Genomic DNA, 72,089 nt, shown 5'->3' on the forward strand with positions numbered 1-72,089 from the left:
TGTTCCATGTAATGGTTTATATGTGGGATTTCAAAAATATTGGTCAAAAAACATGTCCTGTGCTGCCTCCCTCAAAACGTAATTTCTTTGCATCAAATACATTTTTCTGGGAACAGCAGCATAGCATAAAATTATTCTCATTTAGTCATTCTCATTTTCAAAAAAGATACGCAACATTTATTCAGCAAAACAAATATTACTTAATGAATCAAGCTAGTAGCCAAAAAGAAGGGGAGATGGATGACCTTCCAATGGGAGCTCAATGAAACGTTACAAACATTTCATTTGGAATTATTTTGCTGAAAGTTTTTATGGCAACTGTTTCTGAGAAAAGGTTTGCTCTACCTTCATTTTCAACATTTCAAACTGAATTTTCAAGCTGCTTGTTAACACAGCAATTTTTAAGGAAAAGGGATTATCTGACCAAAAAAAAAAAAAAAAAAGATGAAAATTACTCATTTTTAATTACCACATTTGTATTTTAAAGGATCTAATGCTTACATCTTAGGGGCTCTATTTGAATGAGAAAGTTGAAGAGCTGCTGTTAAAAGGCATGGCAATGACACACACCTGGACATGGGAATGATCACAAGTATCTGAGCCTGTGGCATACAGGAAGAGGAAGCTTTGGAAATCAGAAGTTATAAATGGCCAGAGAGAGAGATTTGTAGGCAGAGGTGCTGACTTGTGATAAGTCAGTTTAATTAAGGTGGATATCAACTCTGAAAAAGGGCATTTACAGCTGACAGGTAGCATTTAAATTGTCCTTCTCCATCCTGAAGAGGTAAGAGGATGTCTAATTCAAGGTGCCTAGCACCACTGCTAAAAATAGGCTTCAGTTAAATTTAGGTAGCCCATGCATTAACATAGGCATAAGGTGAGCCCATGAAGTTTTCCAGACATGCAAAAATACTTAACTGAAGAACAAAACTAATCAATCAGCCCTCCCTGAGCCTCATCTGATGGTGGAGAATAAATCAAAGGCAAGACAGGTGTTTTATTGATGCACTCCAGCTGGCTGTTAACAAGCTGTGCTGGGTACCCATCACACAGCACAGAGCTCACGTAAAGAGGCTGCTCAAGCATTTGTTTTGGGGTTCTGGAAAGACTCCCAGAGAAAACGTGTGGTGCTAAAATAGTGCCACCGTGTTTTCTGTGGCATTTATAAACCTTGTTGACTTTGGGTAGATACGATCAGTGGAGCCCAAAGCCCTGAGATAACGAAATAGTCAAGGCAGCAGTAAACTAAAAACTCAGGAAATGCCACTTGGCTTCCAACATTTCCAAAACAGGGGCAGAGTTAAACTGTAACCTGCCAACAGATTGCAGGGTTAATTTTTAATTTGTTGTTGTAATCTGCCAGGAAGAGTCTGGAAGGTGAAAATGCCAGGGGCAGGATTCCTTCAGTTTTCTGGTCACTGGAGATTTTACAGCTGGTAGGATGCTCCTACACATCCCCCATGGAAGTGCTTTACAGAACAATCTTATTAAAGCCCGCATGTATGTTGTCCTGTATAGTAACAAGTGCTGTAATTTGTATTAGAGCTGTTCCTGATCTCAGGGCTCAGGAATAGAGAGTCAGCCAGCCAAAGGAGCCTGACCAAGCTGCTTCTGCACAAATCCAGTCCTAGTATGCCCAGGAAAGGTGCCTGGACCTGGAAGGCTGACCTTCACCATCCATCCGTTCTGCTCATCCCACACCACAGTGCAAACATGGACAGAGGCCATAGACCCAGCACCAAGAACAAAGGGAACTTTGGTCTCACCAGACCATCTGTTTCAGGGTTTCTCTATGCCTCCACTAAAAAAGATTTTACTGCATCCAACCTGATTGTTTTTATTGCAACTTGAAGACAAAATTCACTCTCATCCAATTTAGGAGCTTCCATATCTGTGGAATAATCCAAATTATTCTTTTCTTATTCCTATCCATCTACCACTTTCATAATATCATGCCACTTTTGGCCCATGTTCAGCCTGTGATCTACCAGTAAACTCCAGAGGTTTCTCCAAAGAATTGCTACAACCTCCAGGGTGCCACCTGGCTCTGCCAGATCTTGTTAACTACAGGTATAAAGAGCATACCTTCTGTACCATTCCCCAAACCACCGAAGAGACCAGACTTAGAACAGAGAAAAAAAAAAAAGAGAAAGAGGTTCATAGGTGTTGTTGAAGCCATGCATGGCTTTAGACACCCTGTCTGAGCTCCATGTCTATCTGTCAGGGGCTGTTCCTCTGTAAAGCATTTGAGACCTAGAGACTGTAAGTACTACCAGGTAAAGAACCAGTATTATTACTATGCTGGAGAATGTCCTTTTAAGGCTAATTACTCATAGAAATCTTTCCATGCATATTTTGTTGAAATTTTGCATCTGTAAGTACACATGTAACTAATAGCTATAAAATAATTAACTAGCTTTTGTTTCTGTTTCTGTCAATGGTTATGATATAGATGAAGTCTAAAAGTCTCTTCAGGCTTTACAGTCTCTGGGGCCTGAACTCCGGCACAACACACAGCAATGACCATTTCATGCATATTCCTTCACAAAAGTCAGAAAGTTTCAGGTGGGACAACATACAGAAGAATTAACAGGGACAATATTTCTCACCTAGGAAATCCAAAGTGCAACAAAGATCTATAAAAGACTGAAAAGAAAACATTTCAAGTAGCAATTCAGATCAAAGGGGATCTTACCTTGAAAATGCAAGGCTGCTGAAAACTTGGTGTACCATAGGAGAGAACAAAGCAGAGAGTTCAAATCAAGTGATCCTTCTAAATAAGCCTGACAAGCTTTTATTACAAGAAAACTGAATTAAGTAAAAAACAGAGATAAGTGCTTTATCTGACATTTGGGATTTTAGAAGACTGAGCAATAGGAAGACATTTACACAAAGAATAACTTGTAAGGTCATCACCAATAAAAATTGGGTTTTATTCAAGCTATTCACTATAATTAAATTTCAGTTTCCTACCTCAGCCAAGAGTTTTCAATTAATTGAACTTTGCTTGCAGGTGAACATTGCTAGAGGCCTCTTAAAGAATCAGTTGATTATGACTTTTTTTTTTTTTTTTTGAAAGGTGAAACAGCATCCCTCCTTCTCAATTTAAGTAATGATCATCTATGCAGGTTTTATTATATTAAAGCCCCACTCCAATTGATTCACATTTGCCAGATGCTGTCAGAGTTGCTGAAAGGGGCTTATTGTTCTCCTGGTCGGTTTGAAATCACCACGTGAAGGAATAATCTGTAGAGTTAAGACTTCTGCATGGCCCACCCCTCCCTGTAAGGTAAGATGAACTTTCAGAGCCTTTAAAAAAACATGGAAGCCACATACAAGATCCTTGAGAGGATGGGAACAGTGAAACTAAATGGCACCTCTGCTTTGTGACCAAATGGAACTGACTCAGGAGTCAGGATGTCATCTCAATTGGCTTTTTAAATGGTTCTGCTCTAGTAAATTCACCACTAGAAATTCCTCTCGGTCTCAAACTTCCACGTGCACCCACATCTGTAAGGAAAGCTTTTCATGGTTCAATTTCAACACAGAAAGGGACAAAATTATCAAATGAATTATTTTAGCAGGTTATTAAAAAAAACACACTAGAAAACTTATTAAATGTCATATTAGCAAACAGTTTAATTTATTAAAATGAATCCAGTACACCTCTGTGCTTCTACAATAGACATCCATTAGACATAACAAATAAACTGTGGTAACATTCACAAGGAAGCAGTACCAGTCTCATAAGCACAGAAACAAAATAGCAACGGTATCTTACAACACCTCCAGCTCAACCTTTTAAATTTGTGATTCCAATACTTCGTGGAGCAGGCGGTCAGTTCTGTTAAACATCAGTGTGCGTATTCGCTTCCTAATCAAAGGTATGTGAGTAAAGCCCTATGCTGTCAAAGAGAAGGCAGGTATGCCTCATACGTCACTGTGAGTAGAGTAAACATCAACAAATTTATGATCCCCGGGGGACTGGGTAGTTGTGGCAGCATGGAAAATGGAATTCTTCCATCACTCTAAAATACAAGATCTATAGGATGCATATGAAAAACATTACATTTCACTTATTGTGAAAGACCCTGGCCCAAAAGACTTGCACACCTGAGTAATATGTTTGTAAGAATGATGGGACTTGTGTAAGCCTTTATAAGAGGAGAGTCTTAAAATACATTTGTGGTAATTCAGAGTCCATCATTTCTTCTTTACTAGTTAACTTTACCAAGGTTAACTCAACCTGGTGTTGTATCAGCAAAGGAAACATGAGAGATTAATAAAATCAGAAGACACTGAAGGTGTAAATACAGTGCAAAAGTGTCGGGTATAGCTTTTGACTGTTACAGTCTGATAATTTTTATTCTGTGCTTTATTTTCAGGAGAAAGCATAGTTGTGTGTCATAATATACATGCTTGCATACATACACACTTGCTGCAGAAAGCAAAGGCTTCCACTGGCAGATGATTCATAGTACATGACTTCTCACGTGCAGATTTTTCTCACAAAACACAGTCTTAGAGGTGCACCCTCCCTCTGCATACTAAAAGGATTCATTAATGTGTATCACATGCATAGTACCCTACCCTCTCATTGACTTACATTACTCAGATTTTTTTATTTTTATTTTTTTAAAAGGTAATCCATAAGTTATCTTTAGATGCAACACCTAGCCAGAACACTCCAGTGACCTTAGTACTCCTGGGTTTTACGGTAACGAATACAGATTGTTGGCAGAACAATCTTAATAAAATGACTCAAGTTTTGTTTGCTTCATATTGCTTCATTTGTAAAAATCTTTTTCTATACAGTCTTCACTGTTAGTACACTTCAGATTTACTGAAATGTAGTAAACTGAGACTTGTTATTCAGAAGCACCTAGTCTTTTTTGACATTAAATGGAAGCCATCAGCAACAACTGTTGTATGAGCGTTCATTGGGTTAACCAACAGTGCATGTTAGCTAGAATGAGATGAAACTTTCCTAAGAGATAGAAGACTTCACAAAATAAATCATGTGCTAGTCACTACCCTGCCAAGACAGCAGAAGTGTATAAAAACAGATGCAGTTCTATGGTCAGTTTGTATCCATATTAATGTAGCTTTGGTTCAGAAATTCTTTTAAGTGTTGTAGAGCACCTGGTTTAGTGACAAAACACATGCATCTCACAGTGCTAATCGTATAATGCTAACAAACTATAAACCACAGGTTTCCAATATTAATAGTATTTAATAAAAAAAAAAATACAGAAATATTCTTGTTGACGAATGTGCAGTACGAATGCAAGCTCCTTGGCCACAAACTCAAATTATGTGCATCAGTTTTGTGCTGGCATAACAGTGCAAATGCTGGGATTCAAGTATGTTTGTCCATATTTATGCTAAGCAACAGAGATTCACATGATGAATTTGGGGGGATTTTCTGCTCACAAGGCCATGATGTGAGAATCAAGTGAAACACTGCAGTAATGGAAATGTTGATTTCCCTCATAGCAAAGGGAATCTAAATGAGGAAAACACATTTCACAAGCAAACCAGCTTCATGTACCACCAAGTTATTGCTTCAACTAGATCAGCTGTACTAAAAACACAGGACCACAGCTTGCAATCTAACCTCCTCTCACAGAAGAGAAGATGAAATCTACAGTGCAAGTCCTCTGTGCAAAACAATGACACTGCAAGACTAGAGTCCTGTTTCATTGGACAGAATTATTCATCATTTGTTTTGTTGTGTTTTTTCTCTTATAAGCCAGTTAAATTAGAGCCCGAAGGACATTGTTTATGACATTCTATGTTTCTAGAGGCTATTCCTTCGTGCTAATTTAAATCTGTTCAGCAACAGAATACAATATGAGCCACTGTTTTCCTAATAATTGCAAAAGTTATTGCTGAAATTTTAGGGCCAAAATTAAAAATTATTTCACCAAATCAAGCTTTTACTCCACTTAAAAAAATAATCTGACACCCTATTAATTAAAAAAGAAATCTTAATAGCTTTTCTCAATTAAATAATAAACTAAGATTTTACAAGATATTCACACTTTGGCAACTGTCTCCTGACTTTCAACTAGCTGAAAGACAGATGCCACAATAAAAACAAAAACGCTACTCTCACATTCTTCATGACAGCAGTGATTAGTGCAATTTACCACTGCACTATTCAGCTCTAATAGTGCAAGCTGTGCTTGCTGACAACACTTCTCACAATCATCTGCTACATGATCGTTATTCTCAGATGTTTGTACCTGTTACTCTCATTAGAATTTTGGCATTTATGTTAGCAGTTATGCAAATCTATGGCTTTATCCATGAAGTACTTAACCTGCCTAAGCAAAATTTTAGAAACCATTTATTTAAAACAATAAAACTGGATCAGAATTAAAGTTAGTTGTTTATGCCATAAGCTGTGTTGCCACTAAACTCAAGATCTCAGGGTTACCTATAGATCACAAATATTTGTATTTGTGCATCTGTTACAGTCTTTAAAAGTACATTTATTTAAAACATAACACTGATAAAACTTCACTCTCCATTTTAAACCTAATTGCTTATTTTATTTTTTTTGCAACATGTTTAACTTGTATCCGAAGTGTCATCCGAGTATCATAACAGGATTGGGACTGTAAGAAACCAATAAATGCATACATAATAAGGCACTTGTCTTCCAGTAGTTCAAGTCAGAGAAGGCCTTACCCAGACAGTGGCACCTTAAACTTTGAAGGATTAGCAAATGTTGTCAGGCTTTGACACAGTCTCAAAACCTGTCTTCATGTCCCTGGACAAAGGTGCTGTATGTGTTCTATAGTACCATGAAGCTCATGATGAATTCCAGTAGTTTTTGCCTGTTGCGCTGAGGTAGGAACGTAGTGCTAAGTTCCAAAATAGTGTCTCTACATTGTTTTGTTTGACTGAAAACCTGAAACACAGCATGGATATATGTAATTATCACCATATTCAAGTAATCACCGTTCTTAAGAAAAGAAACTATGAAATAAGCAGTGTACAATAAACAGCCAACTCCTAACAAAAATGAGGAACCAAACAGGCACTCAAAATGCATCTGAATTGAATATGCATGCACTTTGAAAACAAAAATTCAGATGCAATCTAGTTCTGCTTTTCCAACAGCAGAATAGACTAGAATTAAAATGATGAATGCCTTTACCATAAGCTTTACTCCAGGCTAACTATTGCTAGCTTATTTAATACATCAGAACTCAAGAGCAAAGACTACAAAACCCTCACCTGGCAATATTTTGCCCAAATGCTGGTGCTTTTAAAATTACAATGTTAAATCCCATCTGGTATTCAGGAAGTCATGCCATTTTGATGAAAGATTTTTTTTTTTATTTGTAAATTCAAGATAGAAAATCTAAAATTTGAAATGTGAGTGGTATAGTGCAAAACCGACCCTTGTCTTCAAAAATAAAGAATATCTGTATCCTCACGATGGAGGCTAGAGGTCCAGTAAGATGATGCTCCTGGAACATCAATCAGCACTGAGACAAAATTCAGTAACTTAATAAAAAAAAAATAAAAACTCAATAACTTTAAGATTTAAGTAGTCTTTCAAACTTTGATATAGCTGTCACTTAGCACAGGGCATGCTCTCTACCTTCCAACATTGTTACTGATGTGCACCAAGGACACAGAGCAGAGCAAAGAACTTTATTAGCTAGGAATAAAACACCTGGTCCCCTAGATAGCATCTGGACAAGTTTTCACAGGTGCCAGAAGTGGCCTGTTTTGCACTGTGCTCCTTTCCTTCGGCCCTGAGCTTTAAAGAAATATTCAAAAGATGTAACACATTTGCACAGCTACACTCATGCATTTTAAATTGACATTGCACAGATTTCACAAGTTGTCAAAATTGTGCTCCTTGTTAAAACGAAACTTAACAGTCTCCAGCTTTGATCACAGCACACTTACCCCAATTTCCTTAAAGACTTTCACTGCATTTTTCACATGACTGTAGGTAGCGCTCTCAGCTGCAAGAAAGTAAACACAAAGATAAACAAACTGCAACTGAACTTGGGCTATCCTGCTGCCAGGAGGAACAGAAAGAATCAAGTACGGCTCCAGAAAGAAACTGTTTGACATACCATACACAGCAACGTTCTTCTCTGTCCTGCTTATTAAGTGCCTGTGTAACTTTTGAATGTATTCAGACTCCGAAACAGGACCACTAAAGTTGTGCACGAAGATGACAGCAGAGCTATATGCCTCCAGTAAAGGTCCCAGTAACCTCTGCAGGAAAGTGATGTACTGCTGGTGCTCTTGAGACTGACTCACCTAAGAAAGAGCAACAAGAGCTTAAAAGACGGAGACGAGCAGAAATGAGAAACAACCTGCACCACAGTACATGGCAAAATGTCAGCCCAAATAATTCCTGCTACAACAAAGAGTACAGGGACACAAGACAGTACATTATGAAAGCATATCAAAAAAGTAGTTTACCAGTTTGTTTGTATCAGCTCTGTGAGAAAACTGATATAAGTCTACAAATCAACATGATCAATCTATGAAGAATAAAACATTTAGACACTAAGATGCTTAGGCCTTTTTGTTTCATGATACCACCATTGCCTTTCCACCTCCCTATAGGATTATTTGATATATCTTCATCTATTTTCTCCATGGGAAAGAGAGAAAGGTTTTTTTTACTGACTGTAGCAAAATATGACAGGCTAATACTAGAGCTAGCAAAAAGAAAAAGGTTTTATCATTAGCCCTCCAGAATGAGCGAAGTAGTCTGTCTCTGGTAAGAGGCTTCAGGGTTACGAGCCTTAGTATCTTAGCCTTACGTTACCTTCAGGTAGCAATCTCTCTGCTCTTCTCCAAAATCACTGTCTTCATCTTCCTCATCACTTCTCCAAGTTAATGGTTCAGGGAGTTTTTTATCCCACTGCTGCTCTGTAAGACCGGGACTAACATCCTCCTGATCATCCTGCTTAAATTTGAAAGACAATGTGGTTAAATAGGTAACAAACAAAAAAATATATCAAATGAAATCTAAGCAACAAACAGGCTTATTTTATAATCTCATCCAACTAAATCAGTCCTTTCATTAAGCAGTATTTAACAAGAACAGGGGAGACCCTTATAGACAGGGTTGAGACATGCAGACAGAAAAGAAATTTGGTGAAAAAGACCGTCTTTTTGTAGCCTGCCTGTCACATAAAAGTGAAAATCTCTGCTGTCATGTTGCTGAACCTTCTCACCAGCAGCCAGTCAGCAGCAATTACCAAGAAAGTGTTTTCAATTGCATTAGGATAGAAAGCTGAGACACCATCTGGATGCGGATGTTGCTAACCATTTTACTACTGTTAAAGAGATATTAGTAAACTGTGTTTTATTGTATTACAATAGCTGAAATATCAGTTAATGCAGAATGCCAGAAGTTCCTATTTTTAAGTGATAACTTACTGCCTCTAACAATGCTGTTCGTGTATTTGTCCCCACATGAGACATCGGCTGGAATATAATCAGCTAGTTTTGATTGCAAAGGATCCAAATTGTTTAAATCTCAATTATGCCAAGACACTTAGTCCCCTCTACCTGTTGTGTTGCAGCAATTTGGTTCTGCTAATCATCCTGATAGGCACCACCCAGGTTTAGCCTACAAATACTCCGCCAGTAATCTGTCTTCATATCAGGGCATGGATTTACACTCATATTTACCTAAGACGCTTACTTGAGTCTTAGGTAAACACACATTTCAAGACTTCTGAAATGAGTGCACGATAGCAAGAATACCACTGGTAGATATTCTTCAACTTGAACTCTTTTTTTCTCACAATAGTTTGTTTTTCATCTATTTAGGAAACAATTATTAATTAAAGGCTTTACTGAAATTAAAGTGCTCTGTAAAGTCATAAAGTACTGTGAAGTTCTGTTGCAAAGAAAAGATGAGGTAATCTACCGAGGCAATAAGCACAATTGAAAAGTACATACATACTCGAACTACCCAAGTAGTGGTTTAGTTCTGTTGTGAAATAATGCAAGTATGTCACGAGTTCAGGTGCACAGTAATTCAGGTGCAACAGAAATACTCCAACTAACTGATGCAACAGTCAATTTCAACAATGCATCTTCAGAAATCAGTTTCAGAGATAGCAAATACACACCCAGAAGAATAAGGGAAACCTTTGTGTCAATCATTCTCATTCATGATTATTTGTTTTGCTCAAAGCAGAGCTGAGATTCTCAAAGGTCACCAACACTAAGTCACTTGGGAAAGATCCCCATATTCCACTTAGAAATATAAATCATGCAAGATTAAAAACAAGCGGATAACAGACATGTCATTATGATTACTATCTTAATATTCATGACAAAGAGAAAGGCTTCTGTAGTAAATGATGTATAACATCCTTCCCATCTCACAATATGATCAGGCATTATATTCAGAATGAAGCAAAGGCCAGCAAATAAGTTTTAAAAAATACTAGAGAGATGTGTTGGGATTGTTTCTTATTTGTAGAAGCAGACAGTAGAGTGACAGGAAAAGAATTAAGAATTTTTTAAAAAGCATGTATCAATTTATTAGGAAATTTCCCAATGTGTGAAATTCAGCAGGAAAGTAAAAACATCAGAAGGTGCAGAAAGTAGTTACCCCTTTTAGAAAACAGGTTTTAAAAAGCCACAAACATTTCCAAGCTGTCCCAAGTCATGAAACAATTACTGCTTATAGTGTTTGCACTGATTATGTAAATTCTTAATATTTTAAAAGAATAAGCAGGCACAGAGTTTCACTGAGTTTAAGAAGCTTACTGATAAAATATGTATTTTTAAAGCATTCAAATGTTGCATTGGTGTGGTATGTCAGATAACACAACTGAGTATTTACACACTTGCTAACAGTTATGTACATCCCACCTATAAACAGCCGAGTACCAGCCTCAGCAACCAAAACTTACAGAAGAACCATCAGGACAGGTTGCATGCTTGAGTAGACAGAGGTGTGCATCTGCTACCATCCACGCCTATTTTGCCCATCTGTCCCCAGGCATGGAACATACAAGTTTCTTTCTAATCCCTAAGCAGCATTCATCTTTGGATTTATTTAATAATGATTACATCTTAAAGCATGATAACATGTCAGTAATTAAGATAAAAAGCATGCAGTTGTAAGTCCAAAGGAGGAGAAAGTTTAATATCCAGGAGGATTGAGTAAATATTACCTACAACTATACGTATTAAAAATGTATCAAAAAGTGTGCAGTGAGACTACAGAGGAGTAATGGCCATGAGCAAGCACACCAGAAGTAGCTCTCACCTCTTTTGAAAGTAGAGAGCTGCAGGGAAAAAAAAAAAAAAAAAAAAAAAGCCAAATCTCTCTTCTACATGCTATTTTACTTTTTGTCACTTCCCCCTGAGCTCCACGGTTTGGTTACTGTGCACAAAAAATGTCTGGGAAGTAACAGTGTGCTGAGTCAGCCGCTGCCTCATCCCCGCATTCCTGAACAACAGATGCCTCTGGTGACAGATTGCACCACGCAGCAACTCAAAACTTCACATTGTGTGAGCAGAGAAGGTTTGCAGGAATTCCTAGACCAATGCAGAGGAGTCCAGGAGCACCAAAATATCTGTTCTGTTACAAATAGAAATTAAACATCTGTGCAGCTATACTACAATTCTTAAGGACTCCAAAAATAAAATAAATCCCCATTTCGCAAGGCAGTATAAAATATGTCATCTTTAGTAGGTGTAATGGAATGGGACAGTGACATTACACAGTCTTTTGTAGGCTCACTTTGACCACCCCCAAATGTCTGATGCTTATAAACGTAAGAATCAAACAGCATCAGGCCTAGACTTGTTCATTTGTTACCAGCCTTCTGTAGTAACATATATTTAGAACAAGACTAACAACTAACAAGCTTAACTACCTACGGCTAAAGTCACATGCAAGGAACAGCACATTTACTATCTGTCATCTTACCTCGGCAACCAGAAGAATACCATACTGTATTAGCCGTTCCACTGATTCGTGGCAGACTTGATATATCACCTGACAAGGCTGCAAAGCAAAATAAAATACACTAAATAACAAAATAAAAAATTGCATCCATTACACCCATTAGAAACACAGACCAGTTCCCTACTCTGTATAAATTTTTTAGATATAGCATTATTATGCCTATTAAACAAGTTATCATTCTTTTATTACCATAATCTGAATGTACCACTCTTGTCTATCCTGGCAGCCAGAAACACTTTTTTGTCTGATGATTTTTTCTGGAAAAAAATCATCATAAAAGTAAAATCATTCAGACTTACAGCAGTGATTTCTTTGGAATTTAAAGAAAATTCCACTTTTAAGAAATTGCCTTGTATGTTTTGAAACTTTTTTTTTTAAATAAAAAAGCACCTATTTTTAAGTTTAAAAAAAATCAGTTATTAACTCTGGAGAGAGAAGGATGACATTACTGAAGAACTCTATCATATGAACTATACTACTGCCCAGACAAAAATATTAAATTTGGCTTATGTTTCATTGAAAAAGGTGAGAGTCGGGCAAAAAAAAAGTCTACAGATTTAAGAAAGAATTGAAGAATCCCTAAATTCTACGTAACTTGTATGTATTAAAAAAAAAAAATCTAGCACTGAAAATTGTAGGTATACAGATTATCTTTCAATACTGAGATATGAGTTCTCTTCAATGTTTTGCAACAAAACAAAAAACAATGTCAGGACATATTTAAAATTTACACTCTTAGGTATGGCACTGTGGCACTCTTGCACAACTATGTAAATTAGGATTATATTTTGAATCTAGAGTCCTTTATTTCACTATAATTTCAATCATGCATGCAAACTCATCTGGTACTCTCAAATCTTATATTTGTTTAAATCGATATATTTAAACAGCTTTTGGGGAGCACACATAATAGTTGTAATGGTCTAATGACATAAACAAGGCAAAAGATAAAGAAGTCCAACCTACAGTTGTGGGAAGCTGACAAAGAGATCAACCTTTTCTGTCTCAGGACAAGCCTGATGGCAGCAGAGTAGAAAAGCTTCAGGCTCACCCCAGTATCACACACTTAACGCTTGCACAAGCAGCTGGCATACACTTAGTGTGGATCCCCTAAACCTGACTGACTGATTTTTGCTGAGGCAACAATAAAGCAACAACAATGTGGCAAGTTAATTCACATGTTATCTGAAACCAGATAGCTTCTGGTTGAATTGTCCTGATGCAACCATATTCATTCAAATGTTCAGACATTTCCCTGAAACAAATGGTAACACCACATTTTTATTTTTTTTTTCAAATGATGTTCAACTTCCTGCTGCCCTTTATCATCAGACTGCACTTACAACAAGCATATCAGAATCAAGACACTTAAAAAAAAGCATTAACTCTCTTTTAAGTACCAAAAAAAAGAGGGGGAAAAAAAAAACGTGAACAATTTAATACAATGACTTACCAAAGATATAGTAAATTCATTAGAGAGCAAGTAACACAAGCTGGCAGCTTTTCGGACAAGGTGTTCTTGACTAATCAAACTGGGGGAAGCACCATTGGTACCATTTCTGTACCTCTTACTCTGAACTGCACGAAGACTGCAGGCTGGAGCAGAAATAAACATAATCAGAGTTTTTCCAAAGAGCTTTACAGCAAAGGAAATTTAAACTAAACTAAAACTAAAGTTTTGTCTATTTTTAGGTCTATAAACAGTCAAACATTACACACGCAGCTGAAAAACGGAGATGGAATCACTATTATTCCTTTTGTTTCCAAAGTATCTCAGGTTGAAACAAATTCCCATTAAAACGTTGCTAAACAAAGCACAGGTTCTGCCATATAGGCTCAAAAATCTGGCAGTGCCTTGCCTATGGCAGTGAACAATACATAAATACTTCCAAGAACGATAAAAGACGATGGGAAAGTTGAGTGGAAACACTCCACAAAACAAAACCGAACTTACTTCAACATCAACTTTGTTAGGGTAAACAAGGGCTTAAACAGGAAGGTGACAAATATATACTAGTAGTAAATTACATAGAAAACTGGGTTTGGGGTCGAGTGCAGGCACTTTTTGACTTCATGGGTCACAGGAATGTCTTTCCATGGTAAACCCCAGCACGTACCAATAATTGCCTCTTTAATGAATACATGAAGAACTCCATTGCTGTAGAAGTTGAGTTCAAAGACAGCAGGTATCGTTGTACTGGGAGTGATGAAGAACTCATTATTTCGACTAGTGTTTGTGATATTTACACAGTTCCCCAACAAATGGATGGCATGCATGACAACATCATCTGAGTTCCCTGAAAAACCCAAGTCAAAGTCACGGGCTAAGACCTCTTCCTTCATGGAGAAGAAATCTTCTACCAACCTGGAAAGATCAGTTCCCTAGAAGAAAAAAAAAAAAGTAAAAATAATTTTCTGCACGAGTTTATCTGTACGTGACATGTATATAGCAAACACATAAGAGACGTTGATTTTCAAAAATCCCAAGCCCAACAGTCATGTTAGAAAGCCTTTTTGTTTACTGAAATAGACCATGCGTTTTGAATTACATACAATTAAAGACATACATCTATTTGAGAATGCAAGATTTTTGTTTGAATCTTAGTTTATTTCACAACCCACAGAAACTTAAGTTATTCTGTAAGAGGTCACGTTAGAGATCTCGTATTTCCATTACCTCCACTATAAAATGAATGATTGGTTATCTGGCCACAGTGTAATTAACAGAACTCACAAGTGGTTAGAGACATAGGGAAGAGCTTGCTTTCTTTTGTTTTTTTTTGGCAAGATATCTTCAGATCACATAACAAAATGCTTCCTTCATCCCATTATTTTAGGAAACCGGAAGAGTGTACTGATGGGAATACTGATACTGTTTTTGACTGGGAAGATTACACACCTGACCAATATTTTTCAATGTGTTTTCAATTTATGTGCAATAAAAGCTTCAAATTGGAGGGAAAAGGAATTTCATACAAAATGCCAAACACACTTGTAGAAGGAAAAAAACATCCAAGCCCCATGCACAAAGGTTCCTTTAAACATTAGAATAATTTTGCCAAATTGGCACAATATTCTAGTACCAAGGGACAGCAAAACTCATTTGAAAATTAACTGAAGAGGTGCTAGCATTTTCAGTGGTAAATGTGTTTCAACATCAGAGATCTAAAATGTGATCTTAACACAATGGACATAAACCATTTACTCTTTAAAAAAAGAGTAACTAAATTTTGAATTTGAAAATCTATTTTTATACGAACATATTTTACTATCTCATCAATAATGTGTTATCTCCAAGCATTCACCCCTAACCAAAATATAAGAGTACGTGAAATCTACTTCAAATGCATCTCTCTTCTTTCGTCAGTATCGTGCAATAGTAGAATGCAGACTATGCTTCTAATTAACAAGTTTAAAGCACTGTATGGCCATTTATGCAGCACAAAAGCCTTACCTGCCTATGTCTGTACAGCAGCAAACAGGCAACAATGTGGGTGGACATCACTGCACAGGACTTGTTAGCAGCTAGAAGTAAACAAGACAAAGTTAAATTGAAACACTTCAACTATCAGAAAAGTTTAAAACATCATTACAAATGAAACATTAGCCACTACTTTAAAAATTAGTGATACTGGCAGAGATCTGTATGTTCTGAATGAAATATGAAGTGTATTATGTCTATACAGTAACAATAAAAGGGTATGAACTAATGAATTTCAAGCATGCCCTGACACTACTGTATCTCAGCCCTTAGCGCTTCAGTTCCTTCTAGCAATACACAATGATGATCATATTTACCCTACAGAAGTACTGTAAAGACCACGGACAATTCTGGAGACCTGCAGGCATGTAAAATATTAAAGTAATCAAACTACAGTAACTTGAACTCAGAAGCCTGAGTGAAGTTCAGAAGTTTACTAAGCTAGAAGTGCTGTTTCGTATGCATCTCTTGTATCTGAATTCACAGACCTGCCAACTGAAATGCACACCACATCGCCTGTAAGCCAGTGGCCCATGCAGCTAGATGAATTCATGAGAGCAGTAACATAAATAAAACCTACAAGACACTGCAGTACCTTCTTACATTGTGCAATGAAAAGTAATGATGTAATATTGATACGCTGATATCAATGCAAACACTTCAAATTACATCAAGTTCAGTATACTAATAAAAAAATACACAAGTTACCAATATAAAAAGAAGGTTTGTACAAACAGAAGGACAGTCTATTAAGTGTTCCAGAGGGCCGGAGGATGGTAAAAGAGGGAGAACTGTCAAGAAAGCACGTGAAATGATCTCCTGGAACAGAGAGAATCTGGAAGTATGGCACTACCAAACAGCAAGTTAGTTCATGCAACAAGCAAGACAAAATAGGTAGCTGACAGTGATACTGGAACACTTACTGAATAAAATGTGCTCAGCCAAGTTAGCTATCAGCTCTCTTCTGTAGGGCTCACTGGTTATATCCCTGGTGTTAGGCAACGAAGCCTCTCTACCCTCATCCACAGCATCATTAGGTCTAAAGACAGAATAAAAAAATTTATTATGACATTTAGATTTACATTGATTTTTATATTTTTTAGATACACTAACTGAACTACAGTGCAAAAATACACTGTGAAATCTGGTAAGGGCACAAAACGTTATGCATAACAAGCTCCACAAAAAGTTGAATGTCTACAACTTTTCCAGACACTTTCTTCACACTGAAGAACAAACCAAGATAAGAACACCAAAATAAAAAGGGCAAACAGAACATCTGCCTTGTCCTATGGCTATTCATGACTTTGCTATTACATCACTTGCACCCCACAGCTCTTTTCAGTGAATACAGACAGAAGTAGATTAAGCAAATCTGCCTAGAAGGCAGTTTTCAGCTCAGCCACACAAGCTAGAAATGGTCTTTTGTACGGACCTCAAACTTTCCAAAGATAAATGACTTTGTCTTTACTAGGACCACACAGGTTTGTAAAAGTCGAGCAAAGACTTCAACTAAAATCCAAGTCTTTGTAATACTTGCAAGTCTAGCCCTATGGTGAAGTTTTTAATTTCTAAGTGAGTCATATCCTTGAACAAGTGGTATTCACTCACAAGTTCTCACTATTTGGTTTGGAATTATACCAAAATCCACCTGAGATGTTTGTGGGTTTTAAAAACACACTCTTCCTTTTTCAATAAGAGTGTTATTTTTCTTCGCTGACTAAATTATTGTGTAAAATTTAAAATTAAACCAACAGAGGTCACTATAATTAAATCTTTTTTAAAAAGCCTCCTCAAGCTTATTTGAAAAAAAAAATCCCAGAAAGAATGCAACTCTTGGAATAAACTGCACAGTTATAATCATATAATCATTGGGGAGTTCAGGCATTTCTTGAAATGTAATGCAGCATAATAAAAGCCAAAGGAAAAGTGGAAAAAAAAAATATCAACCTGTCATCCCTCTCCTCAACAACAACAAAAAAATCTCTACCTTGATGGAAGTATAGCTGGTAACAAAGCTTGTTCCAGAGAAAGAGGAGCAGGCACAGGTTTTTGACTTTGGCTGTTGACGTATTCCTATTAAGAGAAAGATTGATTTTTGTTGTTTGTTTGTTTTTGTACTTTTCTCACCTTACTTCTGCATTCAACTGCATCCACACTATTTACATGAAAAAATCAATTACTCAAAAATGCAACAGTGATTAAAAATAGCTTACATTAAAATAAGGTTACAGAAGTGACAAGTTTGCAACACTCTATTCTCTTTTAATTCTATTTTATGAAAAGGAAAACTTTCCACTGCAAAGAATCCATACTTGGTGAAATAATGACAAAAAAACAACACACAATCCCTGTCAGCATCTTGCTGAGAAGAAGTCCTTTGAGACTAGCTTCTCCGTGATTAAACTAATGAGAACTGCCTTCATTAGCATGAATGAGAGCAAAGCCTAGTACTCATTCAGAACCCACAAAGAGATTATAATTATTGCTTGTTGCTTCTTTCCTCAAACACCAGCACAGGGAGCATCTCCATAGGTAAACACCACTATAGAAGCTTTATCTGTAAGACATCACAGAACTGAAGCACCCAGGAAGCAGGCATCAAACCACATACTTGGAATTCTTGAATCCCAAACTTCTAAGAAGACTCTCCTTACAGGTTAGCATTTACATTGCTCTGTTTTCAGGACACTGCGTTCTTCCAGTTCCTATGAAGACTAATGTGGGAAACTACAGAGCCACTTAGCCTGCTGGTCAGAAAAAGTTCTCTCTCAGGAAAGCTTTTTAAAGGGCTTTCACACTCAGCTCTCCCTCTTCTGCTTCTAAATCTGTATTCAAAGAACTTCAAAAGCTCAAAATTAACCCCAAAAAACTCATCTTAGAAAAATTTGCTGTGATATAGCTACATCAACTTAAACTGACGTAGTTACAACATTTTTGCAAATCTTGGTTAACGCATACTTAAACAATTTATGTCACGCTTATTCTATTTCTGGAGTACAAGAAAGAATGCACATACAAATGAGACTTGGCAGAGGCTGCTAGGAAGGTATAGAGTGATCAGTATTTCACTAGATTAAGAGGGCAGATAACCTTCTTTTCCTTATACTGATCCAAGAACAATCATTAGCTTACTACCAAGAATAGCCTGGAAGTGACCCAAGCCTTCTTCTTTGGAAGTGAATTAATATCTTTCCTTACTACACTAATTATAATGCAGTGCAGACAGTCACAATAATTTCATGCTGTGGTAATTGAACCCTCCAAAGCTCTCCAACCTACTGCTTTTCTGAGAGAAGTAGGGCAGAAAGAAGAATGCCTAATTAATTTGAATAATGTTCTAGTAGGTTGTTGTTACAGCAGTTAATCTTATTAAAGTCACACTTAAAAAAAAAAAAAAAAAAAAGGTATACTGTAGCAGAAGACAGATTAGTGAAGTGCAGATAAATTAAGTATAATACTAGCAAATTCTGCAAAGAGATAAGGGAAAGAAAGTGAAAGCAGCTAGTAGTGAACCAGACCCTTCCCTGAGAAACTACAGAACAGTATTTTGTGAATTAGTGTAGGCAATAGGTGAAAACTAATGATGAACTATGGAATATGTAGATTTGGTGATATATCCATGGTGACTTTATAACTACTAACTCGCTTAGCAACTTTAAAAATCCAATAAGACAAGTACTGTTCCTCAACAATAGCGTTAACCATTCAATTACTTAAATTGAAGAACTGTAACCAGTTTCCTTCAACTACAAACATCCATACAACTTAAAGAATTACTACACATTACACAGATCACTTCAAAAGCTGTTAAAAAAAACAAACAAAAAAACACCAATGAAAATATTTACGCTAATTCAAAACTAACATGATCCTTTATGTCAACTTTGAAACTATTTCAGCTTAACACAGTTGTGTTTGAAGATTCATGCATTCAGTGAACCAGGGAAGTTACATACTTTTGTCCTACTGGAATAGAATTCTGCAGAAATTCTATTCTGCAGAATTCTGCTAATAATGACTACCCACAATGAGAAAGTAAAAATAAATGTCTGAAACAGCAAAACCAAACTTCAAAACAAATCATCAAAATACCAAACTTACTTTTAAGGAAAACGGTTGTGCAAAATCTACTCTGACACACCCATAATTCTTCCGTAGCATCCTGAAGACTCCTCTAGCTATACTCCAAAGGCTTTCATTCTTCTTAGGCTTGCCCTGGAAAATATGGTAGTAGTTGGGTTTGGGTGTTATTTCTTTTTGGTTTGTTTTTTGGGTATTTTTTGTTGTTGTTTTCTTCCAATTTGCAATTAAAAAGTTACATTCAAAATTAAAAACGCATCCAACAGACAAGAAGGCCGAATCTTCTGACACACCTTATAACTTCAGGTAAGTCTAGAGAACTACTGTTTTCCGTGTGTATTACCATTTGAATGTATTATTTTTTATGTCATGGATTTGCATTTAGAACTATGTTACCTATACCTCGGCACTCCCTATCAGAGAGGCTCTGTGATTCATGGCTCTACATTCTTCATCACTAATGCCAAGTGCATGTGACAGAGAACTACCAGCACATAATTTAACTGTGTAACACATTCTCCTGCACATAAACAGAAAATCCCCAAGGCAAAACAAGCTGTTAAATTGCTCTTACCAGCTGTTCACTGTTATAGTGACCTTCAATTATGCGATCATAGGAAATTCCCACAGGTATAATTAGGACATCAGGAGTAGCATTTGAGAAGAGAGCATCCACCACCACAGATAAAAGACCCGCTCTAGCACTGGATGTCTTTCCACTTCGAGACCTTGTGCCTTCCAAGAATATTTCTAAAAACTGCTGCTGTCTCAACAGTTCCTCTATGTGCTGAATACAAAGAGAAAGAAAAAATAAGTATCTTCACATACTTGTATACTGGTAAATTCACATTTAAAACATATTGCTCCTTAGCAGCAAACATTTCCTTTTAAAACAATGGAAGACCCTGAGTTGGCATGAATACTTGTAAGAACAAAAAAAAAGGCAATAATTACTGCTTGACACAAACCCAGACCAAACTGCAGTTTAATTTGCATGAATATAAAAGAAGTATACTGCCATTTGTTCAAGAACATCTCTAGCAACAGTTGATCTAGCAGATTTGCATATGTCTCTTCTGGTTCCTTACTATATCCCATCTTCTGAGATGCAAATAGAGCTGTTTTACTGAGTTACACAAAGAACTACATCAACATATCATAAACAGAGGCTTCTATTAAGTTAATAAAATCACTGTAGATAGGCCCCAGTACAAAAGAAATCAGACAAACAAGACTGAAGTTTAATATTAATTCAGAGAGATTAATTCCACTTACTTTAACGAGGATTATGCAAGGTGAGAATCTTCTGATCCTCAAAGGTACCAGGCATTCCATTCTCTCTTATTTCACACATTCAAGACTTGATACAAAAACATATCCTGCTTTTCTGACATGAACCCCAAGACAAATTCAAAGCAGTAAAAACCCTCCCCAGACTGATGGAAATTACTCTCCTACTTGCCACCCAACTGAAATGCTACCTATGGACACAAAGACAAGTACATACCACATAGAGCAAAGCTCTGTAGAGGAAGTCCTTACGACCATCAGGACTCTGATCTAACTTTCGACGAATGAAAAATCCTCCTAGTTTGCGGATCAATGTGCTACGCAATAAAGAAGAAATAGACTCATTGGTTTTGGATTATATGAAACTACTGCACAGCCAGTGTAAAATTCCCAGCACACAACAGCAACTGAAATTACCAAATTTACCTAAGACTAAAATGTATTATTCTACTTGCACATGATGGGATCACATTACTGTTTTTAATGAAATAGGCTACTAAAGACTCACTGTCTTGCTCAATGTCACTACATGAACAGACCGCTTACCCTCTGTCACGATCCTGACCATTGTACATCAAGGAGCTAGTGACCCCGAAAAAACAGTTAACCTGAGCTAGCTCAAATCTGCATTGTGCTGCATGTACAGCTCGGCCTTCATGCCTGTGTTGTGAGGCAAACATCCCTTGGCTGCAGGATAACCTCAGCTGGTTTGTTTTAAGAGAGGAAGCTTCAGGCAGCTCCCACTTAACGCCAGCAATTACACCACCTGTGTGGCCTTGTCTTTAAAAGTGCACCACGAAGTTCTCATAAGAATGTCCTTTCTGTTTGACAGAAAAAATGATGGATACAGCTGTTTTCTTGCAGTAAGATCCTGTACAAGCTTGAGTGATCAAAATGTAGTAACCTGTCCTGTGGGCAGCATCTGCAGCATGCTGCATGTATATCAGAGGTCTGTTGGATGCTGCACAACTCAGGGTTCCCAGCATCTAAAGGGACATCCTTGCTAGTCTCTCATTCTTTACAGCGTTAACTCCAATTAACAGCATCTTAAACAATATTCCATAGCATCTGAGTGCCTTTCTTACTGGGATGATCATGGACCAGCACCTAGTAGTGCAAAACACTCTCTGAGTCAAGATATTCTCCTTCTTTTCTTGCTATTTCCCACAATGTCCAGTGGCTCTTCAGCGATCAGGTATTCCTGAGTTCTTTGTCACTGGCAAAGAAAATACCTAAAAGATCTTCAGACATTCTTCAGCCACCAGAAATATAATTTAAACAGAAATCAAACTGGAGTGCTTTCCCACAAAGTACTATTCACTCAGTACTGTCACTGCCCAATAGTCATCTCAGGTAACTTCACAAAGAATAGCTGCCTATTCACATATGGTTTTCACGTATTAATCTTTGTTTACTCACCTACTCACTTTGAGACTCCTAGAAGAAATTAATATTATTCTTTATCCCACTTAATTTCACAAAAGGATTTTGTTATGGTCTCTCTCCAAGCATGCAATAGGAGCCAAAAAATTCTACAGAATTGCCCAGTAATACTGATGCCCTTACAAGTGGATGTATGATATAGTGCACAACTGGTCAACTGATCATTCCCCCACTTCAGCCTTTTTCAAATAGCGAGGTTCCACATAGTTTATTATCATTACCTGAAGATGGGGATGTTGAGATTGTTCCCTGCAGCAATATAAGGTGCTTTGATGTTATGGCAGAAAAGTATGAATGTAAGGAGCAGGTAGTCAATGTGAGATTTATGAACAGGTAAGAAAATAAGGGGCAAATTCATCTATGGAGAGGAGAGAAAAAGAAAAAAAAAAGACAACTGATAAGAACCATGGAACATTATTCCTTTTCTAAAATTGGTCATCAAGATTGCTAGCATATTATCAGAACTGATGTTGCCAACATTCAGTTTGTTGACTTCTGGTTTTCACTCAGCTGTGACAACAATGAGAATATTTCAATGAATTCTACTTTTTAATTTTCAAGGACTGCAGTTTTTAGTTGTAAACATTACCAGACAGAACCATTGATATTCTACAGACTCACAGTACTAAGAAAACAATCAAAAAGTTTCAAGGGATGTGACCAAATCAGCATCACCAAAATGTTGCTATTTCTTTCTATAAGACATCAACAAGAATCTACAAATAGCAGGGTTCCCAACACCATAACCAAATATAACGGAAAATATCAGGAACCATTTTTTTTTAAACTTATCTAATGCATCTTTATAAAGTAATCTCTGCAAAAAGAATCAATTCATTTGAGTGTAAACAAGATGGCTGAATTTAGGGGTTATTTTAATCAATTTCAGTAAATATTGCAGGACTGAGAATAGATTGCTAACAAGGAAGACAAGTTCTTAAATTTTTTTTATTCCAAATTAATGTAAGAGAAATTCTGAAAATCCTAAACATACCTACTAATTTATTACTGGCTGCCTCAGCACAGAAAGAGAAATAATGCTGGATGCAGGTTTATGTGAGATAACCATTCAACCTTACAGTTAAAATCTGATCCTGAAGCAAAGATGAAGACACCGCTGACATAGTATTTTAGGTTACACAACTCAAAGAACATTGCATTTAATTAAAAACATTATTTCTGAGCTGAAGACAGATCTGTCTAGAATCTGGTATGACAGAGACTTAGAAGAACTCTCCTGAAAAGAGAAAGCACTGTAAACATTAAGAGAAACTCCATCAGAAATATACCTTACTAGATATTTTTTCCCACCCCACCCTTACCTCTGTTGCTGCTTTGACCATTTCTATTTGACCTCTGTGGATCTGAATATTCCAGAAAAAGCTATTAAACAACTTCAGTAACACCCAGCCAGTCAACCTGAAAAAAGAGCAAACATAATTCAAAGAACTTCCTTCACTGCTGCCTTCATTTTTATATTGCTTCCATACGACTAAAGACAAAGCCATAAAATCTCATTACTTCATATTCAAGAAACCTTACTATGAAATCAGATTGCTTAACAAGTCTTTGCTATCATAAAGCCTTCTGTAATTATGACACAAAAGTTGTGTCAACTGCAGTGCAGGCTGTTCACACCATGAAGACTACTGTATGTATGTGGCAAGCTAACAAAGGTCCTATGATCGATTGCAGTAACTAAGCACATGGATAAACACGTTAGGTGACATGGCGAATCTGGTCTTGTAGGAAAACTTAATGTAGTTACAAAAAGAGGTAGGGTTTGCATTACAAAAGTGAGTGAAAGGACTTTGAACATGACAGAAGCAAATTGATCTTTAGCAGTGAAGTCGTATATATCTAAGATAAGACTCTAAGACATTTATAACTACAGGCTATGATATTCAATGTGTTACTGGAAAAAAGGGTCTTTCACAGTCTAAGATCCTGCAGCTATCTGCTTTTTCCTGTATCAGCCTCAAACAACAAAGGATACTATTGGTCTAAGCATTAGCAACAAGCCTAGATTTGGGAGGAAAAAACATGCTTGCATTTAATCACATCATAAGATTTATCCCTTGAAAAAAAGGAAGGGTTTCTGCTGTACCTGACAATCAAGAGTAACAACCGTTTTGCTAGGTGATGTTAGAAAAGGACTTTTTATGAATAATTATTCATTAATTATATATAACATGTTACAAGCTCTGCTGTTACAATACAGAGACAGCTTGACTGTTCTTTTATCCATTGACAATGTTGATGGGCCATTTTCCTTACCTGATTAAAGCCGGTGACACATTTGCTACCATTTCCTGGAGAATTTTCCTAGCTTTTTTCTTCACTTTGTTGATAGCTTTAGGATCCGTCTGAGCAAAACTACCTGGAACGCTTGGTTCAGAAGCTTCATCTACGATGGCCTTCTGTACTCTAACATGAAAAAGTAACACTTATGAGACAGTTCTGCAATAGAAGAGTTCAAGACAGACAACAACTGCTAGGAATAATCTATACACTACTACCAGAGTAATTTGCAGGCATAAAAGAAGATTAAAAGCCACACCAACGTTTTGTGTATTCCAAATTAATTCAATTTAATTCAGTACTGCTAACCTCTGAATTAAAGAGGTGGATGATGGATGAACGTACTCAGATTTGGTACATAAAACAGTATGTACACACTTGATCACCGATACTAAGTGATCACTGAATTTCAGAAATGATCAATCATGTTAAAACTGCAAATAGCGCAGTTGAAATCTCCTCTTTGTTCATACTTTGTTTTTACTACCATAGCAAATTTCACTTACCTCATTAGACAGATTTATGCATTTGCTATTTTGCATTTCTACAATATCTCCACACTTGAAATCTCAGTTTTACAAAGTGTAACTAAATTTTATATGGGCTGTTTTCCCCATTTAAAACATATATAAGAGAGATTAAGTGGATTAACAGACCGTAACTGTGGCGCTAGGTAGTTTGCATTGTTTTACAAAAGCAACACCATCATCTTTGGCTGGGACTTGAACAAAAATTCAGGGGAGTTCTCTGACTAAACTAGACTGGAGGAGTGGGTATGTGGCTGTGTTTCTCTGTGTCCATGGAAAACAGATACCTTACTAGCTGATCAGGGTATCAACATGCCTTTTAAAATTCAGTAGATGAGACAGAAAACAAGCTATGCAAAACAAAGAGTGGGTGTAGACACTCTATAATCTTTTTCCAATTTTGTTTCACACTATTGTTGCTTCATAAACTAGGGTAATCTGAAATGCCACTTTCCCATTATTTTTGAAATAGTGAAAAATTTTGATTACAATAGTATGGCTTTAGTAATAACGATTTAACTTGAATTAGATAAACAAAAGTTTGAAGAGTTTCCACACAGCAATTTATTTTTCTGTGTACCAAGTCTGCTGTCCACCCACTACACATTATTCATTTGAAGATTAAGAATTACAAATTTCCCCTCTTAGTATTCAAACTGAAATTGCAAGCCACAGTCCTGAGTGTCTGTGCTAAAGACACTGCATCTTCTAATATATTTTAAAGAGCATGGTTTTCAAAGCCGTCAGTTTCCAAATTCTTAGATTATAATGTAATGTATTAGTCATACAAAAAAAAATATTTTGCATTATCTTACCTGCTGTTATTCAGCACATTTTCTGTCAGATTCTTCGCAAACATACCCTTATGAACGTCCCTCTCTTGCACAAAAAGAACATAGCAAAGCCGTCTTGCAAGCCATCCTCTGTACCTACAAAAATATGAAGCAAGTTTGAGTGTCAGCCTCAAAATAAACAACTGGCAAAAAAAAAAAAATGGAACCTTAAAAATAAATACTAAGAAGAAAAAAGAAGTAAAGTTCTTCGAAGTGCTACTTAAAAACTTCTGCATTTTTTGTATCTTAAGCCCTGACCCTTCCCGAGATTATTCATTATTATTCAGTATTATGCAACGCTCTTTCATTACTATGCACACATGGAAATATTTGAAGCTTGCACTTTTACTGCTGAAAGATCTTCATGAATGCAGAGGAGAAAACCGTGAGAAGCTGTTAATCCAAGAAAGAAGGAAGTATATTGCTGGGACTAGGTACAAAGTCTGGGGCCTGATTAACAGTTTTCTCTACCCTCTGCCTCTACCGAGTGACACAGAAAGCAATTGCCTGTAGTGCCATTAAGGACACAGCAGTAGGGCAACATGGAAAGAAATACAGGGATACAGAACGAAGCACAGGAAACTACTGAAGCATACAAAGCCCCTCCTTTTTTTCATCCCTCTTCACAAAAAGTCTGTGCTTAGGACTGGCAGTGCAATGTATTGCTGATGCTCCAGTGGGTGCCCCAGATGGAAACACTGCCAAGGTCTCACTTCCTTGTGGCCACCTGAGCTGCCAATGCTGGCCGTTAAACCTCCCTACCACATTACAACATGTGTAAATACACTGAAAAGAGTTATAAAAGATGAGAGGAAACTTGCATACTGCAAAAATGTCAAACAGAATTCGCCACAACTCCTGTAATTGGGATGAGTGCATATGCACAAGCAATCAAAACTGTCACATAACACACAAATAGTCAGACTGTCTCTAAGGACAAAGAATTTTGCTAACCATGTTGTCTGGAAAGTAGATTGGTGATGCTGTTTTAATTGCTTTTCCATTTTCCCCTTCCCACCTGAGTTTGAGATAGCTTTATTGATTTTTCAAAATAGCAGAGCGAAGGAGATATGCTTCTTTCTGTCAAGAGGTTTTGTAACTAAGAACAAATTGTAACAGCATGCAACTATTAGACGGACCTGTCTAGGTACTTGTGTATTTGTTTTAAAGCTTAAACACAATGCAGAACAATTAGAAAAACTTGTTTTCTAATCATGTAGCATGAACATAAGAAAAAACACACAGAGCAGACCCAGTCAAGATGTATTATTTTGTTCAGAATCTTGCTCCAATTACCAAAACTGACATATTCACACCTCAGAAAAAGGCTGCTGATAATTCTTGGCCTTCAGAAGCTTATGGAGACACCTGTTACTATGGAACCCCAGGGGACCTCAGAATTTTATTATAGTCTGAGAATTGAGGATTTTAATAACATTCTTAGCTAAAGGCATTTTATTTCAGAATAATTCATTAACCCATATTTTATTGCCCTTATATTTCTAATTTAAGAATCTCTGACTATTCAAAAGCACTCAAGGATGAGACTTCTCAAACTAATATAAAAAGTTGAACACTATTTCAGTTATTTTTCTGTATTCTAAACTACAGACTCAACTCTTAAAAAAATCATTAATTCAAATTGAAGAAAGAACAGTCTCTAACATTAGCTTCCTCCCTCTCAAGCACAGCACAATACTGCCTTTCTTCCACTCAGACACTTTGGCTCATTTCTTTCAGGCTGCTGGCCTCTCTTTGTTTGCTCTGGTTCCACAAACACTGCAGAATCTGCTTATGCTAATGATTACTGCAAAAACTTCAGCAAGCATTATTAACTTTCCAAAGAACAAAATGAAGGAGACAAGATATAATTCAAGTAGCACAAAAATACATACTCATTTTTATGTTGAATACACCATCTTTCAAGAGCTGCACTCTGCCACTGAGGCAGAGGAGTCACAGTCTAGCAAGACATTTTCAGATTTAACTGTCATTAGTAAATAGTAGTGAAAGCCTAAATTGTGAGCCAGATTTGCTCAGTAAATTAAAATGCAGCCCAAAGTCATTCTTAAGTATGGGAATAAAACAGCTCCTCTCAGCACTATACTGCAGATGCTGCCATTTGCAATGAAGGAAAAAATGCCTTTTTTTTTTTATGAAATAGGTCTGACCTTTACACTCCTTGCCAATAACCCCAAAGAACTTTGTCCTGTGCCCAAATGCACACAGCTGAATTTTACAAGTATATTACTTTCCTGAAGTCAGCATCGATTCCTGCATTTCAGGACTGCAATGTATATTCACTCAGTCTGGACTATCCTAGAGATTTCCCTGCCATAAGATTAGAACACACTGAATTTCAAAAGTAAAAGAAAGACTTCCTACTTTACCTGGTATGTGTTTCATTGATATATATGACATTACGTAGACCCAAAGAAGGAATACTAGAGTTGAAGAAGTTATCCTGTAAAAACAAGGAGAAGAAGATTAGAAGACCGTTTCTGTATATAAGAATAGTCACCTCTTTACATTCCTAACAACAAATAAAATAATGCAGTATTTTTCACCTCTATGATAAAAGGCAAAGCAGAGAAGTGCTGAATTTCCTTACAAAGTATACAGAAAACGTTTTGAAATGAAAATAAAATTCAGAAAGTCACTACTCCCAACTCCAGTACTTCCAGTGTATTCTCTAGGCTTCACTGCATACAGAAAAATGTTCTGGTTACATTCTTCAAGCCAGATTTTTTTTTATTTATTATATTCTGGTGTAACATAAACCAGGACTTGTCACAATACAGAACTCTTATTTGAGCCAGAAATTCATTAAGCCGCACTCAGCATTAGTAAAACCACGAGCCTTTCTACACTCAGCCTGTGACACCCAGTTTGACAGCGGATCAGGCATCACATAACAGCAGCCCAGGGGTGAGAATATCCATGGTTACATGGCAAACTGTCTTCACATTCCTGCTCTGCCTGAACAACAAACTCAGTCCAGCCTCCTCCATAAAGGCTCTCCATGTCAGACTATTAACTGCTCTGCGATGAGTTTGGGAGCAGTTCCACTTCGGACAAACAAACATTCCCTGGCAAGCAGACCTGAACTTTAATCTTCCATTTTCCAGCTAAGAACCTTGACCAAAAGATTAAATATTATTTGGGCAGAAAGAAACTAATTTTAAAACTGGCACCATGCCAACAGGGAATTATAGGTAAAATCACTGGGATTGTGCATTTCAAGGAAGTCAAAGACAGGGATGTTAAGGAGAAAGATGGTTACCAGCAACAGCAAAGCTACAGAACAGCCTCATTACCAATTTTGCAATGGGAGACAGATAAGAGCCTTATTTGTTTGTAGTTTGTTTAGGACACTCAATTTGCCACATATTGAAAGACGTGAGTGTCCCGTGTCATTTGCAAATCAGGTAGAAATTACACACTGCAGTGGGAGCAAACACTCTTGCCCCATGTTAAAGCACAGCTGTGTAGTATGCACAATTGACAAACTGTAACTTTAGGCACTTAAACGGAAACTTTCAATTAACACCAATTTCTCACAATGTTCATTCATAATTTTGTGCGCAATGACAACTTCTTGGTCTCCCAAAAATCAGCAACAAATCTGAGGAAGCATTACTGAATGCCTGAGTCCACTCCAGTGTGCTAACCATTCATTAGGTTATAAACTTGCTCCTTGAAATTCATCCTCCAGATGCCTTGTCACACTTCAGCTTTTCCTTGTTTAACTCTGCCCCAATCCTCTGCCAGGCAGAAGATGTGGTTCTGTGAGACGACGTGAGCTAATCTCCCAGCTCTGCACCACACGGGAGCTGCCCAGCTCCCACACTGCCCTACCCTTTCCCACCACCTCCCCACCTTGTAACTTACATCACCACTAGCACTGATGAATATCAGACCCCTTAATGAGCCAAATTCATTCAGGTAAGGCAGAAAACTAAGACAGCCACAGACTAAATAAATAAATAAAGCAGGCAGTTCTGCTTGGCTGGTGAACTTTATCAGCCACAGGAGAGCAGGAAGAACGTAAGAGGGAACAGACTTGCCACTTACAGCACCAGCAACGTGCTAGCTTGGCCAGCTCACTATGGGAATCTGTCTTGCTCATCTCTCCCTCTTCCTTGAGATAATTAACTAAACAGGCAGCTCAAAAAAAAAGTGAAACACGCAGACTCTAATGAGAGGATCTGGTTTGTTACTGTCTGCAGCAAGAACGGTACCTTCTTGGGGCATAATGCAAAAAAGGACTTCATCAGGTCATGCCTCGTTCCTAAGTGAGATCTCAGGACTAGTAATTTCTTATTAAACGGACAAAATACAGAACAAGATTTTTCTTCTTGAAGTGTAATCCCCAACTTGAGAGGAATAGCCTAATTACTAATAGCCTAATGACTAAATGCATAATGGCCCTAGCTAGGGATTACTACACACCTTTTTACAAGTCAAAACACTCCACTGTTTGTTAGAAGCAGTCCCAGTTTCTCTAATTGCCTGTCTTGCAGCCCATATCATACATACTCTTCACAGCACATTCGGATTTCTATCCCACATTTGTGTATCATTATTACTATGCCAAAATAGAAAGCTGCAGCAAAGTGAAATAACAACTTTTCCTTAGTCAAAGGAAAAGGCAAATTTTTATTCCAGTCCAGCCAATTAAGGAGCTCAGTGCAGGTGTAGCTGAGTGCAACGTAAAGCCTGCGGTGTACACACAGTCAAGCCAGATGATGAACTTGTTGCAAACTACATTATGCCATTTATCAGCATTTTACATCTTCAGCCTACAGAAAACCTGCTCAATGCAGTTCAATAAAGGTCACATTTTAAACCAGCTGGCATAATGTCTCCAGTGCCACCCTCTTGATGTTGTTCCCAGCAGACAAATATCCTGGCCATTGTAACTGGCACGTCTTGCTGCCAGGATGGGCAGACAAGCCAAGAACTATTTGGGTGCAGAAAACCAAGCTGTCTTCTCAAGCACAGGATTGATCTCTTCAAGTTTGAAGGGAAGTACATTGCTTACTTCAAAACTGTGCACGTTGTGTGGATAGAGAATTAAGCATCCTAAAAATAAGCCTTAACACTTTTGTAAGCACCAAATTCCCGTTACTAATCCAGTAGAGCAGATATTTTTTTCCATACATTTTCACAGTACTAATTCTGAAGAGCTGGACAGTTTTGTGCACGAAGTCCGCACTGAATAGCAGGAGACAAAGCATCACAATAGATCTGTGTCATCCATTAATTCCATGACAAAGAAAATATAACCACAAACAAATGAGAAAAACTATATTCCTTTATAAAGCAAGAACATTCTGACCTTAATTCTGAAAGTAAGAAAACTTCTGAAACTTCATTACACTGTAACTACGCATTATTGTCAAACATAATCCAGCCTGTAATCTTCTTACCCGGCTCTGGGGAGTGCATACGTAGCAACATCGTCCCACAAATGGCCTTTTTCTGCTCAACAGAGTCTCTTTCCATTTTAAAGTGGCAGATCGGAAGAGAGGAGGCCTCGAGTTACACTCTCCCTATGGAACAAAAGAACACCATGTCAATATCCAGCAACATATGTTTTAATGGGTATTTGAAAACTTTTGATTAGAGGTGCTGCCAGAAACACGCACAAAACTATCACAAAAAAATAAAATAATCCTGAAACCAGTACTTGTTTTTTAAAGATTTTTTTTCTAAAACAAATTATTTCATCTCCAAATGATGTGATTTAAAAACAAAAAGCAAAAACAAAAGCAAAACATTGTGTTGTACTTGTATATCTTGAGCATTGCAGCATTTGCTGACATGTGAAATATTAAAATAAACAATAACTCTACTACAAAACAGCAAGGAAATTGACAGCTGAGAAAAGGTGAAGAATTTAACTGTAAATTACATGCTAACGTAAAGGTGCTCATAATATGAGCAATGCATTTCAAGCTTTTACCAGACAACACCCTGTAAAACTGCAATTTGAATATACACGAAACATTAACTCCATTGACTCTGTAGGCTGTTCTTTGGCAGTTTTATTCAAAGCAACATGAAAAAGGAACCACTGTGCTTTCTCCAGTTAGGATAAGATTACAGAATGGAAAAAATCAAAAGTAAGTGCATATACAGAACATGTTGTTTGTTGGGACACAACAAAAATATACTTAACTACAAGACTTACAAAGACATTGGCTGTTCCCATTAAAGTCTACTGCATTATTGCTTCCCTGAGTATAAGCATCAGGTCCACTAGACTCATATTTTTTTAATCCAAATATTGTAAGATTTTAACAAAAAAAAAGCCACAGAAACAAACGAAAATGAAAAGATGGCAAAATACAAAGATATATGTTTAAAATAGCTCGTTCAAAAGGAATAGAAGTGTGGTAGAACCAGTACCTTAAAACCAGCAAGCACATGGCTTAGAAACACAAATACAGATCATCACATACCCAGTGAGAAAGCCAGCCCACTGAGAAACAAACAGAAAGTCAAAAGCAATGCTGAAGATGACTGAAAACGAAAATATGCACGTATCACACCTGGCAAGCTGTATGAATTTGCACTTATTCCAAGGCTAACTCTTCAACTGAAATAACTAAGCACCAAAATGCTAAGCCTGGCCCACTCTGTTCTCTATCACCCTCAGTAATGCTAACTCCTCATTAACCAACTTTGTAGCAAAAATGCTTCTGCTTGCCTCCAATCCCAGACCAAACTTACCACCACTTTCTTACAAAACCTTTCCTATCTTTTTGGCTTGCCTGCTTTTATCCCACTCTCTCACAGTTCTCTCGTTCCAGCAGCTTGCTGTGTAATGTATCCTACTCCTAGCTAGATACAAAACCCAGCTGTCAGGACATCTGTCCTTTTCCTCAACTCTGACCATGTCTCCAACCCTTCTTCTGTACCAAGTTCAAACTCCTCCTCTCCTAATTTCTCCTGACCTATACTATTAAACCAACCAGCACCCAGCTCATCCCCATGTGGCTTTGTGCTCTACCCAACCCTCTCCGCTCCTTCCCCCTTTGCCTCCTCCAAATCCCCAGACTCACTCAGAGGACACCGAGTTTTAATAGGCTCCTTATTTTTATCCACCAAGTTTTCTCTGCCTGCTGTACTGCATGAATAGCTCTGACTCTAATGGTTACATCACTGTGCATCTTTAGCCTCATGCTCCTTTTCCCTTGCACATTTCAAACAAGTACCTCTTTTGGAACAGGAACCAGCTTTCTGTTTGACTTTCTGTTTGACCTCAGTCTGCTACAGAATGAAATTCTGCACGTCTGCTATTATATAAAATGATTACTAACATCACACCAGTAGACTGTGAGACTACGAATAGAGTTCAATATGAAGGTTTTCCCTATCGAGCATCGTTAGTCTTTGGCACAGCACTGAACTGTTTCTTCTTCCTTACATTTCAAGTTACATTAAAATCAAAACTGTGTCATGCATTAGAGATGATTAAAAAAAAAAAATCCACCTTCAACCTGCATAAAAAAACAAGAAAACAAAAGGCAAACATGGCCAGCCACGTTTGCAATTTTTACTTACCCATTCTTCATTGGAATGCTTACATCTACCGATACTGCACTCTGCTGAGGTGGACACATATGAAACATCTATCGTTCCAAGGGACAACGCAGTTTCATCCATGACACACGAGTTGAACTGAAGATCAGAAGCTGTAAAATAATATGTATTTTTTTATAAAATACTCATGCATGTATCGTTTCAGGGGTAGGTATCTAACAATTAATTAGCTAATGGGTATTTTGGCACCTTTCAGTAAAAGTTAGATTCTGAAGAAGTTTCACTACGCTCAGAAACCAGCAGGATTTAACCCACCATATTCGATTTGCGTGAATGTGGTATACCAATCAGCTACGTGCATGTTTTTCCTTCCCTTCTCCTCTTCCCATTACAGGTCATCGCAGCCCCCTCAGGCTTTTCCGCTGTTCTTCACTGCGTGGATTAAGCCATTTGGCCACAAGGATACAGAGGACATTTCAGCCAGGACATTTCAGCCGCTTTTAAAAGTTTACTATTCTCTTGCACTACGTGACCTCATTCTTTCATCATTTCCTTCTGAAGGACACCAATCAATTTGATAAAATTTCCTTTATGCCCTCTCCCAGTCCTATCCCACAGTAAGTTTTATGTGCCCGGTCTAGCTGCAGTCAAACCAGTTTACAACCTCCTCGGACGGAGGAGTGCTCCGTGCAAAGCACACCCCTAATCCCAAACATGCTGCTGCCATCCGTGATGTGACGGGCTCGCTGGATTAAAAAACATTGAAAAGGTCTAAAATTGCACAATTATTTTAAAACGGATGATTTATTGTCTATATGGTAGGCAAGGTAGATAAATATCCCTCAAACAAATGGAAAAGGAGGCCAAACGTACCAAAACAACTTAGAATTGTGTACCTGCAAAAGCCTACGGGTTAAACCGTTTCGTTTGGGTGTCCCATCAAGAGAGGAGCCAGCGTTTTAATTTAGCAAAAAACACCATAAAGCAGCAACTCCACCTCCTGCATCTGTCCCTGCAATGCCACGTTACAGCCCAGCCACGAGCCCCCCAGCAGCGAGCCCGTTCCCGTGTAGGATTTCCAGGAGCAAGGCCCCACACAGCTCCATCCCCGCATTTTGCCTCTCTGCAGCCCCGTCCGTGCCCGCACCAGGTGCACCCCAGCAGCAGCCGCAGCGCTCAGCCTCGCACCGGGCATCGTTACACAACCCGAGTCCATACGGGAACCTCTTCTTGGCTGACTCTTTAAGTTTCAGTTACCCTTTTTTTTTTTAACTAAAGCACATCACTACTCAAACCACACAATATATACAATAAAAGAGCGGCTGAATGCCTGAAGAACACAAACGAAGCGTGCCCCCGGACCACGCTCAAGGTGACCTTGGCTGCCCTGGCCTCTAAAACCTCTCTGCCGGTGTTTCAAAGCCTGCTGCAGCGCTCCCAACGCGCCACGTACCTCCGCCGAAGGGCTCTTGCTCAGGCCGCCATCCCCGCGGGGCTGGGCGCACGGACCCGGACCCGGACCCGCACCCGGACCCGGCGCTCTCCCCGAGCTCCGCTCCCGCTCACGCCGCCCCCGGGGCTGCCGCGTCCCCGCCCGCTGCCGAGGGGCCGGCACCGGGACGCCGCCGGGGGTGGCCCCCGCCGGGCAGAGCCTCCGCGCCCACGCGGCTCCCAGCCGCCCCCTGCCGCCCGCCCTCGCCCCGCAGCCGCCGGGGGGAGCAGCCACGGGCCCGGCTGCGGCTTCGGTTTCCAGCCCGGTCGCTACACGCGGAGAGGGCTCGGTGGCGGCCGCTGCCCCCTGCCCGCCTGCCGGCGCCGGGCCTGACGCGATTTCCTGAGCGCCCGCCGCCATGGCGCGGGGCTGCACGGCAGCCGAGGCTCCCCGCAGCTTGTCCCGGCCCCGCAGCGCCTCGGGGGGCTCCGGGGGTCCCCGGTCCTGTCCCGTTCGACCCAAATGTCGCCATCCCGGCCTCCCGGGGGTCGCTGGGCAGCCTCCCGGCAGCCAGCTCCACCGCCACGCTGCCTTCATCCCCCCCCCCCCCCTCCCGGCTACTTTTCTCTCAGATTAGGGCTGCTCAAATAAAATCCCTGAACAAAAAAAAAAAAATAACGTAAAAGCGTGTTTGTATGGGTGTACAGGGGCTCGGATATACAGGGGCTCGGGGCTGTTGAAGTTCGAACAATTGCAGAAAATTCGGGACCGGTATCGATCTGCCTACCTGGCCTTGCAGCGCTGCCAGTTTGTCTTTTGCTGAATGCAAAAGTAAATGTTGATAGAGATTGCTGCACATAAACAAACATGGGCTAATAGCATGTCTTGGCTTGGGCAGTCTTGGGCTATTTAAAGATAGCGTTTCTGGGGCTTAGTTTGAGTTACATGCCTGTGGAAAGGGTGGGGGGGGGGGGGAGCTTGTGTCTATGTTTCTTTGAGTCTGCACTGATATTTAATACAGAGCAATACAGGTATAAAGTGACAAAAAATAATAAATCATTTTATGCTAATGCAAATATCCCATTTGCAGTCTTTTTTTTTTTTTTTTTTTAAGTCACCCAAGGACATATTCTCCTAGATGCCGCTTCGAATTTAGGACAAATGAGAATTACCGATGCTTTTCACACTTAAATGAAATGCGCGAGACTCGATAGACAGAAAACCAAACTGCTACATGCATTTGTGAATTGCACCATTTCGCGTGACTGAGTGTCTGAGGAGAATATTTACTATTCTCTAAAAAGAGGGAAAAAAAAAAAAAAAAAAAAAAAAAGCTGATGCTTTCTTAAAAGTATTCTGTAGCTTATGGGCCAGAAGAGATTTGTAGATCCCTATTTAGCAAGAAAATACAGTGTATTTGTTGCAAGGTGGATTTTGGAGTTTACACCTACTTTTTAAACCACAACAATATAATGCAATCTCATGAAAGACACAATTCTTGCAAAAAGATTGTGTTTCTGCAATAAAACGCAGTGCAGCACTAGTGTACAGCCTATATAGAAAAGCACCACCTCCTAGGGTGTTGTATTTTGTATAGCAGAAGAACAATCCCCAATTGTATTTCTCACAGCACATTCACAACTGAGGTTTTCTCCCGGTTTTCTCATCATCCAGGCCAAGAATTCCAACCTTGGTTAGCACTGTGTGTGTCAGTTCTCATGACTGTTAGTTCAGATAGTGCCAAACACCCCCTTACAAGTTCTGGTCTCCCAAAAGCATCCCAGCCAGTGTCTCTGGCCACTTTGGAATTACAAGCCCGTAGCTGACCAGCTCTGTAACAAAGCATTTGACTTCATACCAACTTCTTCCTGAATAGATTCACTGAAGGTCAGCGAGAAAGGGAGGGCAGATTCTGCTTTCGTTTGTGCCTGCTGAAGCTAAATGGATTTGTAACTGCTTCGCTAATCCGAGTCTAGCCCAGGAGGCTGTCTATATGAAAAGAAAATACATAAGGGTTTCATCGATCGAGTCAGAGCACTTCTGTCAGACCAGTGACTCAGTTTCTGACCTCAGCCCAGCTCCGCTTACATTACGAGCACCTCACTGCCTCCCTCGGGTGCTGTGGGTCCAGCTGGTCGGCAGGGCCATGTCCTGCTGTCAGGCCTGAGGGGGGGAAAGCTGCATCCAAAGGGGAGGCTCTGAACACCGCTCAGAAAAGTGAAATCCAGCATTGCATCACTTATTGTGGTAACTCTCCTTGCATACAGAGCTCATCACAACAGCTGTGATCTCAGTATAATGCTGCCGCCTCATCCTGGTGGGCCCGGATGGCCCAGATAAGTGGATGGAACAACATGCAATGGGGCACCCCCAGCTGCAGCTAACAGAACAGGGCTTATCTAAAAAAATCACTCTGGAGGAAATGATTCAACAACTGGATCGCATGACAGCAGAATAAAACAGAGATGGCAGTAAATGCTTATAACTAGAGTTTAAGAAAATGCAAGAAACATAAAACAGTTAAAATTGTAATTAGTGCTCACTAATCATTTTGTTGTTCCACTGCATTTGCATTTTTGTTTGGGAACTTCCTAGTAGGTACTTTTTAATATAAAAGACCATTTGTATTTCTTATACGCAATTTTACCTCCTCTAGGTATAGAATTGCTTTGCTATTTTTTCCCCTTTCGCACAGTTTTTAGTGTCAAAATATGGGATCAAACAGTGCACTCAGTTTCAGCATGCTATGATGTAACTCTGAGCAAACTCCCAGCCACAGAGCATACAGGGCTGGTCTGCATCACATCCCTGTAACAGATGAACTCTAGTACATTCAGAATCTAATATGGATCCTTGTTCAGGTTGGAAAGTGGTTATTTCTTTGATATAAGTAATACAGAAATCAGAACAAAACCTCAATGGCCTTATCATCATTTTTTGCAATTTCTAGAGTCTGTGTTAGCATCATTTATGAGTAAACTGCTTAGGCTGTTCCCTAAACTGTTTTGGAAAGAATAGCAAATAAATACAGTATTTTACTTAAACATAGTGATTGTGTATAATAATAACAATAATAAAGTTGTTTCTGGTATGATTTTAAAACAGTGTCCTTGTTTTTCTAACCTTAGCAAATTCTTGGCTTATTGTAAAATAAATCCAGAGATAATTATGCCACTCATCTGAAAAGGATAAAGAATTAGTCCAATGGTAACTGCAGCTCAGCAAGATCTTTTTACAGGATACACTTGTATAAATCCTCAGGCTTACTAGTAAAAATCTCATTTCAGTATTCAGGGCCTGGTGCTGGTGTGTTGCCATGGAATCAGGCAAATGGGAAAAAAATTTGGAGTGCTGTAAAGGAACAGCCTTTGAGCTTTTTGGAGCACATGCAGCCCTCAAGTACTGCTGAGCCTTGCTTCCAGAAAACAGGGACTCTGCCCAGCTGCCATTGAAGTCAATGGGAGGCTTGCCACTGACCTCTATAGGAGTGGGAGCTCGCCTCAGTTTTGCAATACATCTTTTTAAACTTAAACTGAGGTGTTCACTGTGTCAATGAGTGCAGCGAGGTAATTTGCATTTGATGGCAAACCAACAGATCCCTGGCTCTCTGTGAATAAGCTGCAAACCACTTCATGCATAGCAGCCTGCAAATGAGAACGAGCTGGTAGGATTCATTTTTTGTCAGATTTTTCTGTCCTTCCCATGTTCACATTCCTCAAGAAGCATCCAGCGGAGTGCAACAAAGTACCTGTTTGCTACAGGATGCTGTGGGGGCAAGGGGGGAGCCGGGAAGAGGGGAACTTCTTTTACATCTTGGCTACCCGTGTCCCGCGCCCCAGCTTGCCTTCAGCAATTCCCATGATGTCACTTTTAGAAATGGAGACACGTTTACAAAAGAGTACACAGCATCCTCTTTAAAAAGAAACTTTCAGCCCAGGGAGCACTACAAAAGTTAGGAAACCAAAACCGGCATGAGGAGGGAATAAAGACGCAGACAAAGATTCGTTGTTTGCAGTAACCGGACTTGACCTCACGTGACTGCGAACAATAATGAATATGCAATTTGGCAGTCGCAGGACTCGATGTCAGCAGTATTTTCTTTGGTATACAATATGCTAAGAGCATTTGAGAACGGCAAATGGCCATGAAATGGACTGATAAGATTGTACATAGAAATGGTTTAGCTATACTTTATATCTCCTTTCAGGACAAATGATTTCTTCTCATCTATTTCATCTCCCTTATCTCGAGAACAAGAGCAAAATTCATTAAGAGCACAGTGACTCTCTCCTATGTAATACAGCGCATTGTGATTCTGTAATTTCTTCTCATTCAAATATCATATTTGCTACTTGAAAAGATAAGGGCATTTCAGCCCAAGCTGCTCCTTGCTTTTCCCTTGAATTTGGAACTTACATCAGTACAAAAATGGTTTTTGTTCTAACAGAAAGCATTATTTGATTAAAACCAGTATAACTAACGTTTAAAATTACAGTCAACATAGCACCATTTATCTATCAAGCAATTGCACACATACTTGTATTACCTACAAATCAGAAAATCTTAAGTATCCAAATCAATTTGCCATCATTTTTAATCTAGGGACACTTGCTGACAGAATTTGGAACAAGATTCTCCCACGCTCAGACCTCAAGCACTTTTCTAGCATAACTATTCAAGCTTCCCCATACCCGTGGTGAATAAGGGGTGAATTTTGTAAGAGCAGGTATTTCACTTCTCTGCTTTTGCTTGTGGAAGATACTTGCAAAGTTGATTTTATCTCAGAGTTGATTTTATCTCAAAAATAGCAAAGATGAAACATTGATTTATTATATATTGGCCTTAAATACTGTGGGATACATCAAAAATATTATGCATTTGTAAATCATTAAAATCATTATGTGTGTAGAACTCTGTACTATAAAGGATAAAGTCAGCTTTGTTTCTGTAGATATTTCAAGTTCCACTAAGTGCTTTATTTTATGTCAAGCCCGAAGGACTTTTACTTGTTGTCAGGTCTCCTACAGAAGACAGTGAGAAGACAGTTTCCTCTCGTTTGGTTCCATCTCTAAAAAAGCAAAGTTGCACTCTCACCCTCCAAAAAAAAAACAACCAAGAAATGGAAATAAAGAAATCAAAGAAATCTGGGAGTTGAGGGCAGTGAGGACCATTTTGGAGGAGAAAAAATATATATACAAATATATATATAAATATAAAGCATAGCATAAAAATAAGTCACAAATTCGTGATCTTATCAAATTCACTGTGAGGGATGGCAATCCTTGGAGGATTGGAATCCTTGAGGATTCCAAAGGATGGAGGAATCCTTGAGGGATGGCAAATTGTTCTAGAATAACACAACCCCTAATTATCATGTGATGCTAGACAAATCTTTCATCGGTATCTCCAAACGAGGTGGGTTTTACTGCTAAGGTGGGCTCTGCTCTGCAGCAGGTGGCTTTAGAAGGGCTTTTCACATGTCATAACTTAAAGCACTGTGGATATTGGAAATTGGGATCACAGAAAGCCCTTTCAACCACCAGTGCAGAAGAGTTTTTACAACAGATTATGACACGGGGTTTCAATCACACCATGTCACACCCCTGCCTTCTGTTATGGGTATTCGGGACCTTAGCCACCAAGGTCTCCCTTGGCAAATGGCCATGAAATGGACTGATAAGACTGTACATAGAAATGGTTTAGCTATACTTTAAATCTCCTTTCAGGACAAATGATTTCTTCTCATCTATTTCATCTCCCTTATGTGTCTGACCCAGAGCCGTGGTGTCAGACACTAGCCACAGAGCAGGTGCCGCTGGCCATCACATCCCCAGGCATGGGACAGGCATTGGTAGTGCACTGATAAGGCAGCTGTCAAGTTGTAGGTGCTGCCGTGGGGCCACTGGAAGAGGCTTAACGCTTCTGACGTGAAAGGCATAAGACTCGTTGGTTGGGAGATTGCGTCAATTTTGGGGACATCTTTTGCAAACACCTTGGGAATCTATGGAGTCTCTTCTGACCTGGTGCAGGGGTTCTGATGCAGACTGCCACATGGACTCGATCATTCCCGTGTCTCTTCCAACTCAGAACATTCTATGATTTGATATATTCCAGTGAAGAAGTCATAACCCCCATATTTTCCAGTCTCCTATTTCATTATCTGTTCTGCAGGTGAGCAGAGCCATCTCCAAAATGCAAGCTCCCCACAACCCTCTGCCCAATTTAGCTGGGCAAACAAAAGAAGTTCACGGATTTGTGTGCTGCAAAAAGTAAACCTGAACTTAAACTTTCTGTAGACTAGACTTTTTTTTTTTTTTTGAAGTCAGTCTGACGGAAAAATACAAGGTCTCTAGGCTTCAGGTTGTCATATATACCTATAATTTTACATTATTGCAATTTTATCTATAAACAAACAAACAAACAAAAAAGGAAGCTATACATTTTGTTTCAGGACTACAAAATTGACTAAGAACACTTTTTTTTTTTTTTTTTTGTGCCTTTGGCCTTCTCTTTGCACTAATCTGGCTTCACCGGTTGTTACATTTCTATTCTGACATTCAAATCATGTTGAGAAATTTTCCCACAGTTTGTTTCCCAAGCAAAAGCATTTTTCCTACTCACATTTATGTGAGTTCTGGATCTGGAAACTGCAGAAATATATTCTTGAGTTCTATGCTAGGCCAACAATTATACTCTACTGCCAGATTTCACAAGCTATCAGTAAGCATTTGATGAAAATAATACTGACTGACCAGGCAAAAGTGTAACTTTCAGTTATTAAATAACAGATATTAATCTCACAACAGGATAAAATCCTACTTCTTTTTTTTCTTAAAAAAAAAAAAAAAAAATGCTTGAAGCATAACCTAGTAATTTCCCAAGCTCCTTATACCTTTCTGACATCAGAAATTTTTTATGCATGTACCCTAGACTACTGAATTGCTTAATTATTCCTGGATATTCTCTTGGAATAGCAGAATTCTTGAATATCTTCTCTAAATGATATTTTTGCAGCTCTGTCCCTTCCACTTTATCAAAGGTCAGTGCATATTACTAGCTTGGTATTTTGTACATGGTCAACCATTGCTTCAGGAAAATTACATGGTTCACAGCGTGACAGGGTGGTTTTGTAAAGCTCTTTGTGGGCTTAGGACTGAGTCACTCCACAGGTCTTTCAGATTTAGGATCATGGATTTAGGAACCATGTTTATTCTGCACTTTCCTCTTTGTTTCCCTCTCCATAGCAAGAGCAAAGCAAAAGAAGTTTTTGGAGGGTTTCTGTTTACCTTCACATTCAGTGAGAGTTACTGCAGCATCTCCCAGATCAAACTGAGCTCCACCACTCAAGCTGAGTGTTTTTCCCCAGCTTTTCTTGTGAAAGAATTTTCTGTGCATTTTCACCCGTGACATTTCTCATATACATATTTCTGCAGTTATTATTCAGTATTTCTTATATACATGTTTAGAACGTGGTAACTAAGTTAAGAAATTAAAAAAAAAATACAAGCAACAAACAAGCACCTTTGAAAGCACTGCCAATGAAATGGGGATAAAAATGTTATAGAGAAATTGCATGTACTTAGGGACCAAAATAAAAGGGATGAAATGCAAGAGTGCACCGAGAAACTAACAACTTAAATTTGCTATAAATTATCATTGTGATCAGTTTGAAATGGTAAAACAAACAAACAATCAATAAAACAAAAAACACCTTGGGGTTTAAGTCGCAATAGCATGAGCATAGTGCCACATCTAGTTGTATTTCCAATACAACTAAAATATATTTTTGCATTATTTGAAAATTGCCGTTATTAGGAAAGATATAAAACCTTGTCTACAATACCACATTCAGTGCAGCTACCATTCTTCTAAGCAGATGACTTCCCACTGTAATAGGTACAGAGAAGAGCTAATAGAATAATCTTTACAAGTTCATGGTGATTAACTCAAAAAAAAAAAAAAAAAAAAAAAAAAAAAAAACAAACATCAGGAAGGAGGCTCCTTTCTAGAAATCTAGAAATCCCTCAGGGCCTCAGGGAGAGCACCATACAGGGAAGTACACCAGCGTAAGCTACAAGGTAAAATTGGCACAACATAAAGCAAATGAGTAAACATTGGCCAGTCTGGAAACTGAAAAAGGCTCCTATGCAGTTAAGAGGTAAGTGCTGGAACTGCCTTTCAAGAGGATAATGGGGAAAAGAAAAAAAAAAAAAATTATCAACCTACATCATGGGATCATCCAGACATTTTTGACCATTCTTTGTTCAGTTTTAGCTCTTCTGGTGGATCGTTACTGCATCTGGGCCAGGAGGTATCATCAATAATCCCAGTATGATGAAAGGTGAAGCAAGATTTCATAGCTTGTTTACATTAGGATCACAAATTGTAGCTATAAATATCTTAGACACCGTATTTTAACTCTATTTTAACTAATATTTCAAGTGCTAACATAGTTATCTGTTCATGATCAGCCCTCTAAGTGAGATCCGATATATTTTGGAATGTGATTCATTTTCTAATCTAGGCCTTGATAAATCTCATATAGCCTGGGTCAAATTGATCTTGAGAAAAAGTCATCTATATCTCTGTACTTGCAAAATCTGTATGCAGAACAACCAATGATCAACGAGCCTGAATGCCATTTTGCAACTTCACTGTCAGTAGCACAGCCCACTCTCTCCACTCCTCTGTTCCATCTATCCCTCTGTTAAATACATATAAGATGGCTTCTGACACATTTCATATTCACATGGTCAGTTGATATTCAGAACTGAAAAAGGCTCCATGCAAAGAAAGGTATGCATTTTCAGAGGACCACAATAGAAAATATATGCTGATGGGACACTGCAGTGAAGAAATGCTTTAAATCTAACTTGTGGGGCTTGCTATTGGGATTCAAATTAATCATTCAGCAAAGTATTAAATTAATGTCAGTGAAGGAAAGAAGTGTTATTACAGCTAACAACGCTGCAAAATACAACCCTGTCTACAATCCTGATTTAGACTTAAATACTTTTTAATTTTTTCTTCAACGAAGATTTCCCCCTAATCTCAAGTCTCTTCAATTTTCTCCATTCCAGGCTAAACTCTGTAGTTAGCGCAATGTCCTCTTTCCCTGGTACAGATGCCAAGTTGGCTAATTAAAATTAGATTAAATAAAAGAAAATGGCCTAACACAGAAGAACATGCATAAAATGAAAAAACATTGTGACTGTTGACTTCTGATGTCTTCTCTACCTACATGTTACTGTGTTTTAGCTGATCTAGCCTGAAACTTTTGAGGTAAAGTCATGGCAATACAAAACTCAGCAGCGAAACTCCCACCCAAACCAGGAAAGCTGCATCATGTCGTTATATGCTAAGAATATAACAGGCACTATATTACAGGATAACACAGCTACATGTTTTCTGATGCCCATTTGAACATATACTGGCCTTCTGAATTAATAAAGCATTTGGTCTATGTAGGAACAATTTAATCAAGGTAAAATTATTTCAACCGAGAGTAACTTTTGAAAACATGCTTACATTTATCAGTAGTGATTTGTGCAGGATACCTCATGGAGCTGCAATCTATGCATCCTTTCGTAACAGGCATTAAGAAGCAGTTACACAACTTAATGCAAACACCACCAACAGATGAAAAAACGATGGCACAGACAGGATCTTGAGTAATAGTCAAAGCAGTGCCAGAAAGTGCAAATTCTACCTGCAGAAAGTTGTGGGTTTTTTTTCCATGTTAAGTGCACCTCAAGAGATGGTCTGAATTTCGGTGGCTGGTTGGCAGGTCATACGTTTGTAAGCCTTAATGCAACAGTCTGACAAAAAATGGCACTTTATTGTAAAAAACTTTTGTTTTTCAAAGCTTAATTATATAAACTTTGACCAACACTGACACAAAACGTGTGTGCAATTCAACTCATATCTTTACTGACTGCAATAATAAACTTTTGATCTAAAACAAACAGATCATTAGCAAACAGATATTGTTGTGCACTGTGGTTACTTGGGCCTCTCTCCTCCTGTGATCCCTTTCTTTCACTCACTGTTCACATGCTTCAAGTTTGATGTGTGAGCCTGTCTTCGCGGTGCCAGGGCCTTGCAGCTTTCTGAAATTCAGCACAAATAAGGAACACATGCCATTTCTCTGGGCACAGTTTATTAGTGTCCCTTTATCATAACTGGCAATGCTTTCATCTCAGGCATTAGCTCAGGTCACAGAGTATGTCTAAATTCAGGCAGCCATGCCTGTAGATAGAAGTAATCTAACTTCAAGAAACATTATTCCATTAGCTATCTGTACTATCATCAGAATACTTTTTGAAGTTGGTGCTATTTCTTGATAAACGATTCTCATTTTCTACAAAAGGAGCATTCCAAGACCCCTTTCAGATACTTTATACTGCAGAGATTTAAGTGCCATACAAATTATTTGATGGGACAGATTGCAGTCACTTGACATCAGTAGAAACTGGGATGACTCCAGATTTCTACTGGTATTCTACAGATACTCATATTCTTCAAATTTCTAGTGGTATTCTACATAATAATAATAATATCCCAGCCACTATAAAAAATTCAAATTCAAGACTCTCATGCATAGCAAGACATACGTGTACGGTCAGAAATACTTTTTGAGAGATGCCTAGTTTATCACTGTTTAGCTACATTACATCTTTAGAAAAATACACTCGTGTATTTTATATACCATCATGCCTGGAAGGATACACTTCCAGGGCTTTTTTAATGTGACATTGCCAGCTTCCTTTACTGAGATGTTTGCAATGGGTGAAGTGGGTAACATGCTTGCACTGAAGGTGTTCAAACAGCAGTAAAATATTGGCACTGCATGACTAAAGAACATGGATCTGGGCTCCATTCAGGGGACATCAAAGAAGGGAAAGATTTGTTCTTACCTTTTTTTTTAATAGCTTGACCAACCTATCTAACTTCTAACCTACTAGTCTGAGGTCTTTTATTTTCCCTTTTGATTTTCCTGATTTTAAGCTTCAATCTCACCAAAACCTCAGCCATTTATGAATACTTAAACATCATCACTTAAAAACCCTAGCCATCAAAGCACAAGGACCAGGTTTAAGAATTACCTGAAATCCTCACCCCCCCCGATTCACACCCCTTCCAATTTTTTTTCCCTCTTCTTTCAACAGAAAGCAAATGCCATTGCATTGGCTTGTTTTGGTTTGGTCTTGGTTAAAAAATGCTAAAAACAACACAGGGTGGTCTACAGTGAGCTTGGTATAGGAGATGATCCACGTGAAAAGTAAGAGTTGAGCAAAAACCTGACCCCGGTCCAAGCACAGAGATGGGAGGAAGAACTGAGGGAGGGGCAGGAGCTGTGCCAAGTATCCCTGCCATTAGAAGATGCGTATGTGCAGTTGTGCTCCACGAGTCATATCCTACTTCTTGCAGGGAGCAGCGTTGTTTCGTAAAATTGAATTAGAACATAAGGATGGGGGAGGGAGAGTCCCAGGAGGAAAACAGACTTTATGGAGAACAAGGTCAAACCTCTGCAGAAAAAAGTACATTCTTTACATGATTATCGAGGTTAAAGCTTAGTTTTGCTTTCTGGGGGTGAAAAAAAAAAAAAAAACCTACTCATAACATGCCTGTTCCCTCATTTTAATTTCCAGTTTAAATATACATATATACACACACACACATTTTTTAGTTTTGTTTCCATGCTGAGAATTCAATTAACCAGAAGATATTTTTATTTATTTCCTAACTAAAAGTAAACTCCATTTGTCAAAGCCCTTAAAAATGGAGTCATCACCAAAAGATGCTTTTCTTGAACAAGGTGTTCTCCTGAATATTCTTTGCTACAGCTTACATCCAATTCAGCCATGATTGAAAACACTGTAATTACATCAGTCTGGAACATTTTTATTTTTTTTTCCCTTAATGAAATAGTTTCCTAAGTGGTTTCTACCACCTACATTTTGGAGGCCAGTATACTGTCATACAAGCTACTCTCCTTCCTTGCAAAATCACCCCACTATTGGCTAAGCACCATTATATCTCTATATACATGCCTAACTGCTGCGTACAAACTAAGGATCTCTGAGTACACGAGAATCTGGGAAAACATGATGAAGCATTTATTTACTGTCTTCTGAATTCCTTTTATCTTCATCTCTTAATTTTTTTAATGCTTGTTTGTACTGGTTATTCCAGAATTGTCTGTCATCTACAACATCCTAATTGTATTGCTTTAACTAACAGTTATGAAATATTATTCCGCAGATTTATTTTTAACTGTGGATTTTCCTTTCTTGATTAAAAAGTGACAATAAAGGAACATACAAAAAGATAATTGTAAAGCAGGTAACAATTCTAAATAAAATAAATAAATAACACTTAAATTAAGCTGTCCCAAACAATTCAGTTCCCTTTGCTCATCGTAGGAGACTTGCAAACCATGAATTTCCCACTCCTCACTCTGCCTGCTATTGTCCTGAGCACTGTATGGGCACCTCTAGCTATATTTTATTTTCCTCTTCAGAAAAAATAAAACATTTTCTTTTCCTCTCCAGAGGAAGGAGAAAAACAAACTAACAAACAAACAAAACAACAGATAAAATAGCCACCATCTTACCACATCTGACCAGTGCTGACAAATGTCATGAACAAGGACAGAAATTACATCTGCCTTCATGAAGCATGATTCATATTTAGAGGGGAGGTACCCAGGAGATGTGCCAGGGATTATCTCTGTCCCCTGCTGTTTTATCTGCCTTGCTGAGACATTTACATGGCTCCCACTACTGTGCCCAAATGCATAGGAACATACAGCTATTCTTACAACACCCAAGTAAGGAGGAGAGATTATATGGGTTATCTCAGGTCAGAAGTTTGAAGCAGAACAGATCATTACACTGACTTCACAAGCACTTGATCAGTAGGTGTTTATCAACCATTTCTATATAAATCAACACCTAGCCCCATTCCTAAAACATTTAGGCTACTAAAAAAGTCATCAGGAATTCCCATCTTGGAGGCTTTACTGGAAAGGAACCAATGGTTGTAATGAACAGGTGTTTGGCTCATAGCAGCTTCTTTTGGTCCACATCAAATGCTCTGGCTGTCAAGATAAATATATTTCATAATAAGACTTCTAAATTTCTATTTAAGACATAGAGCACCTAGTAAGACTGTATTTTTCCCATTGCCCATATGAACATAAAACTATGTCTAGTTTTATTAGATTAAGATGTCACTAGCCCTCTCATGCCTTTTTTTTTTTTTTGTTAGACTATCAGAACATGCTTTCAAAGAGACTTATACCTGAAATTAATTTAGAAGCAAAGTGTACTTGTTTACATGCATTACATGCAAGTTGATGATGAGTATACGTATGTGATCTTGTTTGTTTACTGAAGCTTGCTGTGAGATTTCTGCATGGGACACAGGCATGTTAACACCTGCCATGAGTAAGTTCAGGCTGATAGTTGGATGGATGTCACCTGTTGCTTCTCCCATAGAGGTACCTACTGTTGTCCGAGTAACACATTACACACCCTTTAGTCCATAACCTCTACACACCTGCTTTGACACAAACGAGGGAATGACCCTCTTCTTTATACAATCATTTATGATTCCCATATGATACCATACAGCCAGAAAGTATTAACATGTTTATAATTATTGTTATCTCTAAAATGACAAAATACCTTCCTACCTGGTAGGATGTTGGGAAAGACGATTAGCTATTATTTGGAGAGGCCCTTAAGACTGCTGAATGCTAATTCCTTGAAGAGATAGACAGGTATAATCCACTGACATTTGTTCATTTGTTTAACAAACACCCAGGACATTGCCTCAGTGGTCTTTACAGCTGCTTTGCTTAGTAGCCAAGAGAAATATGCAAGGCTTGATTGCTCAAAATTAATAATGGGTTTGGACAACATTTGGCTATGAAAAGTAGTGTTTTCACTATGTTGACATCTTTTCCCTTACAACACCTAATATTCCAGTTTTATCTTAATATTTCTTTTTATCATGTATCATCCTTCTAATGCATTACTCTCTCTCATCATTTTATTGGTCAATAAATGTTCATGCTCAATGAGCTTAATCAGTAATCTTATTTAGATTTCATCTAAGAAATGTCTTCCTTTTTTTTTAGTCATGTAGTTTCTAAATTAACTTCTGTGTTTTATTCCTTATTTCAGAGATACAACACTAAGTTCTAGATATGTAGACAAAGTCCTCATGACAGAAAGCCTGTCACCAATTAAGGTACTGAGAAGGCAAACAAGAAGGAAATGTCATGGAATGCCAGAGGCCAAAGACACTCTGCAGCAGCATCACTGCAGCAATGCCATGAAATAAGTTTTCAGCACATGTTTCATAAATTTATATTTTTTACTGGTGATGATTCAAGCTTAGGACTTCAATCAAAGGGCTTGGACTGGAACTGATGGCACAATAATGCTAGCTAGTTTCACACAATACACCTATTCAAACAACTCCTGGAAGTTACAGTCTCTACCTCTCAAATCTCCATGCTGAAATATCATTGTGGCTATTTCATCAGCAAACAACAAGAACTTTAAGATTAATTTAATACACTAACCTTAACATGGTTTAGTCAGATCTGAGAGCCAACCAATTCTAAAATGTTCTTAACACATTTTAACAACACCTTGCACTAGAGCCAGTAAGATATTTTTGCCTGAAAAATACCAAGTATTATGTAACGTTAGCCTTTATGGGACTTTTCATTGTAGTTCAAATCTAATTTTATACCAAATTACAAACAACTTTGTCCCAGTCACTCACTGCAAAATGAAGATGTTAGCTCAGAAATATTGCAACACTGCCCTATGGAGATGGGCAATCAGCTCACGGTTTGACAATGTGTTATCAGTGACGTTGCTCTGTTTCAGGAGAGATGTAATTTGAATACTTCCTGTCTTCTTTGTCCAAAGTGTGCCAGGAGCCTTGGCTATGCTGTATGTTGTGCAACATCTTCCCTGGCTTAGTGCACCTTAAGAGAGATCTTGAGATAGAAGTTCAGGCACTGAAATGTATCTTCCAGGGCTCTATATGATATTTCTGAATAGGCAACCATTTCTGTTTTCTCTTTAAGAAATCTTTGTACAAATCTGTCAACACAGACTAACTTTTCTCTGTTCTTTTTATAGAGACACATTCCACATACACACAACTATGATGCATTTATAAATAGCATAAATAGATAATATAGACATAAATTCAAGTCCTGGCCTTCAACATTTGTTCAGCTGAACAGTCCTGTTTCTGGAGATGAATCTCACTGATGCTAAAGAGGCCCGTGGGCCTGTGACAGTATATATTACTCACAGGAAGCAAGATGCAAAACTTGAAATTCACTTCCAACTCATTCATTATGCATGTATGGTTTCAGTTCTCTTAATGGCAGGCTCACATGGATCATACATTTTAACTACATTTTAGAAAGAAGGAAATCTATACATGAGTAAGAGGAAGGAAAAACTAAGTTCCACTGTTCACCATTCAGTAGAGATGGAAATCTACTCATGAATAATGCTGAGAAGGCCAAAATGGCTTGCGTCTTTCCATTTTTCATAACTACTGCAAATAACAATTCAGGGAGTGCTTTAGCTAGTAACCAAAATATTCTAATGCATATTTTTCAGATTCTGGTTCTCTCTATATAAATGCTATAAAATATTATTTAACCTGTTCTTTCCATTTTGTTTGTTTGTTTGTTTTCCACTTAAGCTCCTACCACAGTTAGAATTAATTTTGCTAAACCTTTGGACACAAGAAGTTTGAAAGCCTTGAATAATTGTACTTTCTTATCATCTGCTGTTTGACCTCTTTCCATATTAAGTAGTGAACTTCTAACTTGCTTTTTAATTTTCTTTACATTTTCATTAAGAAATCTTTTCTTTTTCTTTGTATAAGAAACCCAAACACATACCAAGTTTAGCTTTCCTGACTGTTTTTCTGTGTTCTTGACCATCATTCTCATCCTCAGATCTATCTCCTTCCTCCTACTTCTCATACACATTTCACTTGATCTTCAAGTCACAAAAGCAATCCTGATGCAGCTTTGTCAGTTGTGGGAAGTATGTAGACAAAGCTTACTCCAAATCAGAAGGTTCAGTTTTAAGTCTTTTTAAATGTATCCCTTACAAGAAATTAGATTATTACATACCAGTACTCACGAAAATCCAGTTGCAGCTATGGTATTGTTAGCAGATATTCCAATATGTGAGAACACATTTGGTGCTAATCAGGTGAGAAAGTCTGAAATAGCAATGAAGAGAAGCATTGTGGGTTTTTAACCCAGAGGAGGTAACCACCTGGGACGATATTGCATGTATTGTAAACACAATATTGTAACCACAGCTCTAGCTCAAGGGGAGCTGTGATTCTCTTTCCCTGGCCACGTGCTAGACCTACAAGGGATCCAACAGGCTATGAGGTACAGGTGTTGCTCTAGTACACTCAGAAGTGATGATCCTTTGGAGTTGTTCTGAAAAATTAACACAAAATTTGAATGGATTTAAAGGCCCAAACAAGTTATACAAATGATGTGACAAATTCTGCTTTTCTGTCTGCTTTCTCTGTGCCCCCTACAACACAGAAAATTCATCCCAAGTCCTACTTAGTCTTGCTAATACTGAGAGATTACTGAGAGGCTAAGGAAAAGCTGACCTGGAATGAAGGTCATATGTACTGGGTGAGTTTCATCCAGCTAAGCTTTGACATCTATATCTGTACCTCACTCTGGAAAGAAACATTCATTTCTAGGGCAGAGTTCATCTCATCACAAAGTGGATGACTTGAACATTCAGATGCATCACTCCTAACAGGCTTTGAAGGAGCCTGTTTCTCTGCACTGAGCACAAAATTAGCTTCAAGTGACTAGCCAAAATAGAGACAAACCACTGACTTCTAGTGCTGGGCAGAGTAAACCCCAACCCAATTGGCAAACCTTGACCATATGCTACAAAGCAAAGAATTGGGGAGTTTATATAGAAGCACAGGACTAGCATAAAGCCCTGATGTATTTGTATTTACCCACTGGAACAGCTCAAGGAAGTCAAAGCTGGACTTCAAAATATGAAGCTCTATACAACTTCAGACTGATCATCAAAGGCTTTAACCAGCTCAAATCTATTCCAGCAATACTTTGCAGCTGGGCTCCAGTCTTCCCTGCAGGGTTGTTTCAGTCCTTGGAGTAGATGTTATCTTCCCACTGAAGATCTCAAAGGATCTAGCTGTGATAGAGCTAATTATAGATAATCTGCTGATATGTGATTAAATATTCTCACCAGCACAACTTGCAGGTTGTGTGGTATGCCCTGCTATGCCAAGCAAGAGGATCTGACATTGAACAGTAATAAATACCAGCTCGGACTGCAGGAGATTAGTGATTTGAAGCACCTGTTGTGTGACAAAGACATCCATGTCAGGAACAGCTCAAACAAATTCCCTTAAACAAGGAGGCCTTGTCATGTACTTGTTAGGAAACAAAGTCTTCATTAATGACAATTAAGGAATTATTTCTGAATATTTATTTCTTATTACAGACCAGAGGAGGAGCGGACGCAACTGCTGATCCACCCACTATGCTCAACGTGCTACAAATATAGCAAGAAGAGACAATTCTTCCACTAAGGAGACTGCAAGCTAAAAATACAAGGCAGAGGCTGAAGGGCAGCCAAAGGCACACAGGGTGGTATGCTGTGCCTGTGATCACCCCGCTGGTCTGTGCCCAAGGACTGTTCTCTGTCCCTGCAACACTGCTTATACAGAGTGACTTCAGAAGTTAAAAAGCCTCTAGAGACTGCTAAAAAGAACCTGCATGTAATGATGTCTCTCACACTGTCCTTAAGCTAATATAAAGCCAAAGTTTTCAACTAGTGCAATACTGAATGAGTTGCTGCCTATTTTCTGTAAAACTGATGGCAGGATCTGCTTCCAAATGACTAACCCTGCCAGCACTATCTGTGAACTGATAAAGCCAATAGTGGTGTTTGATTATGAGTAGTCTCCAACTGAATTGGAAGAATTTGGAAGTTGTTTTAGAGAAACCATTCTGCAAATCACCTAGTGAGCCTTAGGAGAGGTCCAAAGCACTGCAAAAATCATTGAACTGGATACACAGGCTTTTCAAAAGATCTTTCACCTACACCAAATTCTCAGAGTGCCCCTAGCCTGAACACAAGGAACTACAAAAAAACAGGAATGTGTTCCATACAAAAACAGAGGTTCAACAGTGGAACATAAGTGATGCTGCCTTTGCATCTAAAAAAAAAACATAACCAATACAAAAATAAGCATACCTTGACCGCAGAATCCTGGTGTCAAGATGAAATTATGTCCTCCCAAAAGTTTATGCCACTGTCAAACACACCCAAGGCTGAAAAATATACAAGAGACCCAAATGAACACAGTGAGTTTCAAAACTAATCCATAATGTTCTGTTCAAGTCACTTCTTGAAAGTTGCCCTTAAATGTGAAGCAGCCAAATGAGGAAAAAAAAAAAAAAAAGGCAACAAAATAAAATTGCATCAAAGTACTACCATCAGAAAATGAAAAATCTAAAGAAGCTTCTGATTCCCTGGCAAGGTGGCTAGCATGTACATATACCTAAATGTGACAGGTTTTATTCCTATGCACGGGCTACTCGATGTATTTATGTTTGGAACTGATCTGTTGCACAATGCAAGAACAACACAGTAATAACAGAGCATAAATCAGTTTCCTTGGCACCAGGGTCTAGATGGCAATAACCTGCAAATAACACATGACTCATTGGCAATTCCCTTTCATCTGCTTATTTAAAGGGAACAATATTGAAATTCATGAAATTATGCCTATACAGTAAGCTATATCCTATTTAGATAGCCAGTTCATGCAAGTGCTGGCACTGAGTCATTTTGTCCACTAACCAGGTTCCTGAGCCAAAGATTATTAACCAAAAGCAGTTACAAGAGGATGATGAACATGACACAAGTAAAGCAGTATCCTTAGGCCATTACATCTATGACAAAACAAGTGCTATCACATAACAGCAGAGCATAATCTACAAATGAATTAACAGCTCCCTGATTTACAGGTGGGAGAGATATGTTTTCAAAGGGAAGGTGGCAGACAATTTGTTTTGGAAATAGTTAACGCCTTCAATAGTAGGATAATAAAACTTAAGCCACAGTTGCAGGTTGTTTTAAGAAGAGCAGGAGACATGCAACCACAGCACAGGAGAGGTCCTGGCCTCCTTGATGTGCAATCAAGAAATGTCACAGTTTTAAGCTTTGTTGTTTGTTTGTTTGTTTTTATACCTGCTCAGTTCCATAAGAATAAAACAGCAGAAATTCAGCATAGGGGAATCAGGTGGCGGATACAACAAACTTCCAAACACTGCAGAGTTAATTACTGCTCTGGAATCACACTCAATTGATAGCGTGGGCCAAATAGATGCTGGAGTTTTTAATTGCTTGTTGCTATATTAATGTTACTTTTATGGTGATTAGAAAAGACATGACTCAGAAACGAGCCACCACAGGAACGACAAACATTTCAAACTTGAAAGAAATGCACCGGTCTTTCCTGATGAAGATCCATCAGGAGGTAAAGCAGTGAAAACGAAAGAGACTCTCACAGCAGATAAAATATTTTTCTTAATCCATGCATATTATTAAATATCTATTAGACATGAGTAGCATACAGTCCTGTGGGGAACAAAATTGATATAGTCAAGTTATCTGTGCAAGTGGTTTGGAAAGACCAGCCCCTTCTAGAGAGGAGAACCCCAGTGAGTAAATCCTCACTGTTGCTGCACTGTTGATTCAGATATCCGCAGGTGGGTGCTTAGCTAATGGGTGTACTTACACCCACAACCCAACACGCATCCCAGCAGGCATGTACCCATGTCCTGATTCAGGATAACATATCTTCTCAGCATCATACACACACTAAAGAAGAGCACACACCCCTTCGTGGCAATTTTCTGGTCTTTGTGCTAACTCGACCTCCTATCTTATATATATATATATAAGATATATATTATATATATCTAATATATATATATAGTGTGTGTGTGCGTGTGTGTGTGTGTATATGTATATATATATCATTCACTTACCTGCTTGTATTTCTTTTACCTTTTGACATTTTTCAAAAATGAATGCCATGCAAAAGCTGTGCTAGTGCAATGTTTACCCAGCAAGGTCAGGAAGATGGCAAAAGCTATCTGGCATACAAAGATGGGGGAGAAATGCAAACACAAGCAGTCATGCCAGACACTTTCAGAAGCACAGCCAAATGCAGGGTCAGAGAGACCACAACAGCAAAAAATGAGTCAAAATGTCCTATCCTGAGTACGGCAGCAAGACTCAAGGGATACTCATGTAAATAATCACCAATCTCAACAGGTTAAAAATTTTCTCAAATTTTCCCTATGTTGTGTAAGAAAAACATTTCACACCAGATGAAAATATTTCCTAGTAGACTTTTGACTACAGAACCTGTCTAGTTCTTCTAAAAGTATCATTCACTTTAGAGCAGAAATAAAAACAGGATGCAGAGGCTATTTTTCCCCTCCCTATCAGCTGCTAGTTGGCTATTTAGAAACTCATTAACTTCCTCAACAGACCTTGACCCTAATTAGTGCCTGAACTGACCAGCCTGCCCCTTTCTCCTTCACCTCTGCCTCTCTGAGCCTTCCACAATGATTAAAAGAAACCATACTCCTTTTCTACAATTTTAAAACTGGAATTGCTTGAACTGTCAGGATCTGCACACAACTGCTAAATTCCCTTCTGCCTCAGAGCTTGCCAGACCATTCCAGAATTGTCCAGCTTGCTTTGACACACTAATTCTTCATCTGTACACATACTTCAGAACCTTCTCTAAACGAAGCCCTATGGTTTCCTTTTCTTTGCCTTTTGTACAACAGAATCTGTTTAACCATGATTGAAGTGTCACCGGGGCCATTTAACCAACTGCAATGTTGATGCCAATCTTGTAAGCTTTTAAACACCATCAAAAAGAGGGAAATGAACAAAAAATGGACTCATTCCATCTTCCAAAATGAGAAGGTATTTTTTGTATAGATATGTACACATACACTCCATAAAGGTGAAAATATATATATATATTTTTTTTTGATATAATCAAAAAACAATGGAACCTCTCACATTAATTTATATCTAAATAGATGCAGCCAACAATGTTAAGTTCAATGAGTATGTGAACTGAAAGAAAAGAAAAATGCAGAAATCAAGATGAGAAAAGTTCTGATTGCAAAAAAAAAAACAACCAGAAAAGTGTGGTGTTACTCAGGCACTTACACAGTTTAATATATGTAGCCAGCTAATGCAAAATATTCTTTATTTCCTGAGTTTCTTCCAATTTATCAGAAGTATTTTTCACATTCAACATCTGTGAAACAAAAAAAAATGCTTCTATGCCCCGACATTGTTATTTTTGGATGAGTGGACATCAGTTCCACCACTGCACGGCCAGATGTGCTCCTCATACTCCAGCTCAAGCCATAAGCTTGGGTAACTCTGATAGTCCTTACTCTAAAATAAGGGGAAGTATTGTCCATGCACATGGACTATTAAAATAATCAGTCCAAGGGCTATAAAGTAATAATGCTATCCTAACAAGTGTCTAATTATTATTATTACTGTAAATGCCACCTAAAGACTCATCACATTTTGGATAGGCACAAAGATTTCCGTTGGCATCACAGGAAGGCAAGCTGAGGCCATCATAATTCATTATCATAATTACATATTGATGATAATCCTAGTTTTTTTGTGTGTGTGTGTTTTTTTTTCCAAAACAATTTTTGATAAACATCATTATTGCAACAACAGGTATGAGGATGGTCATCTCCTGAATGTTATCATTGGGCACTTGTAACAATTAAATTTAATTGTAATCAATAGATTTATCAACTCACAGTCAGTTTGGTGAAAAAAATAAGATGTTTTAATAAAGTATTTTAACAAAACATGATGCAGTGACACCCAAGCAATTTCTTAAGATTAAATTTTAAATAGGCATGACACTACAAGGTCCCTTTAACATAACAGTCAGTAGCCTGTTAAAAATATTCCCATTCTGGCATCCTTACCTTGAGTAGTCACTTATTTACCAAGCTTGAGCTGTAGACATGGTCAAACCACTGATTAAATATTTCCTGAATTCTATCTTTGTTTTCCTTATGATTCCATATATGGGTACCTAAACCACACTTACCTTTTTTTCTGCTTTCCCACATTCTCATATGCTAATATATAATTCTATGCTAACTGTCCTTTGTTGGACACAATTGTCCCTCAAGCTCTCATACCTTTTCAGTTTCTTGAAGACCAGCCTTTAAAAAGACATCTACTGAATAAGTAGACATTTTCATCCTGAAGAACACTGTAATATTTCTATATTCATTCTGTACAGAATTTGGGTGGAAAGCTGAAATAATGACTCTATGGAAATACTGATGTATTGTATGGATATATTCTCCCCGTGCAACAGAGGCATTGTTTCCCTATTGGTTCTCATTTCAAAAATAGCATAAGGGTTATAGATTACCTTTGGAGTAAACACTGCTTTTCATAATAGCCCTCTCTGCCAATACCCTTCAGGGCAACTGCCTTGAGAAATTGCCCTCAGGAATAGTGGAGGTTCTCTGTACTTACAGGATGAAGAACAATCTGAAGGACTGATGGTGCGATTGGTAGCCTCATTGTAAAGCAGTCTCACTGCATGCAAAGTAGCTTCATTGCAAAAAGTACTTTCTGAAAGCCAGAAAAGCTGTTTTGCATGAAACTCAAAGTGCAAGAGATTTATTTGCCAAATACAGGTGGAGAAGCTTCCAATGCTGAATAACAATGGCAAGAGGACTATCAGTTTTGCAATCTTTTAAATCACTGGATTTCAACTCCTAAATAATTTCTCTTGAAAAATATCAATTAGCCATCTAAATCACCTAGATCAAATTTTTTAAAGATATTTAGGTGCCAAGTCCCTGTAGAATTAAGATTTTAGACTATAAATATGGAGTTTTGAATAGATTAGCTATGTCATTTCAAGAAAAAAATATATATATATATATATACATATATATATATATAAGTTAGACTACACTGGCCAAGCAGAAAAAGCTGTTACCATCACAATAGTCAATCACATAAATAAACCATCGGCATGATTGATCTCAGTGGCCTTTAATCCTCATGGCTCTTTTCCCAGGCCATCTAGGACACTTTGTCCGGTATGTTAAATCTGAAAGATAATAATTATTGTAGATAACATGGCTATATACAGCATTTAGAAACAATTATGAAGGCATTTATCTGCACAAGAACTATATTGTGCATTATTCAGGATGCCCCAACTTTGGTGTGGACAGACAAATAAAAGATAAGAGGACAAGAGGAGCTGCGCCTTCTTGTGCCACCCATGCAAAATGAGAGGTGAACAGACCATGCACCAGGGAAGGCTGGGGCAGGTCTCCGTGCAAACCCCTCCCTGCAAAGCCCTGGAAACCTCTCTGATGAAGACAAAGCAATGAAATACCAAGATGCAGTTTCCCTCTTTCTCCTCTGAGTTTCTATGGCCTCTAAACAGCAAAACTCAGGCTGTACCTGGCCTCCTCACCTCACTTCATGAGAACATAGCTGGACTGATGGTCCAGGCTGACTATAACTGCGCAGTAACATGCACCAAATAAAAGCCTTTATTCCTCTCTTTGGATGGTAATGATTAAAATAGCTGATAAAGTGCAAAACCACACATGGATAACCTGGGATCACAACAACAGCCCGGTGCCAAGGAGCTATGATAGCTGATCACCATCTACTACCCAACACCAACCTCTGTCCCCCTGGCCACAGAGCCTTGCCTGGATTACCTACAGTGAGAGGAGAAGAGGCAAACGAGCAAGGACAAAACCACCACAGAAACTCTGCACAAAATGAGGGAGTGTTGGAGAGAAAGATTTACCAACAGAGCCTTACACAGAGGTGCATTTAAGTAGCACAAAGTCAAGAAGCGAAGGAGACCACATGAGTACCGATGTTTACAGAGCTCAATGGGAGTAGTAACCGAACAGAAGGGTGGTGGGAGAGAAACAGTCAGGGGGTTGTGAAGATGAGAAGCCAACCCACATTCCCAGAAGGTGACATTACGTAGTAACAACTGCGCACGATGTGGTTTTAGCAGCATATTGGATGCACTGTAAGGGTTGCAACTAGAGGAGGAAAATGAAGACTGGAAAGTGGAGAGATGAGCTGGCAAAGGCACATGAATTAACTATGCTGGTAGGAAAGGAGACTGAAAGGTTTGAGGTCACTCTGTAACTGAAGATCTCAGCTAAGTTGGCTCCTGAGAGGATTTGAAAGAGGAAGGGAACATCTTTCCAAACTAGCTGTTATTCACCATAAGATTAATATTTTGAACCAAATTCAAAAAGGTCTGGATGACTTCTCTCACTCACATCTGCTATTCCTGAGTGACATAGGCTTTGATCTAGTCTATTGTAAATTAACAGATAATAATCTACATTACTAGTCAATTAATGTATCCCTGGTGACTCAAGGAGATTATGTTTGCCTTTATATCATTACGTGCTTGCTGCGTTGAGACAAAAAAAAAAAAGACTAAATAATTATCATTATAGATAACACAAATAATTGGAACAGGCCAATGGAAGGTTCAAGTGATGGGGCAGCACTCAGGTGAGGGTGAGACACGATCACCAAATTTCGTATGACTTAGTCATCTTGCTTTCCTATGTCACATGTTGTCTGCTTATAGTACACCACTAACACCATCTCCTGGCCAGTCAGTGTCTGGAGTTAAATCTTTGTAAAGGTCTCAGAGTCTGGAAAGAAAGGTACTACAAACAGAGAAAATATTATTTTTGCCATACCTCATATTCATTCACCTCTGGCTTCACATATGTCAAAATAAGACAGCAACCCCCCCCCCTCACCCAAAACACACACACATATGCTTGGATATAGGGTGCAGGCACTTCAACTACATTATTTTTTTCCTAAAGAGTTTCTAGTAAGAGGTATCAAAGAAATTTGAAATCAGTTTACATTTTCAGAACTAAACATTGATTTGGATATGTTTTGGGGGGCTCACTGAGAAAACCAAAACTGAAATTAAGGAGAAGCCTGTGAAAATAGACCCTTTTCCAGGGTATCAATTTCAGTATTTTAAACTTCAGGTACTTTTTGAAATATCCATAATGGATCTTCTTCACCTGTTGTTATCAAAGATTTAGCATTCAATCTTCACGTTACTTGTTTTTCAGATATCATGACCATCCACAGATGCAAACAATTGCCAACTTCCCTTGATTTTGGTACAGCTGAATTGTTAAAAGAACAAGTCTTGTCAGCACTGATAGAATTTATCCAGCCGTTTTCAAGCATTTGAAACAAGGCTCTGACATCTTGGTCTTTCAAATTATCCAATTTTAATTATCTCTAGGTGTACAACATAGCATCATAAGCACTTATCTTGGGAACTGCAGTGTTTTTGCTTATAGGTATATCAGTTGGCCCAGACACCTTCATTTCAAAATCATTTAAGACCTAACTCACAACTCGAGGAAGATATTTTCTTAGTTTTTACATAAGAGACCACATATCCAGAAAAATCAACAGAATCAGTAAAATGTATTTTTGCCTTTAAATTAGCTCAGGAACATAGGGTCAACTTCTAATTTTAGCTAATCCCAGAACAAACAAACTGCAGCCTCCTGCGTCATCAACAGCCTAATCAATCTGGAGTCTTCAGCACAGCCTGTCCGAGAAAATTCAGTACTTGGAGCTGTAGTGGGCTTTAGAGGAGAACAACTCTATGAATCCCTTGGAAGAGATCAGATTATTGTAGTCCTGAGGGATTTTCATAGAAGAGAACTGCAGTGTCATGCTTTCTGGAATTGCTTGTGGGAAATATTACATGAATGCCTCTAGTGTATTATAAGTGCAAACGTTTTGCAGATGAACACAATGTTCAACTAGTTTAGATTGAAATTATGTCTTTCTGCAGAGTACATACTTTTTCTAATTACACTAATCATTCTGTGGGCACTGTGAGCCACATATCTCTCTACTACTGTAAAGCATGATGAATGGAAGAAATCATCTTAATATATCATTAATATATCATTAATTATCTCATATATCATTAAGATATGTGTTGGGTGCAATTTGAAGAAAACTATATCCTTTAGATAGTCTTTTCTATGCAAAGTCCCAGAAAGCAACCTTTTTGGAGACTGAATGCATTAAAGGATATGTCTTGACAAACTGGGGAGAAGAACTTTGCTTACAGCATCTGATAAGGAAAATCTACTGTGACATTCAACTGATGACGGAATTTCAGTAATCAAGTCATCGTTAAAAAGCTGTAAGTCCCAGTGTGAATAGTAAATTGACAAGCAGGGGGAGTTTGGCACTTCAGGTGGCAAAATAGCCACTGTGATGAATGAGTCCTCTGTTCCAGGAGTCATGGCCTGACAGTTAAGGCAATCCTCCTGTAACTTCACAGAAAGGTTTTCTTATTCACAAGACAAACACATCCAAAGTTTGCTTGGATAGCTCCTCCTCCAAGCTGCTTACAGTTTAAATGACACAGGGAAAATACAAGCAGCATGGCCTGCTCCAGAGCCCTACACTGAGCTTTGCCCTTCTCCAGCTCGTTTCCATTATCCGCAAAATAGCGATAATGGTACTAAGATCATGATAAGCATTATTATGATCACTTTACAAGCACAGCACAAGGTAATTAATACGGTTAAGCTAGATACGTGTCGTTCTTGAAGCCACATAATTCGTTATAACAAACAGATCTCTTCACAGCAAGAGAGACTGTCTCTGAGCGTGATGCTATCAGCCTGATGAAAAATCACAAACTTAAAAATGGGGACAACACTAGTATAATGGATACAGTGTGCTACGAAAGTAGGTCTAAGAACTAACTAGCAGGATTACGTAGCTCGGGAAATGAGAACTGTGATTCCAATCAGCAGCTGCTATTGAGAGAAGAGCAGAGGTTTTGCACTAGATTTGAGAGGGCAGCGCTACAGACAGAGAAAGATTATTTCATACAGAAAATGACTGAATCTTAACTCTTCAAAGGATAGGCATTAGAGTGAGCAGATTAACATGGACAATACATATTTCTATACATATGAATGGTCAACTTCAAAGTGAAATAATGTGATAATTGTAAAAATGGTGCTAGAAATATGTTTTGGGTCCTGTTTATTTGCACTCCGGCTTTTAGAGTTCCTGTTGGCTAGCATGATGAAAGCTTGTAGCTTTATATTGCAGCTGAGATTTACAAAGTACACAGGCTCAGAAACTGGAGGAATAAATGAGAACCAAATCAACTATTGTCAGACTGGAGTTAAAGTAATGTTTTAATTAGTCATGCAAAACCTTCTGCAAGACTAGAACTAGGCCTGATTTTTCCTTATCAAAAATATTTATTTATTTATTTATTAAAGCAGATGCTCTTAGCTTTTCTGGCACCATAAATCTTTCCTAGTACTTGGGTAGAAGTTGGTCTCTTCCCATGGAAGCACATGCTACTCTCTAGCTGCTCCATCATTTCTCAGGGGTCAGATTCCGTGTCAGTGTGCTAGAAAAGAGGACTGGAAGAGACCTGGAGAAGACAATCTAGTCTATCCACCCTTCCCCGAACTCATTCCAGACATCTCTCTCCTATTGTATAATGAGATGTTTAGTAATTGGCACCAAATGTGTTACAGGAGCTTTCTATTCAGACTTTGTGAGCCACATGAATAGTGCTAATCAATTTCTAGAAACTATTTTTTCCAGTCCTTCCTGTGTGCAATCATACTCAGATCCGCACAATGCGGCTTTGTAATTCAGCTGGCTGAGACAGCTGGAGCTAGGCTCTGCAGCTCAGCTAAGGCTGGAGGTGTTACAGAGGGAGCAGAGTACTTCAGGCTCCCAGGGCGATACAGGTAGCAAATCTGAGGAGATCATTCCAGGCCTGGCAATGTGAGTGGATGGAAGCAACTCAAGTTAGGAGGTGCTTCAAGTCTTGTATTCTCTTGTATTTCTCCTGCTTTCTGTATTCTGTTCCTGCTTCCTGTATTCTGTATTTCTCCTGCTTCTCAGATTTCTTTATCAGTTTGCCTCTGTTTTTCTTTGCCTTTTTATTTTTTCTTACTTAACCTAACTTACAAAATTTTTATTTAACAATTTATTTTTTTTTTAAGCATTTAGGGTCAGTTTCTTAGAGTTTAATGGGACTGCCACTGAGTGATACCAGAAGAGTGATTTGCCTTTAATATTTTCTTTAATGCCTCACTGCACTGCAGTCTTTTTTTTTTGTCTTTTTTTTTTTTTTTCCACTCCTGTAGCAAAGCATGTAGACTGTGTGTGCAGTGTTATTTCTGACCAACCCATCATGGCCAGGAACCAGGCAGAAGATGAGACAACTACTACAGAGTCTCTCCAAGTTGCAGTGACATACCCCAACCCACGCTGAGAAACATGATATTACTGCAACCTTCCCAGCACTGGTGGGATAATGTCCAGGAAAAAAAAAATATATAAAAAAATAAAAGTATTACTGGAACAGGAAGAGTAATGGTTACTATGTCAGAGCCAGCTGCCAACCTGGGAAAATTAAACTAATAAACGACACAAAGAGCCCATTTTGCCTTCTTTCTCACCTTCTACTAAAACCCTCCCCCTCGCCCCACGCCACCAAGAGATGAAGACCTGTTGCTGAGATAACAAGACCTGAAAGGCTTACAAGGTGTTATACAGCATGGCATGGCTGGGATCCAAAAAAGCACTTAGGCACCTCAGAAGCCATTGCCATTTAGGCTAAATTCAAGTGATTCCAGAACACTATTTCCCAACAACATCATTCTACTAGAACACACTCCTGTTTTCTCAACAGGAGGTGCCTGCATCTCGGTTCTGGCACACAGCGGGTGGCACAGCAGCACTGAGAACAGCTGAGTCCAGCTGCCACAGACACTCTCTCTTTACAGCATCCTGGAGAAGACAGGCCTGTGGGTCAGAGCCCTTAACCCAACCTGTGGGAGATTGAGATGTACTTCTCCTAGCCCGCAGAGCTCAAAGTTATCTTTCCCCAGCAGTGTCCTGACTCCCATGTAAGCTACCTGTGGGTGCTCAATGAACAACCTGAGGGTGCTGTGCCCACCACAGCAGCTTTGGGCACGCGTACGGCAGAGCACGTGGGGCTGCTTCGCTTTCCAAGGCAAAATAAAAACCAAGCATCAAGCCAAGTAGAGCAGCGTGCCTAGGTCTCAATCCAGAAGTCCACAACACCCAGCCCCACTTGAGACGCCCTTGCATATCCAGCCCTCTGGGTTCCACTTGAGTCTCCTACAAGTCCCGCAGCCCAGCTGCAGATCTCCTGGACACCTCACAGTGCCTGTTAACACACTACATGCCCAGTTTGGGCAAGTAATCAAACGCCTGACAAGTTTAGGCACCTCCACGGGAGCGAGCAGCCCAAGCATGGCTGTGGCCTCACGTGATGGGTTAAGTCATCAGTTCCGGTCTCGCATGACCTGCTTAAATGTCTTATGCCTTCATTAAATCAAGCCCCAACCCCTTATCCTGAGCAGCTCTAAAACAGCCTGTAAAGAAATATGCTAAACAAAACACTTACCCACACAAAGGCTTCAAGGAAGTTCAGCTGGAAACCGGTGTTTTTTTTCCAACAGTTGTGAATTACAGGCAAAACGTTGCTGGAGAAGCTTCCAAAGAATATTATTTTGAATTTCCTGCCAAAGCTAAACAGCAACAGGAACAGGCAGTCAAATGAACATGAAATATGACTGTTTACTTCAGCCACAATCCTGTGCACAGCGAGATTTGCTGTTGTGAATGTGTATACATGCACCGGACAGCAGAAATGTCCCAGGAATGCTCCTACAGCGGAGTGCCTGTGCTCACCCACACCCCAGGGAGTGCATGTACCGACAGCAGCAGGCACTACCTACCTCATCATGGCTGCAGGTGATTCCAAAAAAAATTGTGATTCAGCGTTACGTAGTTACACAGGTGATACACGAGGAATTTTAAAGCAGAAGACCATCTCTTCCAGTGGTCCTGACCTGCATTTCTGATTTTTATATGACTCCCTCTCCCACAGACATGATTTCCTCTAATTTCCCCTGTTTCTGGTTTGATTTTGTGCAGTTATTGAAGAATGTCAGCTACCTGAGAACTGCACATTTCTGTTATCTGCTCCTGACCCTGAAACACCGTGTGAGAAGTGAGTGACCGATCACATGCCATGAATAACTAATGATTGGAAAGGCATTTATTCTATAAAAGCAAAACAATGCTGGCATCCATAAGGTATTTATGACTCGGGGCTACAAGTCTCCACAGCACAGCCCACTGTAGACTTAGGATACAGGACAAGGTTGCCTGTACCAACCCAGTGCTGCATTTCCACAATAGGATCCATTAACTCATAACAAGCACAGCACAAATGTAGCTACCGTGCCTCCAGATCCAGCAAGGATATCTCCACCCTTGTAGCCTAAATGCACCCCTTCTCTCAGACAAAACTAAGTATGGGTGTGGTTGGAAACACCATCATCAGTACGTTGCCAGTTCTGGGCAAGTGCTGCCAGATTTCACTCCTCCTAGACTCACTGAATCCTCTCTACTCATTCTCATTACTTTTTAAAGTCCTTCCATTTAGCTAAGGGGCTCTTCAGGTTCATTGTCTTCTCTAAAACCATGAAAATTGGATGTCACAATATCCCTTGCAGATTCAAACAGCAGAACCTCATTTTCTTCATGTAAGAGCCAGACAGTAGATGTTCGCACGGCTTTCAATCACAAAGACGGGAACAACGCTAGAGAGACAAGCTGCCCTTGTAGGTGAAACTCACAATAAGGCCTTCATCTGCTCTTTGTCAAAATCTCTGCAGATGCTTAGATTGCTGAGATTATTCAATGGGCTTGGAAAGACTCAGGGAAACACAACAAACCTCAGTGGTCTCCATTGCAATTTAATGGCTTTTCTTTTTCTGCATATTCAGTTACTGAGAGAAACCTAACCCTTCCCCAAGCCTTCACCTTTGATCAGAGCGGGTATCAAATGCTGTTTGGTTTAGGTACATTTTGTGCTTGTTTCTTATGCAAATGCAAACTGCTATAAACCAGCTGGCACATTCACCAAATTTGTTTCATGGACTTCAGTCTGTTTTCTACCTTTCACCTAAAAGGGGTATTATGTACATGGAGACTGTGTTTCTGTGATAAGATAATGAGAGATTTATTTTCTTTCGAAAATTATAAGATTAGATCCATCTTGGAGCGATTCCACTGAAACCTGTAGCATTACATCAAGGATTATTTAATTTCATTTTTTTTATTAAAATGATCAGAACAAAGTTAATTTGCATTGAAAATGTTAGTATTGTGGTGAAATTGGCTACTTACAGCATTTTTAGCAAGGTATTTATACTAAGCCTCATCAAGGTTAACCAAATATCTTATGCTCCAAATCAGACATGCATGGCCAGACCTGAGAGACCAAGTCCAACCCCAGGGCTGAGGCTGATCTCTTGAGCATGAAGAATCAGTTTGGATAAAGCTACAAGGCCTTCCTCATGCACAACATCACTTTCTTGTGCAAACCTTCCCCTTGTTTCTGGGCTGCATACACCTGCTAATGGAGTGGCTCACACTGTCTCACCAGTCCCTTGTTCCTAGTTCCAGACCAAATACACAGTCACCCACACACAAAACCAAGTGAATATTTCCACAGCAGGTATTCAGCCAGAGCTGGAATTTGGAAACCAAATGTGGGCTTCAGTTCCTGCAGGAAGATTTGGGGTGAGGCTATAAAACCTGAATTTAAATTTTCCTGATTTTAGGATTTCTGATCAGGATAATCCTAGTAAGATCAAACTAAATAATTTATGAGCTTTTGTTCTTGTTCAGTGGATTATTTTTAATTCAATTAAACTAAAAGCAAACCTTGTCTGAGGCTGTTTATCCATGTCTGCATCTTTAAGTAATCTCATTTAAATCAGTATATGATGGCTTGCAGGACCTGACTCACAAGAATAGTAGGAGCAGCCTATTTAACACGATGTCCTCTGCACTGCAATCCTTGTGAAGCTTCAGGTCTAGGTTCAAGTTTATTATTTAAAACTAAGCACAGAACATTATAGGCTTCAAACTTTTTTTTTTTTTTTCTTTTAAGGGCTTTGAATCAGTTTGCAAGAGGCAGAAGTGACCTTAATTACTTACAAACATTTTCATATCATGATAGATTCACCCTCACACCATCATTGCTGGGTGAGCATTAGCATCCCATGTAAAGCATAGTTATAGACATGATTAACTACTGCCATCCAGCTTGCAACATTCCTTGTAGTCTGGATTTAGGGCAGTGAATGCTTTCCTGGTGGTGGGCCCACAAATCTCACCCCTTTCCTACCCAGAGCACACACGAGAGCTGAAACCTCAATGTTCAGCACTTCAGGTTAAGATCAGAGCTACTATGGCCTTCTGTCCCACTCTCTCTTCCTTCAGAAACTCCAGACGAGTGACAACAGGAACAACTTTACTACTGCTCCCCCCCCCCCAGTCCAAAAATTGCCTGGGAGAAGGCAGACCCACATCAAACCCTGCCAGAGATGAGGCAGGAGGAGGCTCCCTCCATTGGGAGAACTCCACAGAAGGAGGCACCAAAATCAGCTCTGAAGAGCCTGTGGGTCTGGGCACCCCAGGCAAGGTCAGCAAGATCCTCTGTGTTTTATGACTCCAGTAAGAGCTTGGAGCCAACAGCACCTGGATCTGGGTGGATACACACTACCCAAAGCATCGGCCATGCCAGTGTACACAGCAAGGCTGCTTTATGACCCAGGTTTTGTGTGCAGGCCTGTAAAATAGAAACAGCATACCCAAGTCCTTTTTCTGGGCCTGTCACTGTAAGCTAACATAAACAGGATGCAATAGGTCACATGAAAAATTTACTAGCTATGATTGTCATATGGCAAACATGACCAATGGTCATGTGGAGGGCAAACTGACAGAGTTTTCTATACAGTGGTGAATTTTACACTGTAAAATAGTCTAATCTTCAATATATAATTTTAATAAATAAACACTTCTATGGTGTAATATTTAACATATGTTATACTGTCCTATACACGTGTAGTATTTTGTATTATGTAGTGTACTTGTAAAGTATAGGTAGGACCATCCTTAAGACTATTGAACTCACTACTTCAGATTACCTGCCTGCAAATTTCTAGAAAAAAAATAGGTAAATGAAATAACTCTGAAGGTGGTATACAATCTGATGAAATTACTTTTGTCTGTTTTCCACTTGCATGGCACAAAACATTGACCTTGTTTATAACTCATTCAAGACATCTAATTCCTATAAACATCTTCTTTCACTGAATTCTGAAAGATAGCCATGGCTTTGCTCTTACAGAAATTCTACATTTTCCTAATTAATTTATAAAAAAATATGCCAATTATATACCTTCAGCAGGTTTCTGCTCTGTTATTTTCAAGATCTGTAGAAAAAACACCATAGAAAATCTTTAAAAAAAAAAAAAAATCAAATAGCAGCAATACAGCCCCATCTAAGGGAAAGGAACTGCTTTTCTAGAACTTGTTTTTTCCTCCCACACTGGACAATACTGGCAGGCTGAGATTTAACCAGAGATGGGCTCCTTTTACAAGATTGCTTATATAAAGCGAAGATAAGAGCAGCTGGGTTCATTTGCAAGAGGACATCTTGGGAAGAGCTGACAACGCAGCTACTGGAATAAGACCGCAATGAAAAGCTGAAATACTTAATTCCTTCCTCTCTTGTAGGTATTATACTTCATTTATTGTAGAATGCATAGCAGTATAATTGGATGGAGTTATCACTGAGATGTACTATAAGAACTTTTTATAAATATATATATTTAAAGAGGCTGAGTGAAAATGTTGAAATTGATTCCTTTTGTTGGAAATATTTAAACAGCAAGACTTTTTTTTTTCTTTACCTAAATTATATTTGTTACATCTGGCACTCTGATCAGTGATGTTGATATGAGGACAGACACTGAAGAGTGTCTACAAAGGGAAAATACAAGAGCTCCAGTCCCCAGCCCACAGGCTGCTCTGTGCCGGAGTGTGCTTCTGCCTGTGGGAAACAGTTTGTAGGTCTGAGGCCTGCAGTGGAAGTGGAAATTACAGCTACATATGATAATTCTGAAAACTCTAAGCTTAGTAGTAGAGGAGAAATTGCATCATTTACCAAAATTTATCTACATGAAATTAAGACTATATACATCAGGATAGCCATCAACACATAAGTTTCAGCATTACATTATTAAACACAGCATGTATATTTTTGGCATAATATTTCTTCTAGTAATTTCTGCGTTTGTTTTGTTTTTAAACTTCCATTGTTTACATTTAATTTAGTTATTCTAAAGCTTTGGGTTTAGAATCTATAAGAACAAAGAAATCCTGGAATAATTCAAAGCCAGCACTAAACTGAAATACTAAAATTGTGGTGACACAGTGATAATAGTGGCATTGGAGACACATGTCCTGTTGATGCAGTCAGGTTGGATGACAGAATACCAGCAATATTATTTCTTTCTCTCTGTTTAAAAGTAGCTAGTTTAACAGTTTCAGGTCTTTACTGAATGTATTTTTTTTTCTTTCTAGTTTTAAAGACAATTTTAGCTTTTATTCCCTGTGTCCTCAGATCATTGCAAGAAATGGTGCCTGTTACTATTTATCTGCTGGTCATCTTGGCTCAAGCTCTTGCAGGACCCTGCATTCCAAATAAAGCAGGTAAAATAACTCAAGTTTCCTATGATCTTTCCTTGTATTTAAGCTGCCAAAAGGTTGTTTTCTATTTAAAACTAGTTTTTTTTTTTTTTTTTTTTTTTTTTTTTCAGAGAATTAAACTGTTGGTTCTGGAAAGCTAATGCTTGTACATCTTTTAACGATTTGTTTCCAGTTAGCACAGTAAAGCAAGGTCCTATCCCCACAGAGAATTACGTATATGCTTAACTAACTTGGCAATAACCAATGTAAAAAGGTTAGGTGCAAGCAGAATTCAGGCATAAGAAGGCAAAGAAAACAGCAGAAATTAGAAATTGGCTGCAATGGCCCAGGCTGGATGCTGCAGATCTTCACTGCCCAAGACAGGCTTTAGTCCTGCTGACTGCAATCAGATGACTTGTGCTGAATGAATGTGCTGGGCTAAACTTCTGAATGCCACTGCTACATTAAAATACAAATAATAATCATCATAATTGAAGCTAAGGCCCTAATTACCTTCTGATTTCTGCCTTGAAACATGAATGTTCTGGTGCCAGACAGACCTTCAGTGCAGAATTCACTAAAATTAACAAACACACTTTTGAAACATGTTGGAATGTGCCTCAACACAGAGTCTTTGATTTATGTGCGTGGCATGTGTATGCTACTGCCAGTAATGTCATGGCATACTTGCATATTTGGCCCTCTATCCATGTATTTCAGTGCCCTCACTTACACAAGCAGTTTCTCTGAGATGCAGGACTTTACGTAGCTGTGAAGCCACCAGTGTTATGGATCTGACCACCAACACAAACAGAACTAGCCGGGTTTTGTTGAACAGAAAGGAGCACATTGTTAAGGTCCCTATTTGACTTCCCCTGTGTATTTCCTAAGTTTCTGTAGACACAGAGAGGCTGAAAAAAATTAGACTTTTATCATAAAAATGATATCAGAAGCTTTAAAATACACAATTGAATAATTCTGGACAGAGGGTTTTTTTGTTTGTTTGTTTGTTTTTTAAGGTAGTAATTGTTAGTCTTTCTCAATTTTCAGTTCACTAATGGTTAGTCATTGTTTGCCCTTTACATTCACATAAAAACCTCAAATTCACACTGCCTGATCCTTTGATAAAAGGCCCAACTCTTCTGGTATCACAAAGCAATCAGTGTAAGTTATGATGTTGAATATTTGTGGTTCTAGCAATAACCACATTAGCAAACAAGTTGTGGTGCCATTGTGCTATTAGCTACTGCTGTTAACAGAGCCAGGCTTTTCAGTTCATTTTTGTATCTTAACTTTTAATGTGAAAATTGTAAAACTCCTGTTTGCATTGGCAGTGCAATAATAGTGCAAGGAAACAGCAGAACATGTTGTGGCCTAGATCAAACACTGCTACAAAAAGATGCAAATTACTGAAGGCTAACAAACTTCACTGATACTATTTCTACACTGTCAGTGGTGTTACACCAACAGAAGTCATCTCTGCAGCACAAGCTAACATGACAGATTTCAGTGCAGCAGTTCTTGACCTCACGTTTCTCAGCAGTCTCTTTGCTTCCTAATCAGCTATTCCAGAAAGATAAATGTACATGAAGTTCTGCACTGATTAGAAGGCAAAGGCAAAACTCCTTCAGGGAGGACTGAATTTAACAACCCCAAGGTCAGCTTTGTGTAGTGCATGCAGTCCTGATTCCCTTGCTCATCACAACAGGGGACCTTCCAGCACACATTCCTTCCCACAAGAACTTAATCCCCATGGAAAGCAGATGTGCAGACCTGCTTCTTTGAAAAGAAAACACCCCTGAAGGTCACTCAAGCTGTGCTGTTTTCCTTTCAGATGTAATTCTGGTATACTGCTACCCTAGAACCATCATTACAAAAATTCCAGAGTGTCCTTATGGGTGGGAGGTTAATCAGCTGGCACTTGGAGGCATTTGCTACAATGGGATCCACGATTCAGGATATTACCAATTCACAATCCCAGACCTGTCACCTAAAAATAAATCGTACTGCGGGACACAGTCAGAGGTAAGAATGTGAAGGTCTAAAAGAGGTAAGACTATCATTTCTAAAAGGCAGCAACACAGCACTACCTGAGCTGGACTCAGAAAGCAGCTGTACTTGCTTTAAAGAGCCCATTTGCTTCAGCTTGGAGTAGGCTTTAAGTACTGAAGGGGAGACAAACTCCAGTATCAGAGCTTATTTAATTTTGGAAGAAGGAAGAATCAAATAGTCATGCTTTGCATCTGCAGGCAAAATACTCACAGGCTTAGTGATGATAATCTGTGTGTTACTCACCCATTTGCATGTGCCTTTACTAA

The 72,089-nt window shown here is 38.7% G+C and overlaps 2 protein-coding genes across 10 annotated transcripts in view; one reads left to right on the forward strand and one right to left on the reverse strand.

Annotated features, from left to right (window-relative positions):
- Positions 1 to 3,621: 3,621 nt before the first annotated feature.
- GPAM (glycerol-3-phosphate acyltransferase, mitochondrial) lies at positions 3,622 to 53,333 on the reverse strand. 6 transcript variants are annotated; one of them, XM_038181455.2, is made up of 22 exons: positions 53,251 to 53,318; positions 51,114 to 51,205; positions 33,517 to 33,647; positions 31,377 to 31,499; positions 28,335 to 28,408; positions 25,927 to 26,040; positions 24,561 to 24,710; positions 23,606 to 23,702; positions 22,505 to 22,641; positions 21,058 to 21,157; positions 20,125 to 20,337; positions 19,572 to 19,685; positions 17,458 to 17,543; positions 16,391 to 16,506; positions 15,441 to 15,511; positions 14,104 to 14,368; positions 13,440 to 13,582; positions 11,948 to 12,025; positions 8,813 to 8,953; positions 8,106 to 8,295; positions 7,933 to 7,991; positions 3,622 to 6,919 (listed from the first exon to the last, which is right to left on the reverse strand). In XM_038181455.2, exons 3-22 carry the CDS (start codon positions 33,616 to 33,618, stop codon positions 6,803 to 6,805), a joined length of 2,490 nt encoding a protein of 829 aa, XP_038037383.2. In that variant the 5' UTR covers positions 33,619 to 33,647; positions 51,114 to 51,205; positions 53,251 to 53,318; the 3' UTR covers positions 3,622 to 6,802. The 6 variants fall into 6 exon arrangements, with proteins under 6 accessions (XP_038037383.2, XP_021124496.4, XP_071895886.1 ...); XM_021268821.4 differs by lacking the exon at positions 51,114 to 51,205 and having other exon boundaries at positions 53,251 to 53,333; XM_072039785.1 differs by lacking the exons at positions 51,114 to 51,205; positions 53,251 to 53,318 and adding an exon at positions 34,949 to 35,127 and having other exon boundaries at positions 8,813 to 8,950.
- A 15,303-nt stretch (positions 53,334 to 68,636) lies between these two features.
- Positions 68,637 to 72,089, forward strand: part of TECTB (tectorin beta) — a 10,137-nt gene continuing 6,684 nt past the window's right edge. Inside the window, exons 1-3 of one of the 4 annotated variants that reach the window (XM_005014464.6) lie at positions 68,637 to 68,817; positions 69,707 to 69,795; positions 71,606 to 71,796. In XM_005014464.6, coding sequence (XP_005014521.1) covers positions 69,720 to 69,795; positions 71,606 to 71,796 — 267 coding nt within the window. In that variant the 5' untranslated portion in view covers positions 68,637 to 68,817; positions 69,707 to 69,719. Of the gene's footprint in view, positions 68,818 to 69,666; positions 69,796 to 71,605; positions 71,797 to 72,089 lie in introns of all 4 variants that reach the window. The other 3 variants (XM_072039786.1, XM_005014463.6, XM_005014462.6) reach the window with 3 other exon arrangements.

The sequence above is a fragment of the Anas platyrhynchos genome, chromosome 6, assembly GCF_047663525.1.
Source record: "Anas platyrhynchos isolate ZD024472 breed Pekin duck chromosome 6, IASCAAS_PekinDuck_T2T, whole genome shotgun sequence".
In the NCBI taxonomy this organism is placed as follows: domain Eukaryota; kingdom Metazoa; phylum Chordata; class Aves; order Anseriformes; family Anatidae; genus Anas; species Anas platyrhynchos.

What these genes read in the sequence shown, in the direction of transcription:
- GPAM (XM_038181453.2), bottom strand. Translation starts at nt 33,856, where the DNA reads ATGCACGTAGCTGATTGGTATACCACATTCACGCAAATCGAATATG. An exon ending in ATTCACGCAAATCGAATATG is followed by an intron (nt 33,648 to 33,810) that starts GTGGGTTAAATC and finishes ATTATTTTACAG; the next exon opens with CTTCTGATCTTCAGTTCAAC. An exon ending in GTGTCACCGGCTTTAATCAG is followed by an intron (nt 23,703 to 24,560) that starts GTAAGGAAAATG and finishes CTCTTTTTTCAG; the next exon opens with GTTGACTGGCTGGGTGTTAC.